We start from the raw sequence: 72,089 nt of genomic DNA on the forward strand, positions 1-72,089 counted from the left end.
AGCAGATACTAGTACCTGTATAAATGCAGTATAAATCCCTAGTTTATCTTGCAAAAAGTCGATTTGTTAACCGGTCGTCGTGATATACTGACATAAAAAAGTATCACGACAAAAGAACAATCAATTCACTCCACTTATGTTTAAGAAGAGATAAAAAACATATGTTGCATCCGTAGATTAATTGAAGCGTTAAATATGAAAAAAGTCAAAGCAAACAACATAAAATATATCACAGTATGGTCCATGAACCCCAAATCTCAATTTTGGGCAATATAACATTGTGTCCATGGTAAATGTATGATTGGAATTGTGTGAGCACTTCGTAGATACATATTGTGGGACACCTATTTTTCTGACAGATAGACAGATGCACTGTGCGATACCCTCAAACAGAAATAAATGCCAGCTCTATATTAAAATATCCATCGTAATTGTCGCATGTGACAATTCTAGAATGAATTATGTTATGAAAAGTATATTTTTTTTAAAGCAATTTGCATGATACATGATAATTTCTCCCACTTTGTACAGGCGGGGTTTAGCCATCAATTAAAATTACAAAGATACTACAATTAAAACTGGTATGAATAAAAGTTCTTTGAAGGATGTGGTCTTACATATCCTCTACGGTGGACAACGATTTTACACTACTTCAACCCCATTTGAGGATACAGCTACTAACCATCTAAGTTACAAATTATACACTACCAATATTATAAAATATAACTATCTACATATTTCAAAAATGTTCAATAAGTTCAATGTATGAAATGAGAACTAATATTTTTTTTTTAAATATCCTCAGTAGGTGATAATTTGAAATAAGTATCCCTTGTGATGGAAAAATCAACAGTCAATCAGTCAAGCACACCTTTCAACAAATACTCACTGGTGTAACGAGAATGGCCAATACGACATCGCCATAAAATGATCTCTTCAAATCTGGACCCGGCAGCCCAAGTAGGTGTAAGGTGAAGGTCAGCTACCATCAATAACGCGTATGTCACCCGTTGGAATCTAAAACAGCCTGACACCTCCTGCCCATGGAAGAGACGAGTATGCGAATCACATCCTGGGGAATGGTAGCCCACTCGGCCTACAACGCAAAAGCCAATTGCTGCAATGTCTGGGGATGTGGTTGACGTCGGCGTAGCCGTCTAACCCTAATCATCCCCCAGGTGCTCTATTTGGTTCAAATCCGGGGATCTGGAGGGCCAGGGGAGAATATCAACGTTGTTGTTGTGTAGACAGGCTCTTGTGATCCGTGCTGTATGCGGTCGAGCGTTGTCCTGCTGGATTACATCGTTGCCGTTAGCTGCATATGGGAGGACGTGGGGTAGGAGGATTTCGTTGATGTATCGTTGAGCCGTAAGATTGCCCTGGATATGGCCCAAACCTGTCCTACCATGATGAGAGATAGCCGCCCACATCATAACGCTACCCCCACCAAACCTATCCACTTCCTGTAAGCTGTTTCCGGCGTAACGTTCTCCCCGACGTCTGTAGATCCGTGCTATTCCATCCCCTCGACGGAGGAGAAATCTTGATTCCTCGCTGAACCGGCCATCTCTCCATTGCAGTTGATGCCAAACCCTGTGATGTCGACACTTGTGAAATCGCTGTTGACGAAGTTGTCGACTCAATATGACGTGTCGAACAGGACGTCTTGTTCGTAGACCGTCGGCTCTTAAACGGTTCTGTACGGTCTGATCTGAGATTCTGCTCAGTCTGGGTATTTGGGATGTGGTTTAGGTGGCTGCGGTCGTCATTTCACGAAGGTGGCGCAGTCGGATGTAGCGATCTTGGGCGAAGGTGGTTACTCTTGGTCGATCCGACCTTGGCTGATCACGTGTTGACCCAGGCTGTTACAACCGATCCCAAAGCATGAGACTACCAGGAACTGAGATATCTACCTCGGAGGTCAGAACATGAGACTACCAGTAACTGAGATATCTACCTCGGAGGTCAGAACATGAGACTACCAGTAACTGAGATATCTACCTGGGAGGTCAGAACATGAGACTACCAGTAACTGAGATATCTACCTGGGAGGTCAGAGCATGAGACTACCAGGAACTGAGATATCTACCACGGAGGTCAGAACATGAGACTACCAGGAACTGAAATATCTACCTCGGAGGTCAGAACATGAGACTACCAGGAACTGAGATATCTACCTGGGAGGTCAGAACATGAGACTACCAGTAACTGAGATATCTACCTCGGAGGTCAGAGCATGAGACTACCAGGAACTGAGATATCTACCTCGGAGGTCAGAACATGAGACTACCAGGAACTGAGATATCTACCTGGGAGGTCAGAACATGAGGCTACCAGGAACTGAGATATCTACCTCGGAGGTCAGAGCATAAGACTACCAGGAACTGAGATATCTACCTCGGAGGTCAGCACACGTGACAACCAGGAACTGAGATATCTACCTCGTAGGTCAGCGCATGTGACTACCAGGAACTGAGATATCTACCTCGGAGGTCAGCGCACGTGACTACCAGGAACTGAGATATCTACCTCGGAGGTCAGAGCATGAGACTACCAGGAACTGAGATATCTACCACGGAGGTCAGAACATGAGACTACCAGGAACTGAAATATCTACCTCGGAGGTCAGAACATGAGACTACCAGGAACTGTGATATCTACCTGGGAGGTCAGAACATGAGACTACCAGTAACTGAGATATCTACCTGGGAGGTCAGAACATGAGACTACCAGTAACTGAGATATCTACCTCGGAGGTCAGAGCATGAGACTACCAGGAACTGAGATATCTACCTCGGAGGTCAGAACATGAGATTACCAGGAACTGTGATATCTACCTGGGAGGTCAGAACATGAGGCTACCAGGAACTGAGATATGTACCTCGGAGGTCAGAGCATAAGACTACCAGGAACTGAGATATCTACCTCGGAGGTCAGCGCACGTGACTACCAGGAACTGAGATATCTACCTCGTAGGTCAGCGCATGTGACTACCAGGAACTGAGATATCTACCTCGGAGGTCAGCGCACGTGACTACCAGGAACTGAGATATCTACCTCGGAGGTCAGCGCATGTGACTACCAGGAACTGAGATATCTACCTCGGAGGTCAGAACATGAGACTACCAGGAACTGAGATATCTACCTCGGAGGTCAGAGCGTGAGACTACCAGGAACTGAGATATCTACCTCGGAGGTCAGAGCGTGAGACTACCAGGAACTGAGATATCTACCTCGGAGGTCAGAGCATGAGACTACCAGGAACTGAGATATCTACCTGGGAGGTCAAAACATGAGACTACCAGGAACTGAAATATCTACCTCGGAGGTCAGCGCACGTGACTACCAGGAACTGAGATATCTACCTCGGAGGTCAGCGCATGTGACTACCAGGAACTGAGATATCTACCTCGGAGGTCAGAACATGAGACTACCAGGAACTGAGATATCTACCTCGGAGGTCAGAACATGAGACTACCAGTAACTGAGATATCTACCTCGGAGGTCAGAGCATGAGACTACCAGGAACTGAGATATCTACCTCGGAGGTCAGAGCATGAGACTACCAGGAACTGAGATATCTACCTGGGAGGTCAAAACATGAGACTACCAGGAACTGAAATATCTACCTCGGAGGTCAGCGCACGTGACTACCAGGAACTGAGATATCTACCTCGGAGGTCAGAACATGAGACTACCAGTAACTGAGATATCTACCTCGGAGGTCAGAACATGGGACTACCAGGAACTGAAATATCTACCTCGGAGGTCAGAACATGAGACTACCAGGAACTGTGATATCTACCTGGGAGGTCAGAACATGAGACTACCAGTAACTGAGATATCTACCTGGGAGGTCAGAACATGAGACTACCAGTAACTGAGATATCTACCTCGGAGGTCAGAGCATGAGACTACCAGGAACTGAGATATCTACCTCGGAGGTCAGAACATGAGACTACCAGTAACTGAGATATCTACCTCGGAGGTCAGAACATGGGACTACCAGGAACTGAAATATCTACCTCGGAGGTCAGAACATGAGACTACCAGGAACTGTGATATCTACCTGGGAGGTCAGAACATGAGACTACCAGTAACTGAGATATCTACCTGGGAGGTCAGAACATGAGACTACCAGTAACTGAGATATCTACCTCGGAGGTCAGAGCATGAGACTACCAGGAACTGAGATATCTACCTCGGAGGTCAGAATATGAGACTACCAGGAACTGTGATATCTACCTGGGAGGTCAGAACATGAGGCTACCAGGAACTGAGATATCTACCTCGGAGGTCAGAGCATAAGACTACCAGGAACTGAGATATCTACCTCGGAGGTCAGCGCACGTGACTACCAGGAACTGAGATATCTACCTCGTAGGTCAGCGCATGTGACTACCAGGAACTGAGATATCTACCTCGGAGGTCAGCGCATGTGACTACCAGGAACTGAGATATCTACCTCGGAGGTCAGCGCATGTGACTACCAGGAACTGAGATATCTACCTCGGAGGTCAGCGCACGTGACTACCAGGAACTGAGATATCTACCTGGGTGGTCAGAACATGAAACTACCAGGAACTGAGATATCTACCTCGGAGGTCAGAACATGAGACTACCAGTAACTGAGATATCTACCTCGGAGGTCAGAACATGAGACTACCAGGAACTGAGATATCTACCTCGGAGGTCAGAACATGGGACTACCAGGAACTGAGATATCTACCTCGGAGGTCAGAGCGTGAGACTACCAGGAACTGAGATATCTACCTCGGAGGTCAGAGCATGAGACTACCAGGAACTGAGATATCTACCTGGGAGGTCAAAACATGAGACTACCAGGAACTGAAATATCTACCTCGGAGGTCAGAGCATGAGGCTACCAGGAACGGAGATATCTACCTCAGAGGTCAAAACATGAGACTACCAGGAACTGAAATATCTACCTCGGAGGTCAGAGCATGAGACTACCAGGAACTGAGATATCTACCACGGAGGTCAGAACATGAGACTACTAGGAACTGAGATATCTACCTCGGAGGTCAGAACATGAGACTACCAGGAACTGAGATATCTAATAGAAAGGAGCATGAAGTAGAAAAGAGTTATATCATGCATATATGTTGTAGGTGCCATATCCGTTATTTTGTAAGTGTGTTGTTGAGAGAGTGACAAGGATCAGTCACAATCTGTATTGTTTCTGAGTATTGTTGTGGTGCATGTCTATATATGTCTACCAAACAGACGTTGATTCCATTTTTGAAGTTTTGCCAAGTTTGATTGAGGACAAGTGGAATTACTACCACGTGAATTCTCAAAAACGAATTTGCTTGAATCTTTCTTTATTTTATGACATTTGTTTTTTTCAACTGCGTACACCACTTCTATGAAACAATTAAGAACAAACCTCATCCCTTGATTCGTCGGGCATGTGTCACTACCCCTGCTGCCTGTATATATTCATTCATCTCAATCTTGAAAGACGTTAAAATACTGCAATTGGTGTCACCCTGCCTGGCGTTCGTCTTAAAGAAGGACTGTGTCTGAGTGGAATATTCATGTCAAACTGTGTCCTGTGATCCCAGTGGGCTGGCACTATAACATCGACCGAGCCTGATCACCCTCTATTGTATCGCTCCTTACCACAAGCATAGGTTGCCTATATTCTTACTCGGAATTCGACGGGTTCTCTCCAACTACAATTTGTGAGGTGTTCGTGTGACAACAGAAACATTTACTGCTACACCTTGCTCTGGCCCAGTGGGCCGCCTCCGTGGTCTAGTGGTAGAGCGTGCGTCCGGAGAGCAGAAGGTCAGGAGTTCGATCCCCGGCCGCGTCATACCAAAAGACGTTAAAAGATGGTACTTGTTGTTACCCTGTCTGGCGCTCAGCATTAAGGGGCTAAAACAAGGACTGATCGGCTCGGAGTCAGTATACTGTGTCTGAGTGGGGTATTCATGTTAAACTGCGGCATGGTATCTCAGTAAGCTAGCACTATAAATCGGCATCAGTCCGGTCTAGTACAAGCAGCCACACACACACGTGCATGCACGTCGCTATATAAATGCAATAATCTTGGACGCGACGTTAAACCTCTCACCTCAGCTCTGGCCCAGTCGTCTAAGGCGCCGCAATGATTGTGGGTTCGAGTCCCGGTTCGCCCCAATTATGTTTCTAGGTTTGTCAGCACCATACCCGTGTTCGTGGGTTTCACCGAAGTGGTTAATGTCTGAGACCTGCATCTCTTGGGGCTTTCCTCCCACATTAAACTGATACACTGTGATATGATTGGCATACTGTTAAAAGCGGCGTTAAACACAACTCACTCAATCGCTCTCTCACTCTGGTGCAATAGCATTGCCACGCATGGCCACACAAATGTTTGCTTTCTCAATAATAAGGACATACATACGAGGCTTGTGTTGGATACTCATGCACTTGTGCTTGGAAATTGATTCTGTGAATTCACTGATACCTGCATTGTGCTTTTACAACTTATATTTAAATAACATAAACGGAAGATGAAGCCAAGAAGAAGATGAAAATATGTCAATATTTAAATGTAAGAGAATAAAGGTTCATTCATATGCGTCTGTTGTACCTGACACCAGCACAATCAGAATATATTTCCATGATCACTGGACCCGTGAAAATCCGGGGTAGAATAGGTCTTCAACAACCCATGCTTGCCCTAAAAGGCGAATGTGCTTGTCGTAAAACGCGACTAACGGGATTGGGTGGTCAGGCTCGCTGACTTGGTTGATGCATGTCATCGATCCCAATTGCGTGGATCGATGCTCATGATGTCAATCACTGGATTGTCTGGTCCAGACTCGATTATTTTACAGACCGCAGTCATATAGCTGGAATGTTGATGAGTGCGGCGTTAAACAACCAACCAACCATGATTACTGGCTGTATTCGAAAGCTTTACTTGTTGTGTAACGCCGCATCAATATGTATAACGGCGATCTGTACCGTCCAGATGGGTGACATCATGAGCATCGATATACTTAACAGGATATGATGACATGCCTCAGCCAATTCAGGGAGCCTGTCTGTGACCACCCGATACCGTTAGTCGCCACTTTTAAAAGTTAAGCATGGGTTGTTGTAAACCGATTCTTATTAGGATCAGTGGGAGAAGTTTAAGAAGACAGCAGCCATGATTATTGTAAAGATAAAAGTCGTCACTGTAAAACGCAGCTGACAAAACACAGGTGGCAAGTGCTCCAAGTAAAGAGACTCGTTTAGCGATTCTTCATTGTCGACTTTCTGTTGTTGATGAGGAATTCGTCACTACTTTCCCCTTTCCGTAACCTACAAGAAGAGTCGTCCACCTATTGATGAATGTTATGTGCGAAAATGCGACAAATAAATCAGAATGCGCGTATGATTTCAAGTTCTTCGTCAAAGAATCCCTCAGAAATAATTTTTGATTTTACATATGTCTTCATCTAAAAATATACCCAAGACACAGTAAAATGCGTTCAGTCATACTGTATAATTCCGCATGTACTGATGTGCTTTAAATTGCACCTGAAATATATATAATAAAAGGGGAAATATATGTGAATCATTCGGTAACGAGTTGACAATTGTTTTAGGAATGCCCCCGGGCGGTTGGGTGGCCTAGTGGTTAAAGCGTTCGCTCGTCATGCTGAAGACCCGGGTTCGATTCCCGACAAGGGTACAATGTGTGAAGCCCATTTCTGGTGTCCCCCGCCGTGATATTGCTGGAATATTGCTAAAAGCGGCGTTAAACCATACTTACTCACTCACTTTAGGTATGCCCGTTTGCTCCAAGAAGGAACCCGGCCGCAAAACGGCCACGAGAGGGGCACGAGTCGCTATTTGGCTTGTCACGGAATAACACGAGTTGGTCACGCATGGTTGATGAGGCAGCCGTTTCGACGACACACTAATCTCGGCGGCCTGACCTCATTTCGCCTACACCCTTATCAAAGCAAATTTACAGCTGACTGTGTCAAGTGTTGTGTTACCTCTAAAATAATGAACTGACCCAAAAGAAGGTTAAACAGACTAGACGATCTTAAAGCTTCATACATTGTTAAATAGCTGATGTTTACTGGTTGAAATGACATTTGAATCTAAAATAACTAATAATTAATTTCATTTATGCCAAGAAAGACATAGTTTAGTTTGCCGGTTTGATCAAGCCGATTAGGTATATGTACTGTGCTCCAAAATAATGATGACTCCCAGTTGTGTTTTGCGAGCTCCAGCGATGAGCGTGAGTGACCCGCGATGGTCAAATGTGTGAGAATTTCTGTGTGCTGCAGAGAGTTAGCGGCTGAGCACTAATCTTCAGGTATGAAATACTGTTTTTTTGTTTAATATATTATCATGTCATAAATGCAAGTTTTGGAAATACGTCAACTTTATTGATAATTCATTTTGCATTTTTCAAAGAGCGTGTTGTTCGATTTTCAATCATCTTTGAGTGCTCAAAATATATGCTGGAAGTATTTATAATGTTTTCAAGTATTGTTATATCCCCTAAATGGTATAACTATTCTTTGTTGTGTAAATATCAGTCAAAGAAAATGTTTATTTACCGTAAATGTGAATTTTGTAGCGAGTTAAATTTAAGGAGAAATCCTTGTTTCAAAATGAAATGTAACCTTTATTGGGGATGATTTTGGGTGAACATTATGAATGTGTGAATACTTTTCAAAAACTTTAATTGATTTATTTGCTTTATTATCACTAAAGAGTGATATGCAGTAATATGATAATAATGACTCAGGATTACTGTAGCTTTAGTACATATCCAAGGGCATCAATAAATTGCATTACAGTTTTTCTTCCACTAAGAAGCTCTGTCTTTAGTCTTTCAATTCTTTCGTCCCTTTGTCTGTCAACACGAGCTCGGGGTCTGCATGATCCTCCAAGATCCATTTGTTTCCTGGAGCGTCTGTCTGCCTTTCCAATCTTCTTCATCTCCTTCAAGAACTGATAGATGTTAGGGTGAGATCGGGGCATTCTCTTTTTCAGTCCACAGTGGAACTCTTCCAGATGGTTGTTGGATCGGGAACCGGTGTTGTCGTGCTGGTTCCAAATATGGCAGGGGAATCTAGCGTCGTCATCTACCCATGTGCTGGTGACACGGTCGTTAAAATCACCAATCTTTTGACCAATCACTTTGTGACTCTATGCCGCTTGGATTAGATTAGAGCTTGGATTAGTTAACAGCCTGAGATGGACAATGCCCATTCATATAATAGGGGTGAGGCAATTAAGCATTTGAATTATTATAGGCGAAATGAGGTGTAGGCGAAATGAGGGGTATGCCTTGATACCTTGGCTCCGCTCACCTTATTACTAAACGCTACCAGGTGTCCCCTTGACGTTTTCCACTACTAACTTTACCTTGTATTCAACACTTATTTCATTACTATATACACGGCTCATTCTGTTGATAGGGGCGGTCGGGTAGCCTAATGGTTAAAGCGTCCGCTCGTCACGGCGAAGACCCGGGTTCGATTCCCGACATGGGTACAATGTGTGAAGCCAATTTCAGGTGTCCCCCGCCGTGATATTGCTGGAATATTGCTAAAAGCGGCGTAAAAAGCATATTCACTCACACACTATTCTGTTAATATGGTATTTGAATCGTTTGACGAGGAGATGTGAATGATTTGGTTTGTTGTTTTACTCAGCAATATTTCAGCTATGTGGCGGCGGTCTGTAAATAATCGAGTCTGGACCAGACAATCCAATGAGTGATGTCATGAGCATCGTTTCACGCAATTCGTATCGATGACATGCTTCAACCACGTCAGCGAGCCTGACAACTCGATCCCGTTAGTCGCCTCTTACGACAAGCATAGTCGCCTTTTACGGCAAGCATGGGTTGCTGAAGAGCTATTCTACCCCGGATCTTCACGGTTCAGGATGTGAAGGACATAGGAATGTGAGAACGTTTTCACCATATCTGTATAACTGTATAAAAGTTGACGTGTTCTTGACGCTGTGCAGCTGTGTGGGTGCGCTTTATCCCCCAGTCAGCAGAGACACAATGAAACAGCTTAGTGGCTGAATGTGATTTACTGAACCATGACAAAATAATCTCTTTCTCCAACCATGGAAATAACTTAATAAATAAATAGCTTCTTATAACTCGAGACTCGAATGCTTCCATGCATACAACATTTGTGTCAAGTCCATTTTTCGTGACGTTGCAATTCCAAAACATAATTCAAGAATATCTGAGCTTTAACGAAGTTGACCCCAGGGCCGTAGTGCACGCCATCCACGCTCCTGACTCCTTTAGTCATGTTGAAGGTATCAAACACAGAGACATTGTACGCTCCCACCAGGTCCTCCATATATCTGTTAAAGACTTCAACGTGAGCATTGTCTGATGATGGGTGAAAGCGCCGATGAAAAAGACCAAAATAATGAAAACCTGACCATATCAACTTTGGCCAAGTTTCATTCTTAAGTAAGGAGATTACAGCCAAGGAATATTTCTTCATAGGCCGCGGATCAAATTGTTGCCATGTGCCAGCGCCAAAAAAGATGATAGACTTTGGTTTTCCAAGAACTGGTTTGACGTCTTGTATCATCTTAGGAACGTCGCTACTCCGTGGATAATGACGGAACAGCACTGTTACCGTCCCGTTACAGAGTGTCGGAGTGTAGTCCAAATACTCTCGACAGTTACGGGTTGGAAAAACATACATCCCAGAACATCTTTTCTTTATGTCTGTAAAGAAACAAATACGAGTCATGTTGGCTTCTTTTGCTAGAGGGGCGGTCGGGTAGCCTAGTGGTTAAAGCGTTCGCTCGTCACGCCTAAGACCCGTGTTCGATTCCCGACATCGGTACAATGTGTGAAGCCCATTTCTGGTGTCCCCCGCCGTGATATTGCTGGAGTATTGCTTAAACCGGAGTAAAACCATATTCATCCATTTTTTGCTAGACTTTAAACTGTACTATGCTCAGTTTATTTCTCCTAACCCAATGTTATTTTTTTATGAAATATGAAACTCACTGTGTTGGATGCGTCCAATATAAATATACAGTTGATAACGTATGAACAAATCTCGTAAGTTCTAATTCATCCCTGAGAGGGTATGTAAGACCACGTCTTTCAAAGTATATTTATTTCTTCCACGTTTTTAATAGTAGTATATGTGTTATTTTAATGTTTGGCTAAATTTGTCAGCCATGGCCAACAACTGAAGGGATGATGTAAATCCGACTGGGGTCCATGCAGGTAGCAAAAGTACTGTAAGTCCCCATGGTCCCCAGCGCGGTGATCAACCTTCAGTTGGTGGCGATCTATAGCCTGTTTTTATAATGTGTTGTTAAATGATTAGTTAGTTATCTATTTTTACTTGTTCTCAAACTAGTTTTACGAATGTCTGTGATGTTTTAGTTATTATACTGCTCTTTGTCAGCAGAATTTTAAACAGTTTAATATATATTGTTCATATCAAATTTTGTTTCGTCACGATATGGCTGAAATATTGCCGATGTGACGTTAAACTTTAACTCACTCACTCACTCACTCACTCTAATTCATCAATATTGAATAAAGGCACCATCAGGGTACAATCTCGTTTCTCCTTATACATGACTGGAATAACTGGAAAGAAAAGGTTTACATACCAGTAGGTGCATCGGGGCGAAGTCCGCCATATTGATTGTCTCCCTTGAGTATGATGATAAGGGCAAGAAACACCATTCTGACGATGGAGTCGCCGTAGAAGTGGTAGGTGCCTCCCCGGAGGAGCTCACAGGCAGCGTTGGGTGAGAATGTTTTTACTTGACATCTGAAAAGAATAGATCCTGATTGTGACTGTATTACCAAACATCAGGGGAGGGGAGGTGAAATTGCGTTAAACGTCGCGTCCAAGATTATTGCACTTATATAACGACGTGCATGCACGTGTGTGTGTGTGTGTGTGTGTGTGTGTGTGTGGCTGCTTGTACTAGTCTTACTTACTTACATTGGAGATTTTAACGTGCGCTTTCCGGCTGCAAGCGTATGTCGCACACGGGCCCGGCCAGGCCATTTAATGTGTTTCCGAAAAGGGGAAAAGTGAGTGTGTGTACCGTTATTGATAATTTTGTTTTAGAGGAATTTGGTTCAGACTGTGATGAAATTGGTAATGAACTTGATCCAGATGTAGTATTGGAAAACGCTGGTATGCCAAAACATAGGCATAGTATGGACATGGGTAAAATTAACAATTATAGAAAACAGCTTATTGACTTGTGTAGGAGCCTTAATTTATACATATGCAATGGCCGAATAGGTAATGATCTCAATATTGGAAGAACCACCTGTAATGATAATAGTTTAATTGATTACGTCATTGTCTCTGCTGCTTGTATGCCTTTGATTAATGACTTTGATGTTCTTGATTTCTCACCTGTGCTGTCAGATGTACACTGCCCTGTTACCTTATCGCTGACGAGTAAGGTTAAAAAGAGAGATGAATCTGTCTCTGAGACTTTAAATTCTTCAAAAACTAATACCGGAAACAGGCCTAGACGCTACAATATTGATAGGGCTAGTGTATTCCGAAATAACATTGATGTAGAAGTTATAAGGCAGTTGCGAGATAGAAGTGATGCTGTTTGTTATGACAGTTTTGATGTCGATGTTGATACTGAGGTCAATAGGTTAGCTCAGAACATAACGCACGTGCTGGTCGATGCCGCACGGACTACCTTCGGACTCAAACGAACTACATCTCCCGTTAAAACACGTAAGCGCGTCAAGACGAATAAGCCCTGGTTCAGTAAGGAATGTCGGGACATTAGACGGCTTTACCGTAAATCGAAACGTCGTTTCAAAAAAGTTCGTAATCAAGTAAATTATTCAATGTATCGCCATCATGGCAAGTTGTATAAGAAATGCTTAAATAAGCATATAAGAGATCATAAATATGATAAAAGTACAATGTTACGTAATAAATTTAAACACTCGCCCAAAGAGTTCTGGAAAACACTAAATTCACAGGTGAATGATAATAATTCACTAACACCGAACATAGAAGTATTTCATATTTTTTCAAATCGATTAATGCCTCATACCTCGGCGACAATGATGTTATAGAAGAAGATCTCAACCCCTGTTCATATGATAACTCGACTCTCAACAGAGATATTACTTTAGAAGAAATACGCTCAGCTATCTCGCAACTGAAGCGTAATAAATCCTCAGGCCTTGACTTAATTGAAAATGATTATTTGATTGATTCAATTGATATTCTGGGTGACTTTTACGTTTCGTTTTTTAATTTGATTTTATCCACTGGTGTTATCCCTGACTCTTGGTTGACGGGAGTGATTCGCCCAATATGTAAGAAAAAAGGTGACTCTCTTGACCCGAACTCTTACAGGCCCATTACCATTCTGAGCTGTTTAGGAAAGTTATTTACTTGTCTTTTCAATTCCAGATTAAATAGTTACTTAGAATCAAATGAAATTCTTAGCTCATCAAAGGCTGACTTTCGAGAAAATATGTCAACACTTGATAATATATTCATCTTAAATATGCTAAATCAGTATTTCAAAAAATCAAAACGAAAACATTTTTGTGCTTTTATCGATTTCACAAAAGCGTTCGACAGTATTTTGAGAGTAGGCCTATGGTACAAGATGTTATCATACAATATAGAGGGGAGATTCCTCAGGTTAGTGAAAAACATGTACAGTAATATAAAATCTTGCGTTATATTTGATAACAAAATTTCTAACTTCTGTTATAGTTATCGCGGGTTCGACAAGGAGACAATCTCTCCCCATTATTATTTTCGATTTTTCTCAATGATTTAGATGTATATCTTGAGAGCAAAGTTTGTAGGGGCGTTGACATCAATTGTGTTCATGGTGATTATGTGTATATGTGTATTAAATTCTTTATTTTGTTGTACGCAGATGATGCGATACTTTTAGGTGAATCCCAGAAAGATCTCCAAAATTGCATTGATGTGTTAAAAAAATACTGCGATGTGTGGAAACTCAATGTTAACATTGCCAAAACATAAGATTGTTATATTTGGAGGAGGCGTGGGTAAAAAATCTAAATTATATTTTCAATTTGATTCTAAACCAATTGAAATTGTAGATAATTATACATATCTAGGTATCAACTTTCATCGCAATAGGAGATTTAATACCGCAATAAACGATTTACTGTCTAGCTCTAAAAAGGCCATGTTTGCACTCCTGAAAAAATCAAGAAACCTCAATCTAGCACTTGATACTGTAATCCAATTGTTTGATATCTTAATACTACCTATAGCCTTGTATGGATGTGAAATATGTGGTTGTGAAAATGTTATAAACATTGAAAAATTTCACCTTAAATTTCTAAAGTTTGCTACTGGGTTGCGATCATCAACTCCTAACTTTATGGTTTTCTGTGAACTTGGACGTTTTCCTGTGAACATTACAATTGCTAAAAGAATGATTTCATTTTGGTATAATTTAGAAACCATATCTTCTCCTTTCAAGTTGTCATCACGCATCCTTAAACTGTTCAAATTAGATCACACCCTCAATATTAGTAATAGTAACGTATGAATATATCTCACATAAAAAGTATTTTAAACTGTTGTGGCTTGACCTATGTATTTGATAATCCTGGTTGCGTTTGTAAACAGTGGCTTGTCTCTATGGTAGAAATAGTACTTAAAGATCATTTTATACAACAATGGAGGGATGATATAGATAAAAGTTCAAAAGGTAATTACTATAAATTGTTCAAAGATCTACCGTCGTTTGAAAAATACCTCCTGCTACCTGATTATTTCTCTCGACCTATTATGTCATTTCGGACATCGAATCATTATTTATCTGTAGAGACAGGCCGCTGGAAAAATATACCCAGAATCAATAGAAATTGTAACCTATCTAGCTCACCGGCGATAGCCGACGAGTTTCATTATTTATTTAAATGCTCCTTTTTTTGATACTATGAGATCACATTATATTCCAATTTATCTTTGTAAATGGACGAATCTCGCAAAGCTCAAAGTTTTGTTTACCTCAAATAATTGCTTAATCGTGAAAAATATCTCCATATTTATAAGAATTATTAATAATGCTGTCAGAAGATGAGTATAACACTATAATCTACAACTTACCAAGTGATCACTACAATTTATTGTTTATGTTATAACTTTATATGTATTGTTCCTGTACCACCTATGGTGGCTTGTTTGAATAAAACATTGATTGATTGATTGATTGCAACCCAGGAGGGGGGCTTTAGGGGTTGCTTATGTGGAAATTTTGAAATTTTGAGATTTGGAATGAATGCCAAGAATGGGTGGAGGACGAACTAAGGGAGCTGTGTTGGTTGGGTGGTTGTTAGATAAGGTAGTTTTGGTTTTAATATTTTATTTGGGGTTTAAATGCGACTTATTAGTCCTGTTTTAATTAGGTATATACCTAAGGCTTTGAATTTTTCTAATTCATTTTGTGGATTTAGGATTGATTCTAGTGTAAGTGCGGTTTTAAGATTTAGGGTGGTCTGTAGTGTTGTTCGGTGTGTTTGGTAGTGTGTGCAGTGAATGAGTACGTGTTCTGGTGTTTCTTGTTGTTTGCAATGTGGGCAGTTTCCTGTTGTGTGTAGATTAGCTTTTTTTTACGGTGATTACTTAGTTTGGTGTGGCCTGTTTGTAGTTTAGTAATTATTCTATACTTGTCCGGACTGATGCCGATTTATAGTGCTAGCCCACCATGCCGCGTTACCCCACTCAGACACAGTATACTGACTCCGAGCCGACCAGTCCTTGTTTTAGCCCCTTAATGCCGAGCGCCAGTCAGGGTAACAACAAGTACCATCTTTCAACGTCTTTTAGTATGACACGGCCGGGGATCAAACCCCCGACCTTCCGCTCTCCGGGTGGGCGCTCTACCACTAGACCCTGGGGGCGGTCCACGAAGCATCGGGGTTTCCTATGTCCATTTCTAGTTGTAGGCAAATATTAAAATGTTACAGTGGCTGGTTTTAAGTCGGTAGTTAATCCATGTAAAGTTTAAACAGTCTATTTGTATTACTGAGTAGCAGGGAATTCAAATGAACATGGGAAGGATTTTCCTAGCTAACACAAGCTAAGGTTGTGCATCGGATATCACATCACCTTTGTAACTACAGTTTGCTTCTTGATAGTCATTTTGGAATAGAGCCTCATATATATGGTCTTATTATTGAAAAAGCAAACACTTGTGTGGCCATGCGTGTCAAATGCTATTGCCCCAGAGTGAGTGAGTGAGTGAGTTGGGTTTAACGCCGCTTTTGACATTCTTCCAGTTATAACACGGCGTGTCAGCTTAATGTGGGAGGAAAGCCCGAAGTGATGCAGGTATCAGGTTGCAGGTTTACCACTTCGGTGAAACCCACGAGCACCGGTAGGGTGCTGACAAACCTTGAAACATAATCGGGGCGAACCGGGATTCGAACGTGCGCTTTCCGACATATGCGTATTTCGCGCACGGGCCCGCCAGGCCATTCGGTGTTTGATCGAAAAGGGTATGTCCGAAAAGGGGAGGCAACCTAGGTGGGACTTTTTAGGGTTGCTTCTTCATTTGAAGAACGAATTTGGAATTTTGAAATATGCCATGCAAAAGGTGGAAGGGACTAAAAGTAATTTGTGTGTTTTTATAGGTTTGGAATTTTAGGGTTTATTGGCAGCTTGTTTGTTGTACTTTTATTTTTAAATGCGGCCAAGTAGGCCTATTTTGATAAGGTATATATGCCTAGTGCTTTAAATGTTTGTAAGTCATTTAAGGGATTTAGTACCGTTACTAGTGTCAATATAGTGTGGATAGGAGTGTTGTTCTGTGTTGCTGGTAATGTGTGCTATATAGTATTCAGGCGTTTTAAGCTGCAGTGGGTGGCATTTACAGGTTTGGTGTTTTTTAATTTGGTGTAGGTGGGAGCTTTACTTAGTGTGGCCTGTTTGTAGTTTAGTTATTACTCTGTCAATTGTTTTGGTTTTATGAAGGATTTTTTTTTTTTTGAGTGACTTTTGTAGCAGGTCTTTTAGTTTGCAATCATATTTCTGATAGTTATTTTGCCACTTTTGGGAGATTTCTCTTTGGTGATACTTTTATTTTCGTTTTTTTAAATTTTGGTATGTTGATGCTTACTTCTAATTTTAGTGCTGATTTGGCTGCTTTGTAACTAAGCCGTCACAACTCAGTTAAGTAAGTAACAGACAATTGCAAGTGCTAATACCCACCCGACACTAATTGCCCTGTTAATCCCTAAATCCACAATGAGTTGAAATTGAGTTCATCTTGCTAATGAGCTGTTGTGAGCATAGCGAGATAATAAACATCAAAGGTGGTGCAGGCTTTGATTATGTGTTTTGTAGCAAAGATAATGTCACTTGCTTAATGTTTATTTAGGATTAGCTACAACCCTACATGCTACCAAGGCCGCTTATCAGACAGGTTGTCTGGACACAGCCTGACGTCTCAACTGTACTTATTGGATCTTTCCTTGTAGCAAACTATGTGTCAGACAAGGACTTTGACCACTCTGTGCAGATGCATAACAATGCCTAAAGAACTTAGGGTATGATTCAATAACGGCACGCAAGTCAAATATATGTTTCGCTGTATTTTGAAAAAAAGATGATAGTTCCAATACTGTTTAACCTTATTACATAACATCCAGGTGAGTATTCGAATGGAAAATAAACAAATGAATTTACAATTACCCTTGAAAAGATCCAAATCCATAACTACTTTAATTATGATTTCACTTTGCCAAACCTATATATTTGGCAATTTGTAATGATATTGTTAATCTTCATTAAATTAATTTTCAAAAATGATAGGATAAATGACAGAAATATGATAATGATTTTATTCATGAATATTGCCAGTAGCCGAATCAAGGTCAGAACAAACTGGGAGGGTCACCCAAAAATAGGGCAGCCTCTAGGGGAGGGTTATGAAAAATGAATAGTAAACTATAAAGTGTTTTGCATTTTGTTTTTTTCAGGGAGAGTCGTGTAAAAAATGTATAAGAACATACCGGTACATGACCGGTCCCTTAAATGTAATATACATAGTTTTTAGTTGATGGTTCAGGTTGTTCTTTACAGTTGATTTTTTTATCAGTGTCTATTTTGGCCTACCAATTAATGGTAAATATCCAAAATGAGTAAGATAATTATTTCCAATGTGGATCCCATTGCAACTAAAGCAAGAAACGATTCACATTAAGCCTGATTCAGCTGCTACATTGACATGTATTTGCTCCTCTAATCAATAATTCAATCAGTTGAATGACTAGATATTTGGTGAAAACATCTGTTGTATGAAATCCTAATGTTACTTTCTTTTGTATTTGTGGTGGTAGGGTAGCCTAGTGGGTAAAGCGTTCTCCAAAGTCCCGGGTTCTATTCCCCACATGGGTACTGTGTGTGAAGCCCATTTCTGGTGTCCCCGCTGTGATATTGCTGGAATAATGCTAAAAGTTGTTTGAAACTATACTAAATTCCTCACTCATAATATAGTATTTTGAGATAACTTACATGACTTGTGTGATTGAAGGTTTTGCTAAATATGAATAGTTCTGTTGTATGTATAAAAACCTATTTTACTTATTTGTGCATTGCCTTGTTTACCCTTCCTTATATTTTGATGCAATGCAAACATTCATAAAAAATTCAGGTGAGCCTTGTTGCACTACAGGTATTGTTTTTAGAAGATCGGATACAATTTTGGATATGATACACTTTAAGGTTTGTTATGGCTTATTTACATGTTTTAAGATTGGTTAACATATTTGCATATCAGTTGCTTGATATATTGTCATTACCTGACTGTTCGAGAAAATACTCTTTACCCTTTGTCAATATATGTGTGTTTCAGAATTTTGGAATATCAAGTTTCCCAAGATGTTGTATAGTGTTTCGGGTACCTGGATTGGACAGTGACACCTGCTGAAACATGTCAAACAAAGGACGCACTGGATGATCAATAATCCTCCCCAGAACAACCAACAGATTCACCTCAGAAAGTGTTGATTCTGACTGAATTCTGCCACATCAGTGTGATTCTGTGGGTTTTATATTACGACACTAATCAAGTCTGAAGGAATTAATACCACAGCAGTGTGACTATGTTTATGTGGTGTACACCGACGCTGACTATTCAAATGTGAATGTCTTTTGTGGTTTACTGCACAAACATAATTGACTTTAGATATTCTTCTTCCTTGACATTCTTCTGAGATTTGACTAATTTGTATATTTGGAAAATGGTATTGAAGCGTCTGTTTCTGTTTACTTTGCAAGTTCTTGTAAACACCTCTGGTTACTGAACCAATGCAATGTTATAGTATCAATAAATACGATTTTTTATCTAAAAGAATTATTTGTTTTGCTTCATTAGAATTAAGAAATATGAACTTATTCGACCATAACATGGGTGCTGAACATACATCAAATATACTAATGTCCTGAATGTTTTCCTACAACTAATACAGCTCACTGAACAATCTTTTTAGTTCCATGTCATTTGAAAAATGACATTGATAGTTTTATGTACCGGTACTCTATTAAGGTGATTTCTGTGGATGCCATTAGTCTTATGCACCAATTTGGGGCAATTATATTCTGTTTCGAACTTCAATGAACATCGTCTGTCTAGATGTAACAAGTACTGATACCGTTCCAAAATAATCTTCTAATCACACCAGGAACAAAGGCCCAATTTAGCACATAGCCAATGACTTTCAATTTTTGTCAGAGTGAGTATGGTGTTATGTCACTTTTAGCAATATTCCAACAATATTATGATGGGTGACACCAAGCAATGGGCTTCACACATTGTACCAATGTGGCGAATCGAACGCTTCAACCGCTAGGCTAGAACAAACTGGGAATACATTTTTTTGCTGTGCTTGGATACTCAGAATGAGATATCCGGTCGGGTATCTGGTGCCGGATCCTTGGACACCCAGATTGAGGTATCCGGTGAGGTATCCGGTGCCAGACACCCGGATTCCAGGAGGCATGCTTTCCGCTGAGGTGTCCAATGCAGGATACCACGGATCTGGTATCCGACAAGGAATATGCCACCGGATACCCGGATGCGTTTTGGGTATGTAACCGGAGGTATCCGGAAAACGGATACTGCATTGTTTTGCTGTGCTGCGAACGCATATTCGACCCTACGAGTATTAACACCTCCAATTCATCCAAACCACTTTGGTATCAAATGCCGTTGAAGTCACTCAGGATCCAAGGACATATGGTATGAGTGACGAATAAAATCGACTTTCCAGAGTAGTATGACTAAATGTGCAGTGAAACATTCGCTATATACAGGTGAATACTGTCTACTCCATCAGCTGGATCTGGACATGCTGAATGCTGAAGATTTGATACGATACAAAAATTGATAGTATTCTGGCATTTGTCACTTTCCAATTTTTCATTGCTCTCTCACTTTAGGACAAAAAGGTTTAAGGATGTCCTTGGTACAGATGTGTATACATCACTCTATACATGGTATGCACCGCCTCCGTGGTCTAGTGGTAGAACGTCCGCCCGCAGAGCGGAAGGTCCGGGGTTCGATCCCCGGCCGCGTCATACCAAAAGACGTTAAAAGATGGTACTTGTTGTTACCCTGTCTGGCGCTCGGCATTAAGGGGCTAAAACAAGGACTGGCCGGCTCGGAGTCAGTATACTGTGTCTGAGTGGGGTATTCATGTTAAACTGCGGAATGGTATCTCATTGAGCTAGCACTATAAATCGGCATCAGTCTGGACTAGTACAAGCAGCCACACACACACACGTGCATGCACGTCGCTATATACGTGCAATAATCTTGGACGCGACGTTAAACCCAATTTCACCTCACCTATACATGGTATGCGCGTCTGTATTAATTGCATAACAGATGCCACAGTGGCTGTGACAAACACTATTGGTGATCTTAGAATCTACCGTTCACTGCATGGGTCTTCTTTCCTTTGGGACAACTCATACTTGTGAAAAGAGACCAACAACGTCCTGTAGCTCACCTGAATTGTAGGATTGCGAAATTTGTGAAACCAACGTTTTGCAGACATTTCGTGATAATAAAGCACCTGAATATTTCATGAGGGCAACAGTTTTGCAGTGTGATATCATAACACTCCAAAATACGTAGAGCTTATACAATTTCACGAATACATGATCAAGTGGCGTGGTAATTGACAAACATACTAAAATCTAAGTTGTAGTCATGTTAAAATCGGAACAGAGCACTGTATGCCATTCCTCAAGATTCTACACAGAAAAGTTTGAACTAATATTTTACTCGAAAGGAACAACAAATAAGTGCTTTAGGTTAATTATTCCTACCATATTACCTGTCATCGTTGGGAATCCATTTCGAATATTCAGCATGTAACTGAGGTCGAAGGTCATAGCAGTCCGTACAGACACATTCCTCAACTGTTTTCATCTGACACGTGTTGTTATAGCAACAAGGGTTACTTCCCCTGGGGTTACACAGTGCCCTTGTCCAGTCTGCCATTCTCTCGTTTGACTTCCATGGATAGTAGCCCAGGTTCCCGCATCTTTTATCCGTCAATTCGAAATTATTGCTTCCATTTACAGCGTAGAGGCCTTGTAGTAAAAAGGCTTCAATCTCATCTTCCTCTTTCTGTGTGATAGGACGTGTGGCCCACGAACCAGCCACCATATATTTGAGTACATCTGGACATGTACCATGTTTGTCGTAGGTTTCTATTGCTGGCTGATAAAATCTCCCTGGCCGGTATGTTCTGGCTACTGTCATTAAGATTATTACTCCCACAATTGCCAGGACAAAGACAGCACGCTGTAATTTACCTTTGGATAAATCTTTCTCCATTCTGTTTGCAGTCTGAAAGGTTAAAATAGCATGTTGCGGTTATCCATGGAATTCCAATTCACACGTTACTGTACATCTGAATGTTTGTTTGTTTGTTTATTGTTTAACGCCGCACTCAGCAGTATTCCAGCTATATGACGGCGGTCTGTGAATAATCGAGTCTGGACCAGACAATCCAGTGATTGACATCATGAGCATCGATCCACGCTATTGGGATTCATGACATGCATCAACCAAGTCAGCGAGCCTGACCACCCGATCCCGTTAGTCAGCTTTTACGACAAGCATAGTCGCCTTTTACGACAAGCATGGGTTGCTGAAGACCTATTCTACCCCGGATCTTCACGGGCCAAATCTTAATGTAATAACATAGGTATTGATTACACGGGCCAGATGTAGACCACAGAGTAAGACGTGTCACTCGAGACCTTTTGTAGATATATTCCTGAGACATGCCCAGCATTCATTCTCGGCGGACATGTGCATCGAGAAAAGATTACACTAAATATTACCCCAAATCTAATTTTGAATTCAAATGTAGAGAAAATGTCGGTGTTGCCATCTCAAGTGGAGTCACTACATTGAGCGAATCTCTTCTTGAGATAACATCACATGACATTATCTGCACGCATACACACTGCAAACACGAAAACGTCGTTTTTCCGTATGTGGTCATTGGACGAAAAAACGACTACAAATTCATTAAAATTGATTATTTGGTGAGCGTCCTGAAAGTGTCCGGAAAAGCGTCGAGTTTTTCAAGCGTAATATGGACGGAAAAACGATGCTGTTGGCTCCGCCTTGTACAACTGTCAGAGACCCGTGAAGATCCGGGACAGAATTGGTCTTCAACAACCCATGCTTGTCGTAAAAGGCGAAACGGGATCGTGTGGTCAGGGTCTGGTCTGGTCCAGACTCGATTATTTACAGACCGCCGTCATATAGCTGGAATATTGCTGAGTGCGGCGTAAAACAACAAACAAACAAAAAATCAGATGGCGCTGGTCCCCTGTCAAAGTCCCCCTTTAAGGAACATTAGGTTTCGTATCTCTGGCATGCATTGCTCCAGTTTCTGTAGCGCGCTGTGCCCCGAGATATGCTGAGAAGTCAGTTTTAGGATATGAAACCTGGAATTTAGACACGCGCCAAGACGTCAAACCAAACCATGTTACCAAGTTTATTGAGATAAAATGTCCCTCCGCTTTACACAGTTACCTCTATCGGACAATGGGTTGGGTTTTATTTGGTTATAACAGTAAATATTTTTTGATGTGAAGTTTACACGATATACGGCTTTTCCTTTGGACGAGAGGTCGGACACATGACCGCGAAACTGAAGTCCATAAGTGTATGGAGACACATCTTGACGTTCATACGTTTTTTACGCGAATGCATTCTTGAAATGACGTAAACACTGATGGACTACTTGCATATTCCTTGGGGAAATCCCTGGGAATTCCCTAACACAAATTACATACATCATTTAGACCCTTTATTTTTCACCTTAGCGATTTAGCGAACATTGGGATACGTCGGAGAGTTTGATTGCATGACCGTTCAAGGATATCCTCGGTACAACCAATCCCAGAAAAGAAAACGATGAAAAACACATCCTAACTTTCGCTGTCCACAGCAATCTATGCATGTACCTTAACATCTTATTGACGCATCGTTACAATCACCTTTCAATGATCGGCCAATTGATAAGTCATGACCAACACTTGAAGTGGCCACAGGTTCATAAACGACTTCGGAAATCTCTCCCGACACGTTTATCGTGTCGGCCATTTTGACTGACTTACTGGGGTAGTTCTCAATAGACCTTTCTCATCTAATGAGGATATTATTGGAATACATTTTTGAAAACTAACTAAAACAGATGCTCCTGAAAAGCAATTTGAGCATACATACGCTCGTGTGACCTCTTTTGGGGGGAATATTTTATTCCGCGATACAGCTTCGGTGTTAACAAGAGGTCACACGTATAGATCTAGCGCTACATCCTACGAGGTATGAAATGTGATATAAAAATTATAAGAATTGACTTTCACTTTGTGAACGCTCTGGCGTTCATTCAGGGCGGGGAAGTATATGGGAAACGTTAAATTTGTAGCATGTATGTCGACATGTTGGTTTATTTGAAATTTCAAGCCACGCATTTACGGAAACAAAACATACAAATCATGTGCGTGGAATGTTGATGTTATTCTTTTCCAGCAATAAGAGATACTTCAAAATCGTCTTTATGTAGTTAATTGATGGTCATTAGCTGACATTATTAAACCATTCATGTGTAATCCGATGTCCTTTTTTCCTCAAGGACTAATTTTCTGATTATCACTGTACTCCGGAGATCGTAAATAACAGCATAATATAAAATATGTTCTGAATATGCTCCAGACCCGGATGTGTGTAATTTGAAAAAGCTTCGTTTCCCTCCAGTGAAGCCTTACAGAGGGCGGCGTCTACATTCGCCTACAGTGCTTTTGGCCTTCAGGGTTATCAAAACAACCTTACAGAGGGCGCCGTCTACATTCGCCTACAGTGCATTTTTCCTTCAGTGTTATGAAAACAATCTTATGTACAAGTGATTTATGCTATTTTAAGCTTACCCCTTTCAGTTACATTGCGGACTCCCGCGGGCAATAAAAAAATAGGTAGCTTCTCAGTCTGCCTACATCTCAATCTACCTACACATTTGTGTAGGCAGACTGTGTATAAATTAGTAATTAGTATAGAGTACAATACAATACGCCAAAAAATGAAGACAAGTACCATAATATCGAGAGGGTTTTGAGAGGCCTAAATGTTATTGTAAATATCGGAATATGAAGACAGAAATACGTACATTCACATTTCAGTCTCTCTATTTTTTATGGATCAAATAGTAAAATAATAAGACATAATATATGAGTTGTGGTTTGTAAAACTATTTTCTATGGATAAACATTTTCAGCACACGGTAGCTATTGTAGGTACCAGATTATTGTCATTAACTGAAATATTCATATCAGTGGTATATTTTTGGTTAAATATGGTGGATGTCATCTTAAAAAGAGCATAGGTGTTGCGAGTCGATCAACTGCATCTCAATAACAAAGATAAATATCACAACAATTTACAAATAATTCTGGTAGTGAATAAAAATTAAAAAGTCTTAATTCTTGCTTAAATGCTGTCCCATATTCCAACAAACTCCGGGACGGTCGGGTAGCCTAGTGGTTAAAGCGTTCGCTCGTCACGCCGAAGACCCGGGTTCGAATCCCGACATGGGTACAATGTGTGAAGCCCATTTCTGGTGTCCCCCACCGTGATATTGCTGGAATATTGCTAAAAACGGCGTAAAACCAAACTCACTCCAATGAAGTTCACACTGCGCATACAACCATCAAAATCAAGTTGATAAATTGTGGCACATTTGTCAGTACCACCTAGGTTTACATATTGACTTAGCGACTATGTTCCTCTCAAGTTGACTTGAATTAAGGTCAGTTAAATGATTAACTTGATTGTTGCGTTTGGCAATCCTAGTGTTTGATATGATCAGTGGTCGTGTGTTATTGAACAACAACGGGAATCCACTACGGAGATAGTATAGTTTCTTTTAATATTCCCTTGTAACTATTAAAATTTTGTTGTTTTAGATCAGCCATCATGTGGCATGGTCCAACATAAGGGGCAGAACAGGGCATGTCAATGAAAGGTACTATGGATACTTGATACGCCACAATTGCGTCCCTTGGGCACGCCAGAAACCTATGATTGTGGGTTCGAATCCCGGTTCACCCCAATTATATTTCTAGGTTTGTCAGCACCATACCCGTGCTCGTGGGTTTCATCGAAGTGGTAAACGTCTGAGACCTGCATCACTTCGGGCTTTCCTCCCACATTACGCTGATACGCCGTGATATAACTGGAATACTGTTAAGAGCGGCGTTAAACCCAACTCACTCACTCACTGACACGTCACAATCTCAGATCCCAGCAAACTACCAACACTGGGGCATATAGCAGCAAGTAAAGGCACCTCGCGTGTATATTATATGTTATTATATTTGTTTAACAAAAACATGGGGCATTAATAAATTACACTGACGCAAGTATATTTCAATCAAATCAACTGGATATTTAGGTGAGGTGAAATTGGGTTTAACGTCGAGTTCATTATTATTGCACTCATATAGGGACGTGCATGTACGTGTGTGTGTTTATGTGGCTGCTTGTACTAGTCCGGGCTGATGCCGATTATAGTGCTAGCACACTGAGATACCATGCCTCAGTTTAACATGAATACCTCACTGAGACACAGTATACTGACTCCGAGCCGACCAGTTCTTGTTTTAGCCCCTTAATTTTCGAGCGCCAAACAGGGTAACAACAAGTACCATCTTTTAACGTATTTTGGTATGACTCGCCTAGGGATCCAACCCCGGACCTTCGAATTGAGCCTCGCTCAATTTCCCTGTGCGCTGTGATTTTTTATTTATATTTTTAAATGAAAACAGTAAGGAGCGACGCTTAGGTGTATGTTGTAACACCATTATCAAGCAAGTGATGTTGTTCATCCACAGAACTTATCCTCTCTCAATACTCCAACTTCTGAATTCCTCGCAAAGAAGATAATGATACTTGTTTTGAATCTTGCCATCGTACAAAATATTCTTTGCACAGTATTCAAGAAACAATGTAATATTAATATCATAATACGCCATCAATATATGTTGTGCAATATTTGAGAGGTTGGCGCCTGTCGGGACGGTGTGAGATGCTAAAACTGTTCTTGTATAGTCTAGTATCCTTTGGCTAATGACAGCTACCATTGTTTATTCCCATTCAAGTTGCTAACGGTGTTTCATCTAAACAGTATCATGGGAATGGAAATTAAAAAATTACTTCATTCGTTATGCTACCATTTTTGAATATATGTCCATGAGATTAATCTGTTCATTTTTTCCGTATTTTTATAACGGAACTTAGTGCTTTGTGTGGCATAAACGATCAAATAGTAAGATGACTACAATTAAAGGGCATTATTAACGAGAGGCTGTTCACATATATGTACATCGTATATGTATCACGCGAATCATTTCTGATTTTACTCGACGTAAGAGCTAGAAACGTTACCTACTTCCGGCGCAGCGGTTCAAGATGTTGGCGCTATCTAGATTGGGTCCCTGACACATGCAGCTCTATTTGATGGGTGTATTGTACTTAATAAGCTGAACTTTTATAAATCTATTTTTTGCAAATATATACTTGTCACTCCAACTAATCATCGTTTCTAAAATATATAGGATTGTTGTCAATAACGTGTCCATTCGTATGTCTGTTTTAAGTCTGTTAATTATTGACACTAAGAAACTCGCACAATTTTTTAAATCGTTACTAAATGTCTTCTACTTGTCTACATCTTAATTGAAAAGTGGGAGAAAAGTTGCTTGCTGTATTTTGCGGCCTTTGATGGTTCTGATGATCAAGATGACAACGTCAAAATCGTAGTATTCAGGAGTCGATGAGGATTCAGGAGTTTTTGAACAATGCACAATGCGTGGATGCAAAGAAAGAAACCATTTTAAACCCCTTTCTGTATATTTGCATTTGTATTCCTTTCTGAAACTATCATTCTACAAACAGTTGTGTTCACCGCCCATTGTGATACTTCTACTTAAGAAAATAAAAAAGGATGTTTATTTAGTCATTTGACATGCGTTCATTGTAAACAAAGATTAGTGTGAAAGGATTACTAAGTTTGTCATCCAGTATAATGCACTTCCTCGATTAGCATAATTAGAACAGAGTTTGTAATTAGTTATATCCTGACTCCAGTTAACCAAGGCAGCTACATCAGTTGAGAGTGTGAGCTACAACTCAATGTGATTTATGAATTTGTGGAATCTTAATAAATAAACGACCGCCTGTCGCAAAAATGCATTCGAACATTGAACACGCACAGTCGCAGATTTTCCTTTCGTACATTTGAGGGTGAACGTGAACGAAGCCGGGCAAGATGCTTTACAGCAATTTGTCTTCAGAACACATATTGAGCTCAGGTAAGTTTATTAATGATGATATTTTCATTCATTCATAGATATGGCGATCATGAGCGCTGACACTATATGTTTTCGCAATAGAACATTTGGAAGACTAGACACAAATTGAGTCACAATATGACAACATCAAATCAAAGAATTTGTTTAATGCAACAGATTTAAGGCATTGAAATTGTACATTATTATAAAATACATGAGTCTCATGTCAAATACATCAATGAATTATTTATAAAAAAATATAATTTAATATTACTATGACTTTATAGGTAAAATTATGGAGTCTTGCATGTCGAGCCAACAAACTATAGTACATATTATCCACCTTGGTATGTCTGTTTACTGTGCTTGCGGTGGGGTCCACCCAATTCCCAAAATGGACAGTTCAAAATACTACTGCGTAAAATATTAATGCCGATTTGGAGAAAATTACCAAATGAATGAATACAAGTAAAACTTAATCCAGGGAAAAAGAAAACTGTTCAATATCATGTCAAAGTGTGCCCAATTGCAAAACCTAATCTTAAAATGAAAGGACTTTGGTATTAATATTTCAGTCAGATTCTGATATTGGCGAGTTAAAGAGGTAAGCCCTATGATTAATTGTCTTAAATACCTTTCTGATGTCCACCGCCGTGAACCATACTCACTCGCTCAGATAAATAAACCCTTTTACATAAGTCATGAACAAGCATATATATATTGCCAATATTTTGCTCCCATGTTTTGGATATATACCAAAGAACAAGAATTAATCCTAGAATGTCTACACATAAATCCATTACGGACGCTGAAATAATGCCGATGAGATGTTAATTTTTACCTCGCCCACTCACTGATTACGGACTATTTGTGGGGCGATAAGAGGTACAAGCCACGAGAAAATATATAGTGAGACCAACGTAGCCATTACACCTTTTTACAAGAGCTGTTAGTGATTACATATAAAGAAATCTAACCAATTCACAGGCTATACGTTGTACATCAGAATGCTACTCCAAGTCATTCCTACCTGATACCATTAATAATTGGAATAGTCACCGGAAAAAGAGGATTATTAAACTTGGAGAATGTTATATTCAGTTAAGCCATGATACCAGATTTTGTCACTTTAAACTTCCATCGGCTTAAAAAAACACATCTCAGATAACACATCATGCATGCTCTTGTGGCTGTCAGAATGGTACACTGCATTAATTTTTTCACATGCCCCAACTACAATATATTAAGAAACGATTCTATTCTAAAGGTTAAGTGAGTTTCTAATCAGTGGTTTATTGGAAACAATTTGAACAGTGCCTAATTTAGCTATTTTGAACTTGGCCATGTACATCCGACGTTCGGGTGGATTTGCACATATATAATAACTAGTAGTAAGAATTAATACATACTTTGAGACACGTATTAAGTATTAAACAGTTAAATAGCTTTTCTTAGGAAACCCCTTTCGATCAACCGCACTGTTGACCTATCTTTTTTGTTCTGTTTTGATGTATTGATGTATTATTTAATACAATATGTATATCTCCCCTCATCCCAATGTTAATAAAAGGAAGCTTGGTGGGTACTTTTGGGATATAAGAAATGAATACAGACTGTCTGAATGTCTTAACACTCACCGGGTGTGACCACGTAGACAGGATATCATTCGGGTTTCTCATAATTACTCCATGAGCATGCTGGCTATTGTAGCTTGGGGATATTAAATGTAAGTTTGTTATCAGAGGAGATTGATAGTGAACTTTTAGTACCAGTTAGATATGATATCTATATGACTTCTTTCTGTTTGACAAAGGATTAAGTGTATATGTGTGGGTAATCCTTTCACGCTGATGAAAGAAAGTCACTCCTCTAGTTGATGTATTCTACGTCAAATAAGATCAGAACACATGCATTATTACAACATACTCAGGATACCAATAACAACGAAATGTACAAATTAGCAAACATGATCAATATTATTATTACATGTTAATGCCATGTATGTAAATATAGCCATATAAACATATGTTTAATTTTTCAGCTTGTGTGAAGTCGTCCATAAATACAAGAAAACGTATATTTTCCCAAAATTATATTACCCTGAAAAAAAGCAATTATATTCATGTTACATTCTTTCAGTCTTTTTTTTAAATTCGAATTACGTAACATTTATGTTACTTTGATTTTATTAGACCCATGTTGTTGTTACAGATTGGGATTGACTAGGTTCATTACATGTCATAAAAGTGCCGGGACATGTGGTGGCAATAATTAACACCTGTCACAAAGGGACGGGCAATTTGGGTTTGTCCTCAGGGAATGTGTTATGCAATTTGTGTATTCGCGAAATAACATTCAACAAATTATGTACATTTGTAGGATTGATGCATTCGTACTTCTTATAAATAAATGAATTGCAATTTGTTTCTTAACCATGTGCGAAATATGCATAATGTCGGAAAGCGCAAGTTAAATACTGACTTCATCCCAATATAAATCACAAACCCTCTCTTATAATTTGTATATTATTCTATATTTCAATTATGTAAATCACGTTCCTGTCACTTTTAATGTAGAATACGTTAGTCACTCAACCAATTCCATTATTATTTTCCCAAAGATCAAAGATTAAAGCAGTTATCAAGATTTATTTTCCATATCTTTAGAAATACTTAATCTTTACATTGAAACTGCATCAAATATGTATTATCATCATGATGTATAATAATAATAATAATAATAATAATAATAATAATAATAATAATAATAATATTATTATTATTATTATTATTATTATTATTATTATTATTATTATTATTATTATTATTATTATTATTATTATTTTTGATGGACATATGGTTTGCACCATATGAATATATATCAAGTTTCCTTTTGCTAGAACATATGCATGCTGTTGTGTTTTTTCAAGATAATCTTCGTTCTCTCATTGATAACAATATTAAAAGAACAAGTATTATAAAATATGATACGGGAATATATAACACACGTTATTTACGCATCCGGTTGCTCATAATACAATGTTAGTAAACAATATTTTTGTTCCAGGGAGTGAATACCAATTAGACCAAGCCAGCTCAACATCTCATTCACTTATAAAAGACAACTTCATCATAAACATAATCATCATCAGAGTATTAACAGTTTTTATGTGTGACGCCACATCCCCCGTTATAGTTAAACAGTTTTCATCCACTGTGCAATCCACTCGAGAGCATGTTACAAAACACATCGCGGCCTCCCCGTAAAACGAATCCAAGCTCAAACACTTTCAATACAGAAGTTACCGACAGCTAATCCTCTCTTAGACCATAAAGTCTACTCACATACCAAGCACCGCGCCAGGAAAAGTACCAGACGCCTCAACCGCCCACCCGTCAATATCATTGCAAGGACTGTATGTACTCCGCTAACAGTGTGGAGTACTAATTAAACATTCCAGTAATGTTACCCGCCACTATATCAGTTTTTTGTAACTTGCTGATACTATTTTGCACATACAAAACAATTATAGAGCAATACATAGCAATTATCCTCCTTTACAAACATATACAAAGAAACACAGTGCTTAACTTAAAACACTTCAATTTGCACATATATAATAATTATACACAAATACATAATAATTATCTCCCTTTACCAATATATACAAAGAAAACAAATTTGGATACACCATATATACAAATTTGTATATTTTTGTATATATCATCATTCCAATCTTGTATATCCTTTGGAAATATCATCTTTCCAAAGGATATACAAGCTTGTATATATGGATTTTTTTGCAGTGCAATCATACAGCTATACACAAATATCGATGACGTCCACGTACAATAGAGTTATGACATATGATTATCCTTTGGTGTGCACTATGTCTGGAAGATAATTCTAGTATATGCTTACTTTTTAAGCATAGCGACTATACATTTTATTATCACTTTGTCAAGTCTCTGTAACAATTGCAAAATAATATAAATTTAATAATACAACTGAACTTAAATTTGCTGGGGCATTAAACAACAAACAAAGAAAATTAATATCTTTAAGAATTAAGAATTATGTTAACAATGCCAATGTTAAAAAATCATGAATCTCCATAATCTCCATACTGCTCATGTTTAACATGAAAACATAAGAAATGTTGTTACTGTTCCGTAACTGAAGTAGTCCTGCACACTAAACATTAACCTTAATGTTGTAGAAAATGAGTATCATTTTATGCTTGTGTTTAAACTCTGTCGTCAATTAAGAAAGAAGTATATTCCAAAGAAGTTTATAACTTTCCCAAATATTAATTTGTTTTGCATACTCATGTCAACGTCAAATATTACTTTATTACAAAGCATTGCATTGTACATACATTGTTAGTTAGAAGAAACACCCATGCCTTGTAAATACGTTGAACTATGGGCCTTTCAGTTTGCAATGAATAAAACAATTTGAATTGCATGCAGCTGTATGCTTGTACTAGTCCGGACTGCTGCCAAGTTTTAGTGTCAGCCCACTGAGATAACATGCCGAAGTTTAAAATGAATGCCCTTCTCGGAAACATTATACTAACTCCGAGCCGACCAGTCCTTGTTTTAGCCACTTAATGCCAATCGCCAGACAGGGTAACAACAGGTATTTCAGGAGATACCACTGCATCCATGATAAGTGTCTCACATAATGCTACAAAATCGGTTTAAGAAATAATGATTACCTCCTGTTGTCCTGAGAAAGCAGCAGTCCTCGTATCTCAACTCCCTGAAGTTGGTGGGTAGCCACACGGGTTCATACACTGAAGCGACATGGTACGTTGACTATATGCAACGAAGAGAACATCCGACGTCAACAAAATTGAATGACTGGATGTGGCCGACAAACACATCCTCACCACCACTCAACATACAGACACACACACACACACACACACATTGCTTTCAAAACATGGTTTCCAACCCATGGCTCCCCTAGCGGCAACATTTGACGTGTCATAGCTTTCTTCTAACACCAAATCCCTACTAGAAAATATATATTAATCAACTTATATCGGTAAACTAATCTGACTATTCTTAAAGTAAATTCAATGCAGTGAATGCACACTGCGGGGTAACTCACGGTCTCCAGCTGTGTGACAATGGCCCATCCTGCATGTCTGCCCAGCCAGGCTGACACAAAGTGACTCCCCCTGACAACCAGTGAATAGAGTGTTCCCCCCCCCCCCCCCCCCCCCGGCTAATTTTTACCGGTACAGTACGGCCCCTATCGAAATAAACTCTCCCCCACCCTACCAAATAAAATCTCCCCCCAGAATATTTCCTCCCCCGGTCGTTTTATAAATACTTGTGTGGTTGCAGTTTGTACCTTACTTACTTACTTACTTTGGAGATTTAACGTGCGCTTTCCGACTGATGCGTATTTCGCACACGGGCCCGGCCAGGCCATTTAATGTGTTTCCGAAAGGGGCGAGGGTGGTCTGTGCAACCCAAGAGGGGGCTTTAGGGGTTGCTTATATAGAATTTGGGAATTTTGAGATTTGGAATAGATGCTGATGGGGTTGGGGAGGAGAACTAAGGGAGCTGGGTATGGTGGATGATTGTTTGTTTATGTGATTTTGATTTGGTAGGTTATTATGGTTTTAGATGCGTTTTATTAGTTCCGTTTTTATTAAGAATACGCCTAAGGCCTTGAAGTTTTCTAGTTTATTTTGTGGGTTTAGTATTGCTTCTAGAGTGAGAGCCTTGTTTAGATTGAGGGTGGTTTGTAATGCGGTTCGATGTGTTAGGTAGTGTGTGCAGTGGATGAGTGCGTGTTCTGGGGTTTCTGGTTGTTTGCAGTGTGGGCAGTTACCTGTAGTGTGTTTTTTAAATTTTTTTAGGTGGTTATTTAGGTTGGTGTGTCCTGTTTGGAGTTTAGTGATTACTCTGTCGATTTTTTTTGATGGATGGAGAATTTTTGGTTTGGTTAGTGGTTTGCTGAGCACTCTTTTGATTTGGCTATTTGAGTTTAGATATAGGTTATGCCATTTTTTTGTGATTTTTTGTTTGTTTACACTTTTAATTTCTGATTTTGAGATGGGTAAGTTTAAGCTTATTTCTGGGATTTTAAGGGATAGTTTAGCTGCTTTATCGGCGTTTTCATTACCGTATATTCCTACGTGGGCGGGTATCCACAAGAAGGTTATTTGTTTGCCTGCTTTTGTTAGGTCGTTGGAGCTTTTAAGTATTTGATTTATTAATTTAGGTCGGTTTTTGGTATTTTTGTTTTGGAGGGCTTGTAGTCCACTTAGGGAGTCAGTAAGTATTAGGATTTTTTGGTTGTTTTTGGATTCTTGATTGTGGAGGGCTGAGGCCATGCCCATTAGTTCGGCCGTGAATATTGATTGGTAAGTAAGTAAGTAAGTAAGTTTGTACCCCAAGCGAGCAACACCTCCCAAGCCAGCACAGAGCATTGCCTGATAGCCAGCCAAGGAGAACTCCAACATCGGTAATTATCACGTCATCCTTTCAGCCTTATTCACATACTCTTACAATCACTCTCACCGTTTGTTTGTTTGTTGTTTAACGCCAACCTAGCAGTGTTCCAGCTACAGGACAGCGGTTTGAAAATAAACGAGTCTTGGCCAGACAATCAGTTGCAGTTTGTACTCCCAGCGAGCAACACTCCCCAAGCCAGCACAGAGCATTGCCTGATAGCCAGCCAAGGAAACTCCATCATCGGTAATTATCACGTTATCCTTATTCACATACTCTTAAAATCACTCTCACCGAATTAATCATAAAACCCCTAAATCCTTAAAAAACAACAACACTAAATAACCAACACCTTATCCTACCCAATCTCCCTAACACAGCTCGCACTCATTTCTACTCACACCAACGCCCACCACTCAAACACACCCTTTGACCCAACTCCTAAAAACAAAAAACACCTAATCCCCCCTTCTCCTAAACACAACGCTCGCTCTTTCCTACTCACCACCCACGCCCACCACTCACATACCTCCACTCCTTCGACTAAATATCTCTTAATCCCCGCTTTCCACTTGTCTCACCTTATCCCAGCCTTCCAGAATCAAACTTAATCTTCAATAAATAATCCATTTCCCAAACCCTCCTACTAAAACCAACAACAAATAACCACCGCAACCTCCTCCGCCTCCTAAACACAACTCACCAAGTAAAAACAACAAACCAACTCACCTCCCCAAAACACTCCACCACCGCTCACCACAACACACGCTCTCCAACACAACACCCAAACAATATGACTGACACCCGCAACGCCACACTCGCAGACATTCCAGCTCCTTACTCACCCACGCCTGCGGAAGCGCACAACACTTCTGGGAGGTCACTCGAAAACATCGTCCCGACCGAGTATGGCGAAAACACGACATACACCACCCCAACCAAACCAGCTAACTCGCCACCACAAAACACCAAAAAACGCAAACTCGACACATCCACTCCACCTCCATCGCCAACACCCTCCCCGGCCGCCTTCCTCACCACCTTCGCCCTCTACTTCTTCTCAGCAGGCTCAGGCACCACTCTCTCACTAGAACTTTCGGCAGACAAAATAGGACTTTGGTTCAAAAGACAAAAAATAAATTACAACAATATTAAAAAAGCCAACAAAGGATACCAGATAATCTTCCCTAACCGAGAATCTTACAACGCAGCAAATAAAATAACTCAAATATTCCACGTCACGGTAATCAAACAAACACCTAATTGGCAACAATATACACGAGGCGTAATTAGGGTTAACCCCAGGGAAACAACTGAGGACTTACAATTATACTCTCTAGAAGCTAACATAAACCAAGACCAAAACCCTCAACCCCTCATCACCAGCACGCGCAGAATAACCTCAACTAGAAACGGAAAAACGGTCCCAACCTCCATTGTCATAATCAACTTTAAAAAAACCGCTAAATTCCCTGAAGCCCCCAAACACATATCCTTCGGAGCCCACACCAACTTAGAAGTCAAACCCTATATAAAGCAGGTTAAGCAATGTTCAAAGTGCCTCAAATACAACCACACTGCTTCCCAATGCACCTACCCTAAAACTAAATGTAAAAAATGCGCACAAACAGACTGCCCAGGCACATGCACACCCTGGTGCATCCACTGCAAATCCACCCAACACACCTCACTTTCAAACCAATGCCCACACAGACACACACTCACCCAGCAGGCCAACAAACACATAAACATAGAAACGGCTAAAATCCAAACACGAAAATTTGCTACACCTGCATCTAAATCACTCCTCCCTACACCACACCCAAACACCATCCCACAAACAAACACCACACCCATAACCGACAGCTCTGTCTGGGACCCCTACCGAGAAACCGCACCCACCTCACACACACAAGCAGCCACTCAACCAACCACGAACCCTCCCAAAACATCAACCCCCGCATGCAAAACAAACCTCAAAATGACCACCACAACACGACCCTCATCCAAGCACCCTACAGCCCATATGGCAACAACGCTCTCCCAAAAGCAAGCACAACAACAAAACACAAACACTAAGAAAACATCAGCTACACCCATCCCGCCAACACCTTCACAACCCTCCACATCACATGCCTCCCCCATGGAAACTCAACCATCTAAACCTAATCCAACCCATGACGAAGATTTCTCCACTACTGAGGAAACAATAGACACTACTCCAACTAAAACAAACCAAACTTCCCAACCAGCCAACACCCCAAACCTAAATAACCTCACCTTACTCCTAGCATATATGCATAGTCAAAACTCACCAAAAGCTAGTATGGAATCCTTCCACAAAGTAGCTTTCAATCTAAAATTAACCGATCTTCCCTTCTTCCTCTTTAACCTCCATCTAAAAGAACTCACCGAATAAAATAAAAACTAAAAACTAAATCACCAATCACCCGAAACCAATAATGGAAGGACTAAATATTTTTCAGTGGAACGCCAACGGACTCACCTCCCACGGCCATGAACTAAAAACTAAATTTAAACTAAATAAAGGCCCTCACATTGCTTGTATACAGGAAACCAAATTCTCAAAAAAATCGAAATTCACACTACCTAACTACAACTCAGTTAGAACTGACAGAGCTAAACCGAAAACAAGAAGAGCCGCAGGAGGACTAATCATATTTATCAGGGAAGATATAAATTACGAAGAAATAAAAATAGACACGCCAAACCTAGAAGCCAACGGCATTAAAATCACATTAAATAACCGAAACATAAACATCATAAATATTTACCACTGGGCGGAACAAAAAGTCCAACCTGAGGATCTAAACAAACTACTCAAAATAAGCGATAAATCTACTATATTCCTAGGAGACTTTAACGCTCACCATCCTACATGGAGCATAGATGATAAAATAGATAATCATGGCAAATTAATCTCCGAATGGATAGAAACAAACGACCTAGTACTCCTTAATAGCAACCAACCCACGAGGTACGATAAGATAAACCAAAAAATGTCGGCTATCGACCTAACCATATGCACCGCAGATCTAGCCCAAAGCACTCAATGGGAAGTGCACGACGTCCCGCTAGGTAGCGACCACTTCCCCATAAACATAACCATAGGAAATACAAACGTACCAATCCAAACAGAAAACCAAGAACCAAAATTCCATTACAATAAAGCTAACTGGGACCAATTCCAAGATATCTGCAACGAAGCTAACTTAAACGAAATAGAAAATAATGATCCAGAAACCTATTGTAAAAACCTAACAGACTATATAATAAACGCAGTCAAAACCTCCATCCCCTTCAAAACATCTAAGACAGGCAAACCGACGGTACCATGGTGGAATGAGGAAATAGAACAGACCAGACGAAAACGTAAATCAGCCTTCAATAAAGCAAAACGCGACTACAAATATTTAAACATAGCCCACGAACTAAACCACCAGGTTCAAAAACTAGTCCAAATAGCCAAAAGTAGAGACTGGAAAAAATTCTGCGAAGGTATAAATAACCGTACAGATGCCAGAACGGTCTGGCGCAAAATCCACGCCATTAGAGGCTTAAAACGACATAAAAAAATCCCTAACATTAACAACTCAACCAACCCCGCCCAAAAAGCAAATAATCTCGCCAACCACTTTTCGGCCGTTAGCAGTAACAGCAACTTCAGCCAAAAATTCCAAGATAAACTTAAAACAGAAAACAAACCCACAAAAGAACCAAACAATAACAATCTAGAAATAAATCAACCCTACACAATGGAGGAGCTCCTCTACGTAATCCAAAACAGGAAAAAGGGCACAGCCCCAGGATTAGACCTAACCTCTTACCAAATAATTAAAAAACTCCCCCTAAAACTACTCCAGGCACTACTCAAACTATACAATCTCATCTACCTAAACGGACAGGTTCCTACTCCCTGGAAACAGGCCCTAGTCATACCAATCCCTAAACCTAATAAACCAGCTAATCAAGCTAACTCATATAGACCAATATCCCTAACTTCAAACTTATGTAAAGTAATGGAATCAATGGCTAAAAATAGATTACAACATTACCTAACCCAAAATAAAATCATAAACCCAGATCAAAGCGGTTTCACTCCTGGCCGCTCAACCCTAGATAACCTCGCCCGACTAGAACAAGATATTAAGACAGGACAACTAAATAAACAATATACCACAGGCATCTTCTTAGACTTCTCTAAAGCTTTCGACATGGTATGGCACGATGGGCTAATACAAAAAATTAAAAAAATAGGACTCAAAGGTCAGATAATAAACTACATCCAGGACTTCTTAAACATACGGTAATGAAAACGCCGATAAAGCAGCTAAACTATCCCTTAAAATCCCAGAAATAAGCTTAAACTTACCCATCTCAAAATCAGAAATTAAAAGTGTAAACAAACAAAAAATCACAAAAAATGGCATAACCTATATCTAAACTCAAATAGCAAAATCAAAAGAGTGCTCAGCAAACCTCTAACCAAACCAAAAATTCTCCATCCATCAAAAAAAATCGACAGAGTAATCACTAAACTCCAAACAGGACACACCAACCTAAATAACCACCTAAAAAAATTTAAAAAACACACTACAGGTAACTGCCCACACTGCAAACAACCAGAAACCCCAGAACACGCACTCATCCACTGCACACACTACCTAACACATCGAACCGCATTACAAACCACCCTCAATCTAAACAAGGCTCTCACTCTAGAAGCAATACTAAACCCACAAAATAAACTAGAAAACTTCAAGGCCTTAGGCCTATTCTTAATCAAAACGGAACTAATAAAACGCATCTAAAACCATAATAACCTACCAAATCAAAATCACATAAACAAACAATCATCCACCATACCCAGCTCCCTTAGTTCTCCTCCCCAACCCCATCAGCATCTATTCCAAATCTCAAAATTCCCAAATTCTATATAAGCAACCCCTAAAGCCCCCTCTTGGGTTGCACATACCACCCTCGCCCCTTTCGGAAACACATTAAATGGCCTGGCCGGGCCCGTGTGCGAAATACGCATCAGTCGGAAAGCGCACGTTAAATCTCCAAAGTAAGTAAGTAAGTAAGTAACTTCTTAAACAATCGTAAAATAACCGTGGGTATAGACCAAACTCTATCGGACCAATGTCCCCTAGAAAATGGCACTCCACAGGGCAGTATCCTCAGCCCCACCCTCTTCAATATAATGATAAACGATCTATTCGAGGGTCTATCCCCTAAAGTAAACACATCAAAATTCGCGGATGATGGAGCAATCTGGATCCGCACTAAAAGCATGAAAATGGCCAAAAATCTACTCCAAAAATCTCTTAATAAAATACAACAATGGGCTGACAAATGGGGCTTCTCCCTTAACACAGAAAAAACAACAGGAATAGTATTCAAACATAAAAACATGAAACCCGCCTCCCCAATCCTCCAGCTAAACAATCAAACAATCAAATTTCAAAAACAAACCAAATTCTTAGGATTTATTTTCGATGAACATCTCACCTGGGATGCTCACATCCAAAACCTAACAACTAAATGCAGTAAAGACCTAAACACCCTAAGATGCCTAACTGGCTCTAACTGGGGAGCCTCCAAAGATACTCTCCTCTCTCTCTCTACATATCCCTAATTAGATCAAAACTAGACTACGGCTGCGCTATATACAACACCCTAAACAACTCTCTATCTAAAAAACTTGACTCAATACAATATCAGGCTCTCAAACTCATTACACGCACCCAACATGGCACCTCCTACACCTCACTTCAGGCCTTAACAGGAGAAATGCCACTAAGTCTACGCAGGGAACAGCTAAGCTTAAATTTCTGGGCCGCGTCCCAATCAAACCCTCTCATCCAAAACTTAATAAACCAAAACATCAGCCCCAAAAACCAAGCTCTAGCTCGTAAACACCCCTTACTTACCCCAATATCCCAAAGAATAACAAACTACCTAAATGAACACCAAATTAAAAATCTTAAACAAAACTGCAAACAATCAAATATCTTCACCCCTAAACTTAAAATACCCCAAATAGACACAACACTAGCTAGCCAAATAAATAAACAAACCGACCCAAACATAGCTAAAACTACCACACTAGCATACATACACAAAAATTGGCCAAATTGGTGTCACATTTACACGGACGGATCCTCAGATCCGACCTCCAAACACACGGGTTTCGGAGTCCATACCACACAACCAACTAAAACCACACAATCCTTCCGACTCCCAAATAACCAATCAATATTCACGGCCGAACTAATGGGCATGGCCTCAGCCTTCCACAATCAAGAATCCAAAAACAACCAAAAAATCCTAATACTTACTGACTCCCTAAGTGGACTACAAGCCCTCCAAAACAAAAATACCAAAAACCGACCTAAATTAATAAATCAAATACTTAAAAGCTCCAACGACCTAACAAAAGCAGGCAAACAAATAACCTTCTTGTGGATACCCGCCCACGTAGGAATATACGGTAATGAAAACGCCGATAAAGCAGCTAAACTATCCCTCAAAATCCCAGAAATAAGCTTAAACTTACCCATCTCAAAATCAGAAATTAAAAGTGTAAACAAACAAAAAATCACAAAAAATGGCATAACCTATATCTAAACTCAAATAGCCAAATCAAAAGAGTGCTCAGCAAACCACTAACCAAACCAAAAATTCTCCATCCATCAAAAAAAATCGACAGAGTAATCACTAAACTCCAAACAGGACACACCAACCTAAATAACCACCTAAAAAAACTTAAAAAACACACTACAGGTAACTGCCCACACTGCAAACAACCAGAAACCCCAGAACACGCACTCATCCACTGCACACACTACCTAACACATCGAACCGCATTACAAACCACCCTCAATCTAAAAAAGGCTCTCACTCTAGAAGCAATACTAAACCCACAAAATAAACTAGAAAACTTCAAGGCCTTAGGCGTATTCTTAATAAAAACGGAACTAATAAAACGCATCTAAAACCATAATAACCTACCAAATCAAAATCACATAAACAAACAAACATCCACCATACCCAGCTCCCTTAGTTCTCCTCCCCAACCCCATCGGCATCTATTCCAAATCTCAAAATTCCCAAATTATATATAAGCAACCCCTAAAGCCCCCTCTTGGGTTGCACAGACCACCCTCGCCCCTCTCGGAAACACATTAAATGGCCTGGCCGGGCCCGTGTGCGAAATACGCATCAGTCGGAAAGCGCACGTTAAATCTCCAAAGTAAGTAAGTAAGTAAGTTGTGTTGGGACACAGTCGCAGTTTGTACTCCAAGCTAGCAACACCTCTCCAGCATCCAAGCCATCCAAGCGTTCCAGCCACCAAGCCACCCGCACCCAGCCAAGCCTCCCAAGCCAGCACAGTACCCACTGTTAGCCAGCCCAAGAGCAAACCCTCCGTAACTATCACAACACACCCACACACACTAGTTCAAAACTACTCACACCCAAGCCAAGCTCAAACAATTAAAAACTTTAAAAACCCTTAGCTAAACAAACAAAAACCTAATAAAAAAAACACTCCTAAACCCATCCGTTAATACATCCGTTATTTATTAATAAATACACAGCTCACCAAACCTCCTCTCACCTGCCAAAGCACCCTCGTCCAAACACCCACACTCAACACCTCTAAACTCTACTCACCAAATCTCACTCACTCCTTCCACCCAACCTCATCTACAACAACATGTCCGACGCACGTGTTATCATCCAGACAGACATCCACCAACCCGACACTCCTACACCGGCCGAAGCCCACAACACTTCTGACCGGACACCCAACACCCTCATACCTCACGATTACGGCACAGAAACTCCAGCAGCTTCACCTCCCAAACCTGCCGAATCGCCTACACCCACTACGAACCCTAAGAAACGGAAGCTGGACACTTCCAACAGTACACCCGCATCACCCACCTTCCCAGCATCCATAGTCACCTTCGCTCTGTACTTTTGCGCCGCCGGCCCCATAAACACCCTAAATAAAGTTCACACAGCTAAGTAGGCATTTGGTTCAAAAAACAAAAAATCCATTTCGATAAAATCAAAGAAGTAAATAAAGGATTCCAGATAATCTTCCCCGACCTACAATCCCTAAACGCAGCCAAAAAGATAACGCAAATCTTCCAATTTACAGTCACACATCAAACTCCAAACTGGCAGCTCTACACCAGGGGTGTAATTAGGGTTAACCCTAGAGAAACAGAAGATGACTTAATAATGTACGCTAACGAAGCAAACGATAACACAGACACCTCCCCTCAACCCAAAATCACTAGCACTAGGAGGATAACTTCACATAGGGATGGAAGACCTCAAACACCCCTATCGTTATCGTCAACTTTAAAAAAACTGCTAAATATCCTGAAGCCCCAAAATTCATCTCTTTCGGCGCATCAACAAAACTAGAAGTATAACCTTATATTAAACAGGTAAAACAATGCTCTAACTGCCTTCAATACAACCATACAGCAAACGGATGTAATTTTCAAAAAAACAAATGCAGGAAATGCGCCCAAACAGAATGCCCAGGGATTTGCGCACCATGGTGTATACACTGTAAAACAACAAACCACTCCTCACTCTCTAACAAATGCCCACACAGGCACACTCTTACACAACAGGCCAACAGACACATTAATATAGATACGGCCGAACACCAAACAAGAAAACTAACACAGCATACGAAACAACCACTCATACCCACACCGCAACCAAACATTCCCCGACATCTAAACTCCGCATGGGATGGTATCCTCCAGTAAGTACACCCAGCAATCACCACCCACCCCCACTACCCACACCACCCCCAACCCTCTCACAACATCCACACCTGCACGCAAAACAAACCGCATTATACACGCCACCACCCAACCTTCAACCACTCAACCTACAGCCACCAGGGCAACAACAACCACACCCGAGCAGGCAAAACCCGAAAATCCAATCAGCAGCTAAGACACAGACACGCCCAGCACGCAACGCGCACACACAACCAGACACGCTACCAACCCTCATGGAGAGTGAGGAACTAAACAACGATAACTCAGACTATTACGAAGTAGAAACCGATGAGGACATAAACGAAATAACACGCTCAGCACCTAAAAGAACCAAAAAACTACAACGAAAACCCCAAACTCTCCCCAAAAACACGCTAAATAGTGTTACTCTCCTTCTAGCTTACATGCTAAAACAAATAAATCCAGATGCTAGCACTAAAGCCCTGCATAAAGTAGCATTCAAACTCAAACTCACCACCCAAAACTATAAAGACTTCAATACAGGTTACCAACTAATTATCTCAGACATATAAAATAATCCCATAAAACAACCAATCTCCAAACACTAAAAACCCAAATAATGGCAGGACTAAATATTTTTCAGTGGAATGCTGGCGGGCTTAACTCGCACAGCCACGAACTAAAAGCAAAATTTAAATTAAACAAAGGACCGCATGTAGCATGCATCCAAGAAACTAAATTCTCAAATAAATCAAAATTTAACTTAGCCAACTATAACATAGTCAGAACAGATCGTCCTAAAACCAAAACAACTAGAGCATCAGGAGGCTTAGCCATACTAATTAGAGAAGACTTAAACTATGAAGAGATCAAAATAAACACCCCAAACCTAGAAACCAACGGTATTCAAATCACCCTAAACAACAACAAAATAAACATCATAAATGTCTACCACTGGCATCAACAAAAAATCCAAGCAGAGGATCTAAACATACTTCAACAAATAGGCAGAAAGTCAACAATTTTCCTAGGAGACTTTAATGCCCACCACCCCTCCTGGGGCACGGGGGAAAAAATAGATAATCACGGTAAAATAATCTCTGAATGGATAGAGGCCAACGATTTCGTATTACTTAACAATAACCAACCAACCAGATATGATAAAAGCAATAGAGACATGTCGGCTATCGACCTAAGTATATGCACCTCAGACTTAGCCCAAAGCACTCAATGGGAAGTTCACGACGCCCCACTAGGAAGTGACCACTTCCCAATAAACATAACCATAGGAAATACCAACGTCCCCGACAAACCCGAAAACTCAGAACCCAAATTTAACTATAACCAGGCTAACTGGGATAAATTCCAAAATATCTGCAAACAAGCCAATCTAAACGAGATAGAACATAATGACCCAGAAACCTTCTGCAAAAACCTAACAGAATACATAATCACCTCAGCTAAAAACTCAATACCCTTTAGAAAAGCAAACAAATCAGGCAAACCCTCAGTACCCTGGTGGAATGAGGAAATAGAACAAACCAGACAAAAACGTAAAAAAGCCTTCAATAAAGCCAAACGCGACCCTAACTACATACCTATAGCCCACAAACTAAACCATGAGGTCCAAAACCTAGTCAAAATAGCCAAAACCAGGGACTGGAAACAATTTTGCGAGGGATTAAATAACCGCACAGATGCCAGGACGGTCTGGCGCAAAATTCATGCCATTAGAGCCCTAAAAGGACACAAAAAACTCCTGATATAAATAACTCAAACAACCCCAGCGAAAAAGCAAATAACCTAGCTAAACACTTTTCGACCATCAGCAGTAACAAAAACTTCAGTGATAAATTCCAAACAAAACTCAAAACAGAATCCAAACCTACCAAAGAATTAAACGATAACCTAGAAATAAACCAACCCTTCACAATAGAAGAACTAAACTATGTACTCCAAAACAGGAAAAAGGGAACAGCCCCAGGACTAGACCTAACATCCTACCAAAAACTCCCTCCCAAGCTACTCCAGTCACTACTCAAACTCTATAATCTAATCTACCTAAACGGCCAGGTACCAACCTCTTGGAAACAGGCTCTAGTTATCCCTATCCCTAAATCCGACAAACCTACAAACCAAGCTAACTCTTACAGGCCAATATCTCTGACCTCAAACTTATGTAAAGTAATGGAATCTATGACCAAAAATAGATTACAACACTACCTAACTCTAAACAACACCATAAATACAGACCAAAGCGGGTTCACTCCTGGCCGCTCAACTCTAGACAATCTCGCCCGGTTAGAACAGGAGATCAAAACAGGACAACTCAACAAACAGTATACTACAGGCATCTTCTTGGACTTCTCAAAAGCATTCGACATGGTTTGGCACAACGGGCTAATTCAAAAACTTAAAAAAATAGGACCAATCGTTAACTACATCCAGGACTTCCTAAATAACCGAAAAATCACAGACCAGGTTCTATCGGACCAGTGTCCCCTAGAAAACGGCACTCCCCAGGGCAGCATTCTTAGCCCAACACTCTTTAACATAATGATCAATGACCTCTTCGAGGGCCTATCCCCTAAAATTAAAACATCCAAATTCGCAGATGACGGAGCCCTCTGGATCCGCACAAAAAGTATGTCAACTTCCAAAAATCTACTCCAAAAATCCCTAAATAAAATACAGCAATGGGCAGACAAGTGGGGCTTCTCCCTAAACTCCGAAAAAAATACAGGAATAGTCTTCAAACACCGAAAAATGAAACACGCCACCCCAAATCTTAAATTAAACAATAAAGTTCCAAAAACAAAGCAAATTCCTAGGGCTAATCTTCGATGAACACCTAACATGGGAGGCCCACGTTAAAAACTTAACATCTAAACGCACTAAGATGCCTCACCGGCTCCAACTGGGGGGCCTCCAAAGATACTCTACTCTCTCCCTACACATCACTAATTAGGTATAAATTAGATTACGGATGTGCGATCTATGATACGCTTAGCAATAACCTAACCAAAAAACTAGACTCAATCCAATACCAAGCTCTTAAAATAGTCACACGTTCCCAACATGGCACCTCTCTCACTTCACTTCAGGCCTTAACAGGAGAAATGCCACTAAACCTACGTAGGCAACACTTAACCCTTAATTTCTAGGCCTCGCCCCAATCAAACCCTCTCATCCAAAACCTCCTAAACGAAAATATCCGCCCTCGTAACCAGGCTCTAACTAGGAAGCACCCTTTACTTACTCCAATATCTCAACGAATTTTCAACTACCTAAACGAAAACCAAATAGATAACCTCCAACAAAACTGCAAACCATCAAATATATTTACCCCAAAACTAAAAATCCCCAAAATAGACACATCTTTGGCAAACTCAATAAACAAACAAACCGATCCAAACATAGCTAAATCCACCACACTAGCTTACATACACGAAAACTGGCCAAATTGGTGCCACATCTACACAGACTGATCTTCCGATCCGATCACAAATCGCACAGGTTTCGGAGTCCACATAGCACAACCAAATAGGAACACACAATCTTATCGACTCCCAAACAACCAATCCATCTTCACTGCAGAGTTAATGGGCATAGCATCCGCCCTCCATAACCAACATGCTAAAAAACATAAGAAAATCCTAATACTCACAGACTCACAAAGTGGACTACAGGCCCTCCAAAATAAAAACACCAAAAACCGCCCTAAACTCATTAACCAAATACTCAAAAGCGCAAATAACTTAACAGAGGCAGGCAAACAAATAGCATTTATCTGGATCCCAGCCCACGTAGGAATATATGGAAACGAAAACGCCGATCAAGCCGCCAAAAAATCCCTCAAAATTCCTGAAATAAGCCTTAATCTACCAATATCTAAAGCAGAGATCAAAAGCATTAACAAACGTAAAATCACCCAAAAATGGCATAAGACATACCTAAAAACAAACACACAGATAATCAAAATCCTCAAAAAACCTCTAACCAAACCTAAAATCCTCCATCCATCCAAGAAAATTGATAGAATAATCACCAAACTACAAACAGGTCACACCAAACTAAACAGTCAACTCCTAAAAATAAAAAAAACACGCAACCGGAAAATGCCCACACTGCCCACACCTGGAAACAATAGAACATGCACTCTTACACTGCACGCATTACCAAACCCACCGAGCAACACTCCAAACAAATCTAAAACTAGATAAAGCCATAACCCTAGAATCAATCCTAAATCCACATAACAATATAGAAAAATTTAAAGCACTAGGCGTATACTTAACTAAAACCAATCTAATGATCCGCATCTAAAAACACTCAACCACACCACATAAACAAACAAACACACACCAACACACTCCCTTAGTACACTACCACACCCCTAGGCATGCATTCCAAATTTCAAAATCTCCAAAACTTATATAAGCAACCACTAAAACCCCCCTCTGGTTGCAACACCTTTATTTTCCCTTCAAAACCACGCTAAATGGCCCGACCGGGCCCGTGTGCTAAATACGCTCCAGTCGGAAAGCGCACGTTAAATCTCCAAACGTAAGTAAGTAAGTAAGTCAAATGATTACCATGACTGGCTACGTCAGCTGTGGAACGATCGAGGGCTTATAAACGGTAACAAACTTAGAACATATAGACTCTTTAAGGGCTCGCTTAACACTGAACCATATGCTCAACTTATAATGGACCGATCTTATCGAAGTACACTCGCCAAAATACATACAGGAACTTTACCTCTTGATATAGAGACCGGGAGATTTTCACGACCGACTGTCCCTTTGGAAGAAAGGATATGTAAAATGTGTGACTCTAAAGCAATCGAAGATGAAATCCACTTTCTAACTGAATGTAACTTTTATTCTGATTTAAGATATGATTTATGAAATTATATGACCTCCTTGGAGCCCTCCTTCCCGACCTGTTCTCTACTGCAACAGACCTGCTATTTAATGAATACTCCATGTATAAGTAAACCCCTAGCCCCCCTTGTCTACAGAATGTACAGGCGCCGAAAACTTTATATAAACTGTTAGATTTGTATTCAGTACGACTCTTGTATGTTTGTATGTGTATATGTATATATGGATTGATGTGTGTATGGATGGATATAGGTATGGTTGTATGTGTGTATGTATATATGGATTGATGTGTGATGGATGGATATAGGTATGGTTGTATGTGTGTATGTATATATGGATCGATATGTGTATGGATGGATATAGGAATGGATGTATGGTTGTATGTGTGTTAGTATATTTGGATTGAGGTGTGTTTGAACGGACATAGGTATGGATGGACCCGTGTATGTATAATACGGATTGATTTATGTTTGATGGATATAGGTATATATGTAGGTTGGTATGTTAGTGTGTATGCTGGTTATACATGTAGGTTAGTATACACAATTGATGAATTAAGTTGTGTGTGTAAGTGTTCTGTATGGGATTGCTGTGAGTGTTCTGTATGAGACTTCTATGAGTGTTCTGTATGAGACTGCTGTGCGTGTTCTGTATGAGATTGCTGTGAGTGTTTTGTATGAGACTGCTGTGAATGTTCTGCATGAGATTGCTGTGAGTATTTTGTATGAGATTGCTGTGAGCGTTCTGTATGCTTACCTGTTTGTATGCTTTGAGCGGGATTTTAATGCGGATGTGGGTGTATGGGTGTGGGTGTGGGTGTGGGTGTATCGGCGTGGGTGTGGGTGTGGGTGTGGGTGTGGGTGTAGTAATATACAAAGTTACAACTAATTTTTCTTGTACCATTATGTAATTAGTGTCTCGTAGGCCAACTGGCCGGGTGCTGTATTTTAATGAAATGTTTATATGTCCATATATTTTGTACTGCATCATGTGACACTCTAATAAAACAATTTTCTTCTTTTCTTCTTCTTCTTCTTCTGTAATGAGACAGAAGATGAGACCCACGTTATACTGAAAGGACCTGTATATGATGATCTGAGACATGCCATGGAATGTACTGCATATGAGATGAATGAAAGTTATTACGATTTTAGTGATGTTGATAAACTATGCTATTTGTTTTCCTCTATTGATTTAGTAAATATTGTCGCCAAAACCACTTATGCAATACTCGAACGCAGGCGTCGTCTTTTATATATCACATAGTAATAGGTGCATCTATGTTTAGCTATTGTATTTTTTACCTTTCTATTTTCAGATTAATTATGTTGTATATATTTAAGATTTAGTCTCTCATAATTCAAAAAGGAATATGAGGGGCACGGGTGGCCCAGTCGTCCAAGGCGCTGCGATTCGCTGTGCAGAGTTGCATCCCTTGGGCACGCCAGAAACTCACTCACTCCAAAAGGAATGGTGTGTGTATATTTTATAATGTTTTATATATGTATTTATGTATGCCTGTACACACAGTAAGACATAAATAAAAATATCTGTCTGCCTGTCTGTCCACCGAATAAACGCCATCAACTCAGCAGCCTTCTCTGTTCTTCAAGGTGAGACCCGTGAAGATTCCGGGGTAGAATAGGTCTTCAGCAACACATGCTTGCCGTAAAAAGGTGACTATGCTTGTCGTAAAAGGCGACTAACGGGATCGGGTGGTCAGGCTCGCTGACTTGGTTGATGCATGTCATCGATCTCAATTGCGTGGATCGATGCTCATGACATTAATCACTGGATTGTCTGGTCCAAACTCGATTATTTACAGACCGTCGTCATATAGCTGGAATATTGCTGAGTGTGGCGTTAAACAACATTCCAATCCAATCCTCTACTACCGCTAATTCCCCAAATTAAGTAGTAACACCCAAAGGACGCCTACTTCACCAAAAAGACACGCTACGTCAACTTGTGAGAGGATCCCTTCTTGGACCAGGTCAAGGACTGGCAGAATACCGGAGAATCACAGAAAAGAGCTGCAAAAGTCAGGCACCAGTCAAACCAATCGCCTCAAAACAAGCCAGGAACCAGTCAAACCAACCGCCTCAAAACAAGTCAGGCACCAGTCAAACCAACCGCCTCAAAACAAGCCAGGTACCGGTCAAACCAACCGGCTCAAAACAAGTCAGGCACCAGCCAAACCAATCGCCTCAAAACAGGTCAGGCACCAGTCACCTCGGCAACGCCAACTGTCGACTCCCGAGCAGGGCCGTGATCTTCTAACATCCATATCGGATGATGTCGCACAGGTCCCAAAATGCTCTAATGTCACCAGGTCAACCTTGTCACAAGGACCTCAGCCAACCGAACTTCCACGGCGAAGCCAATCGTAACCTCATCTCGCAGATAGGTAGAAAACGTAACCATAACATTTCCGTAAAACAAAAAATTCCATGTCCAACCAATATATCTACGTGAGAATCATGACAACACTGTGGTGAAATGAAGGGTTAACCAAAGTAACTCAATGATACTGATCCCATCATCGCTTCACTTTCTGACCCTAATTTTCTTTACAGCATTGCCATCTCTATCGTAGGTATGCTTCGAATTTCGTAGGGCCACACAAGCCCCTGTTTCCAAACTTACTAATCACCAAGCGCTCTTGCCCAACTATTCGTTTTTTATGTTTTTTTCATATCAGTCTAGAACATCGCAACAACAACAAAGATTATTAATGATAACAAATAATAATGATGATAATCATGATACCAATCACTGGATTGTCTGGTCCAGACCCGATTATTTACAGACCGCCGTCTCATATAGCTGTAGTATTGCTGAGAGCGGCGTTAAACAACACTTCTACCATGAATCTGGAATTTACTCGATTCTGATTGGTCAATCTTTTGTCTTGTGTATTGAAGTAAAATGTTAACGGGCTACGCTTTTAATGGACTTTGCGTTCCATAGACGTTTATTAATCACACTAGGCAATTAAGTACACGTGCGCGTATTTTAATGAAAAAGACTGATTCGTCTTTCATTGCATAACGTCTGGCTGAATATCTCACATTCTAACGAAATCTCGAAATAATTATTTTATTATATGAGGTGTCGAACTGACCAATTTGAATTATGTTTGAAGCCGATTGAGGAAAACTTGAATGAATCTTTTGACACGAAAGCAACTTTTAAATGCATTGCCACTTTTGGTATGGAAAATGGAAACAGTCCAGAAAACAACAACAGCCATCTGATGATAATTCCCATTGTATCAAATTACAGTGTCGGCCTAACTTACAGGTGAGTCAACAATACCTGATCTCATTCAATTACTATCTGCAGCATGCGTGAATACAACAGTTACATAGGTGTTGCTGTTGGCAAATACCTATCCTGTGTATATATTTTTGTGGATACATGTATCACATATTTTCTTTAATTGTGGATATATTAAGCACAACGACACAAATTGTTTGTGAAAGATGAATTGGTGCCTTGATATATTCAACAAGAACGAATCTTGTATTTTCTCCGTGATAATTATGTGTATCATCGTTTTTTGGGTCATTCAATAAAAATATGTTTGGAGGCGATATCAAAGGCGCCGCCCAATAGACACAGCCTTGTCCGTTAAGCGAGAACTACCATCCCGCCGTCTCAGTAAGAATTATGTAATCGGTACAGAAATTACTTCGATGCGGTGTCAGCGTGGAAGGCGTTTGAATTACGTCCGCCACCGGCCACAGAAATCCTCAAAGTATAGTAACAATCAATAAGGCCAATGCCAATTCAAATTACTTAGTGACGCACGTAACAACGGCTGTCACATCCCCTGCTACAGCTACCATACCATTATCCCTGTAACATCTGGCATATAACTGGCTTTTGCAAAATATCAATTGTCAAAACTTCGTTAACAGACTGACGTATGTCGTATACAGTCCTCTTATTAGATAAAAAGAACACCAACTTCTAAATGCCACTCAAAGAAGGTAACAAAAAGTACGCCAACTGGAAAATGAAATGGATGTTACATTCCTTATATCAGCTGAAGGCATTGTTTGTGAAAATATGCACTAAACATAAGATTTAAAGACTAATAAAATCAATTTAAAGACCGCATAGGCAATACAAACCGAATCATATATGTCTTGGTATCATCTCTTGTGTATTAGATGATGGTAATGATCCGAAATGTTTTAACGTGAGATTAGGAAGGAGAAATATTAAAATGTTTTATAATACTTGGGAATATGAGCAATAAGATATAGCAACATAAACATGCATGAAAGGGTATAGGGAAAATGGTGAAAACAAATTGAAATACCTACCTCAACCCATCATCTCCCTACCTTAACCCAGTACCTCCCTACCTTAAACAAAAACCTCCCTACCTCAAACCCGCATCTCTCTACCTTAACCCAGCACCCCCTTCCTTAAACCCACCCCTCCCTACCTCAACCCATCACCTCCCTACCTCAAACCAACACCTCCCTACCTTAAACCCACTCCTCCCTACCTTAAACCTGCATCTCCCTACCTTAACACATCGCCTCCCTACATTAACCCATCACCTCCCTACCTCGAACCAACACCTCCCTACCTTAAACCCACACCTCCCTACCTCAACACATCACCTCCCTACATTAACCCAGTACCTCCCTTCCTCAACCCGGCACCTCCCTACCTCGAACCCACACCTCCCTACCTTAAACCCACACCTCCCTACCTTAAATCCACACCTCCCTACCTTAAACCCACACCTCCCTACCTTACATCCACACCTCCCTACCTTACATCCACACCTCCCTACCTTAAACCCACACCTCCCTACCTTAAACCCACACCTCCCTACCTTACATCCACACCTCCCTACCTTAAATCCACACCTCCCTACCTTAAACCCACACCTCCTCCCTACCTTAAACCCACACCTCCCTACCTTAAACCCACACCTCCCTACCTCGAACCCACACCTCCCTACCTCAAACCCACACCTCCCCACCTTAAACCCACACCTCCCTACCTTAAACCCACTCCTCCCTACCTTAAACCCACACCTCCCTACCTTAAACCCACACCTCCCTACCTCGAACCCACACCTCCCTACCTTAAACCCACACCTCCCCACCTTAAACCCACACCTCCCTACCTTAAACCCACTCCTCCCTACCTCGAACCCGCACCTCCCTATCTTAACCCATCACCTCCCTACCTCAAACCCGCACCTCCCTATTTCAACCCATCACCTCCCTACCTCAACCAGCACCTCCCTATTTCAACCCATCACCTCCCTACCACAAACCCGCACCTCCCTATTTCAACCAATCACCTCCCTACCTCAACCAGCACCTCCCTACCTTAAACCATCACCTCCCTACCTGCACCTCCCTACCCGCACCTCCCTACCTGAATTACGTCAGCCACTGGCCACATACATCCTCAAAGTATAGTAACAATCAAAAAGGCCAACGCCGTACTAATAACCCAGTGACGCACGTAACAACGGCTGTCAATCTGTCTGCTACAGCCACCATGCCTTCATGCCTGACACAACTGGCGTATAAACGGCTTTTTCAAAATATTAATTGTAAAAATTCGTTAACAGACAAACGTATGTCGTATACAATCCCCTTATTTGATAAAAAACAACAGTAAGTACATCAACTGGGAATTCAACTGGATGTTGCATTTCTTATATCAGCTAAAGGTCCGGTTTGTGAAGATATGCACTAGACATAAGATTTGTAGACTATTAAAATCAATTTTATGTGTGTTTGTTGTTTAACGCCGCACTCAGCAATATTCCAGCTATATGACGGCTGTCTGTAAAATAATCGAGTCTGGACCAGACAATCCAGTGATTGACATCATGAGCATCGACCCACGCAATTGGGATCCATGACATGTATCAACCAAGTCAGCAAGCCTGACCACCCGATCCCTTAAACCCATCACCTCGCCTTTAAATCAAGTTTAAGACTGCATAGACCATCAAACTGAATAACATACTCTTGGCATAATCTGTTGTGTTTTAGATGATGGTAATGACCTGAAATGTTATAACGTTAGATCAGAAAGGAGAAACATTAAAGTGTTTTTTTTTTATAATTCTTTGAACCATGAGCAATAAGATGTAGCAACATAAACATGCATGGAATGGTATAGGGAATAAGGTTAAAACAAATTGAAATAGATTATAATAAAACATTGTACTAAACAACTTGCAAAAGCGGTGCCCCAAATTGTTTGACCTTGCTATGTGTGTTGTAGACTGACGACTAGCAAGTAATTGTCATGCTATGGTTCCATATACAAATTCAGATATACCACCGGTATGAAGCTGAGAACTGAGATGAAAAGTATAACCTGCATTCACACTCTGAAGTAATATAATTCTTGTGTGTATGCCTTCTCCTCTGAAAAATGTATCACTAATAAAACTTGGTAATTTGGTGACTCTCCAACAGATATGATTTTCAGTTGTTTGACACCATTGATTGCTACGGATTACGTACATGTAGTCACTTTCTCTAATGCATCTGCAAGTTAGAAATTTCAAATGTCATGTAATAACACTGTTCCTAAATTAAGGCAGTTTCTTTTATCGGGCACAAATAGGTGATTCGTCTCGTCACGCAGTCATTTTTACTTGATCGAATTATTTCTACGAAAGGAGTACTATAATGTTGTGGTATTATGAATGAATTTATATATGAATAGTGAAAAACAGTCACCATATGGGATGTGCATGTATATCTTGTCTTCTACATCACGCTTGTGTCGAGGCCCGGTTGTCATAACACCAATCGTTCACATAAAAGGAGCAAATACTTTCGCCGATATATATTCCGCTGTACTTGCTATGGTTCACTCCCAATTGTCAGACATCGGACAGACCAGTGTGCCTGCCTGGTCTTACCGCTAATTACTGAGCTGCCCCATACTGTCATACTGTGGGCAGAGTAAGCTACTCCAACCCGTTGATTGATACAGATTAACCAGATTATGATTGTGTTTTTAAGTTGCATTTGATCTGTGTCGGGTTGCGGGTGTTTTTTTTAGGCAAGACTAGTAGTTTTTTTAAATGAAACCTTTCAACCGTTGATTTTGTTTTGCACTAATTTCATTAAATACATTGTTAGGTAGAATAATAACACTGTTATATAGATTAAACATCGATCCATGTGTTGGGGAGATGTGTTGTGTAATTCAAACGGGTTGGACTTTCTCACTTTCAATGAAAAGCATAGTAAAACATGTAGGCGTCCAGTTACATGTCCAAAGGGTCCCGGGATGTCATTCCCAAAATGTGGGAAAATCTTGACGATCTTGATAGGTTAGTCCGGACTCCTGCCTATTTATACTGTTATACCCACTGAGATACCATGCCGAAGATTAACATTTATACCCTACTCAGACACAATATACTAACTCCGAGCCGACCAGTCCTTGTTTTAGCCACTTAATGCCAAGCGCCAGGCAGGGTAACAACTTCTTTGATAGGCATTTAGAAGTTGGAGTACTAAGTAATGATAAGAATTTATGGATGAACAACTTCTTTATTACAATTAAGAGCGACGTTTCGGTGTAGGTTCTAACACCTTGCTTGATAACGGTGTTAGAACCTACACCGAAACGTCGCTCTTAATTGTAATAAAGAAGTTGTTCATCCATAAATTCTTATCATTACTTAGGGTAACAATGACACGTATTTCAGAAGATTCTACTGCAGCCATGATTAGTGTCTCATATAATGCTACAAAATCGGTTTAAGAAATACTAATTACCTCCTGTTGTCTTGAGCAAGCAGCAGTCCTCGTATCCAAATACAACTCAACTACCTGATGTTGGTGGGTAGCCACACCTATCATTCATACCCGTACTCGTTTTGTGAGGACTATAACCAGTACATAGGCGTCATGGGATACCGGATTGCCTAAATGTCGAACCAAGAAAAGGTCCATGCCGGGCCAACAGGTTATGCTAAAAATAGATTGCAGGATAATAAAACGAAACGTGCATATCTGGGCAGATGTCCACAAACGTATAGTTTTTCTCATTTAATTAAGTTTGAATCAAAATGCATCTTCAACAACGTAATAAACTCATAATTGTGACTACATACCGTGAGTCCTCGTGGAAAGGTCAGTGTGTGTTTTCTTTGATGCGAAGGTTTTTCACCGACCTCAGCGTGTAGGGGACAGACAGACAATTGTTTATTTACGTCTCACTTCTGTACAACATTCTACATACATATATACATAGAACATAGATAAAAAGTACAGAACCACTCACTATGTTCTGAGAGTCGAGGTCACATAGAATTTATAAGTGGTAAAATATATCACGAAGGTAAATCTAAGCATTATATAAAATATTCTTGCGTTTTTCAAGTAAAAGTTTGCAGGTTTTTGCCGTTGGAAGCAACAAATCATCATTGGACATAATAAAAGAGAACTTATCAACAGCAGCTAAAACTTGAAAAGTATCACAGAGATTCGCACATGTAGTTAAAAGGCTATCAGTAATGTTTTTATATAAAGGACAATGAAATAAAACATGGCTTTCATCCTCCACGCATTCATGACAGTGAAAACACACCCGTTCATTCAATGGTATATTATTGTAGCGTCCTGTCTCAACACGGAGCGGGGCAACACCACAGCGGAATAGAGCTATAGCTCGGCGGTGAGACCGGGGTAGGGGAAACTGCAAATACCGTTCAACTTCAAAACTTGTCTTAAAATGTCGATAAAGTCGGAGTGTAGGGGTGTGATGTCCTGGGCAGGAAATGATAGTGTTTGGCCGGGTGCCTTTTATCATTCTATGAATGTACATTTTGTATTTTATCATATAATGCTCTCTCTCTCTCTCTCTCTCTCTCTCTCTCTCTCTCTCTCTCTCTCTCTCTCTCTCTCTCTCTCTCTCTCTCTCTCTCTCTCTAAAAACAACTCACTGAGCTTAATATACTAATGTAACGGGAGTAGTGCATCTTACCGGGCGCACTTTTTCAGATCCAATTAGGCCGTGTTGGATTGTAAAGACGTGTAAGTTTCCCTAAGACTGAAAACGGGTGTTGGATCGAAAAGACGTGTAAGTTTCCCTAAGACCGAAAATGGATGTTGGATCGTGAAGCGAGAATCACCGGAGCGTGAGGCACGGTAACGGTATAGCGAAACAGCGGTAGCACTATAGCGCGGTAACTGATTGAATGGAAGAGTTCGGTCTGGATTCTACATATGATTATTTGTATGTTAGATCTATTTCTAAGTTATAAAAGAGATATGTTGAGAATGTGGAGGGAAAATGGCTTCACTTTGAGCTCCTTGTATTCTTTCAATACCGCGATCTGAGACACTATGAAGTGGTATATATAGGTAGATATAATACTAATCTATAGATTAGAATCCACGACAAGATAATATATTTGAGGCTTAAGGTTTTTTGACAGCCCGGGCCAAGTCTGACCGAGCACAGACCAATAACTTCTACTAAAGCACCCTGAGAATGTAGAGGTAAAAAGGGTTTCACTTTGAGGACCTTGTTTTCTTTAACTACCGCAATATGAGACACAAAAGAGGTATATAGGTAGATATGATACTTATCTTTAGATGTAAAGAATGTTTAGTAACTTTAGAAGTGCTAGGACAGTTATTAACAAGTGTCGTGTCATCCGTATGAAATTCGGGAATATCCACTTCCAGAAAACTTCCTGTGTTGGTTTAACATGAATTAGTAAAGGTTAATTAGGATTGCCTAACAAGGTCATTAATGAAAGAAGAGTATTCAAAACACTATCATTTCCTGCCCAGGACATCACACCCCTACACTCCGACTTTATCGACATTTTAAGACAAGTTTTGAAGTTGAACGGTATTTGCACTTTCCCCTACCCCGGTCTCACCGCCGAGCTATAGCTCTATTCCGCTGAGGTGTTGCCCCGCTCCGTGTTGAGACAGGTCGCTACAATAATATACCATTGAATGAGAACTGTCATGAATGCGTAGAGGATGAAAGCCATGTTTTATTTCATTGTCCTTTATATAAAAGCGGCAACAATGCAGTTTACCGGGCGCAGCCCGAACTCTTCCATTCAATCAGTTACCGCGCTATAGTGCTACCGCTGTTTCGCTATACCGTTACCGTGCCTCACGCTCCGGTGATTCTCGCTTCACGATCCAACATCCATTTTCGGTCTTAGGGAAACTTACACGTCTTTTCGATCCAACACCCGTTTTCGGTCTTAGGGAAACTTACACGTCTTTACAATCCAACACGGCGGTGAGCCGGCGAAGCGCGTTCAAGCCCTCACAGCCTAATTGGATCTGAAAAAGTGCGCCCGGTAAGATGCACTACTCCCGTTACATTAGTATATTAAGCTCAGTGAGTTGTTTTTAGAGAGAGAGAGAGAGAGAGAGAGAGAGTGCATTATATGATAAAATACAAAATGTACATTCATAGAATGATAAAAGGCACGCGGCCATATGGCCTATGAGACACTATAATCTAAAATATCACAGAACAACAATAAGTTAAGAAAGCACAAATGACAAACAGTCCCTACATTCAATATATAATTAAAACCTCAATTATACCCAAACCTGCATGAGAACAATCATACAGGTCTATCAGGGAAGCGTGACTGGGTATGGCTGGGGAGTCAATTGGTGTAACAATAGGGAGGTCAGGGGTAGCTCGGGCTTTGAGGTTAGTTTAAATAGCGGGGCAAAGGTCTCAATACAGGTCTCGAGTTGTATAACACGATATGGTCCAAAGGAGAAGTCCCAAAAGCATGGAAACATGCTGCGGTTATCCCGCTGCTAAAGCAAGGGAAAGAAGAAGCCCTACCAAACTCTTATCGACCGATCTCACTCACCTCAAACATGTGCAAAGCCATGGAAGCCATGGTTACGAAAAGGCTCATGCATCATCTTGAAACTGGCAATCACATAAAACCTGACCAAAGTGGCTTCAGGAAGGGACACTCGTGTCTAGATCATATTCTAAGACTGGAAAATGAAATAAAAAAAGCCCAATTAAACAGACAATACCTAGCCGCAGTATTTCTGGACTTCAGCAAAGCCTTCGATATGGTATGGCATGACGGACTCCTCTCAAAACTATCACAAAATGGAGTTGAAGGGAACACGGCAAACTTCATAGACAGCTTCCTGCAAGACAGGTCGCTATCAGTTAAAATAGGGAACAATCGATCGGATCCTATGGCACTGGACAATGGCACGCCACAAGGCAGCATCATAAGCCCAACCCTGTTTAATATCATGATCAATGATCTTTTTGACCATGTCAACTCTCCTACCCAAACTTCTAAGTTCGCTGATGATGGAGCAATATGGGTAAAGCACAGAGATATCTCACAAATCAGAAAAAAACTCCAGTCAGCCCTGGACGGAGTAGATCAATGGTGCAATAAATGGGGATTCGCCCTTTCAAGTGAAAAAACGGTTGGAGTTCTATTCAAACGCCGGGGGAAAGATGCTATGATACCCCGTGTCTCCATAAAAGGCAAACCTATCAGATTCGAAAAATCTACAATATTTCTTGGAGTTATCCTTGATCAACACCTCACTTGGCGCAAGCATATAGAATATGTGGAAAACAGATGTCAAAAAGACCTGAACGTATTACGGGCAATTTCAGGCACATCTTGGGGCACATCGAGGGACACTCAGCTGGACCTCTACAAAGCTCTTATCAGATCAAAAATTGACTATGGTTGTGAGGCTTTTCACTCAGCATCAAATACTGTCTTGAGGCGCCTAGACAGAATTCAATACAAAGCCCTAATGCTGGCCACAGGCGCAGCGACAGGCACCTCACTAGAAGCACTACAAGTAGAAACAGGAGAACTCCCATTGAAACTAAGAAGAGAGCAGGCAATATTATCGTTCTGGGGACGAACATCAAACCCTTTGGTTAAAATGATATGGCAAGACAAAAACGCTCGAGATGAAGCCCTAGCTCGAAAAAATCCCTCACTAAAGCCATCTGGGATATTAGTGCGTGAACTCATTCGAAGTCACAATTGCGATGACATTCAGCCTCCAGAAAGTCACTACAAAGGTTTACACCCTCCCTGGACTTTACAAACTCCCAAAGTTGACACTGCTTTAACATCAGAAGTCACTAAAAGAGAAAACCCAACCCTACTACGATCAGTAGCTATCACTAAAATTCAAACTACCTGGGACAGCTGGGCCCATATATACACTGATGGATCCAAGAATCCTATCAACAACAGTGCTGGTTACGGGATCCATATCCACAGCTCCAAACCCCAAGCACATTCAGTTCGCTTGCCTGATGGTCAGTCAGTATTCACGGCTGAATTGGAGGCAATTCATCATGCACTCAAACTCATACCGGAACTCCCGGAAGCAAAGGCAGTCGTCCTATCAGACTCGCTAAGTGCACTTCAGGCCATCAGTGGGAGAAACTCAAACTCCAGGCCAAACACAGTCAACAATATTCTATACGAATATACAAAACTATCGGACCAAGGGCAACAGGTGGAGCTGTGTTGGATCCCCTCTCACATAGATATTCATGGAAATGAAAAAGCAGACTCACTGGCGAAGCTAGCTCTAGACAAAGCGGATATACAGCCTATTCCCTTTAGTAAACTAGAGATAAAAAGCAAAATCAAAGCCTCCATAGCAAAAAGATGGCAAGCCCAATGGGACGCAAGTAAGATCGGCAGATGGCTATACAAAATTCAACCCAAGGTCCAACAAAAGCCAAACTCATACTCAAATGAAAGGAAAATTGAAACTGCTATCTCACGCCTCAGACTTGGTCACAAAAAGCACTATGACAAGGTTTGCTCATCTTGCAATCAGGCTGAAACCATTGACCACCTGTTACTAGAATGTCAAGACCATGCCCCAGCCCGGGCTAGGTTAAAACAAGAATTGCAGTTAGATCCGCTATCTGTCATAGATCTCCTAAAGCCAAGAGATGCAATAGCGAAGGCCAAACTAACTCTATTTCTGAGAGATGGACAGCTGCTCGAACGTATATAAACAGAGCAGCCAAGGATAAAAAGGAAATCATATCAATATAAGAAAATAGAAATCATATCAATGCAAAAACAGAAATTATGTGAACACCGAAATCACAATAGATATGTGAACCCTTCTCACACACAGGAGTCCCAAAGAGGGACAGGTCAGCCGAAATTGCCTAGGCAGAAGGCGGCCTCTTAAACACCTAATGCAACAACAACAACTCAATACATCTAAGACAGGCAAACCGACGGTACCATGGTGGAATGAGGAAATAGAACAGACTAGACGAAAACGTAAATCAGCCTTCAATAAAGCAAAACGCGACGACAAATATTTAAACATAGCCCACGAACTAAACCACCAGGTTCAAAAACTAGTCCAAATAGCCAAAAGTAGAGACTGGAAAAAATTCTGCGAAGGTATAAATAACCGTACAGATGCCAGAACGGTCTGGCGCAAAATCCACGCCATTAGAGGCTTAAAACGACATAAAAAATCCCTAACATTAACAACTCAACCAACCCCGCCCAAAAAGCAAATAATCTCGCCAACCACTTTTCGGCCGTTAGCAGTAACAGCAACTTCAGCCAAAAATTCCAAGATAAACTTAAAACAGAAAACAAACCCACAAAAGAACCAAACAATAACAATCTAGAAATAAATCAACCCTACACAATGGAGGAGCTCCTCTTACCAAATAATTAAAAAACTCCCCCTAAAACTGCTCCAGGCACTACTCAAACTATACAATCTCATCTACCTAAACGGACAGGTTCCTACTCCCTGGAAACAGGCCCTAGTCATCCCAATCCCTAAACCTAATAAAGCAGCTAATCAAGCTAACTCATATGGACCAGTATCCCTAACTTCAAACTTATGTAAAGTAATGGAATCAATGGCTAAAAATAGATTACAACATTACTTAACCCAAAATAACACCATAAACCCAGATCAAAGCGGTTTCACTCCTGGCCGCTCAACCCTAGATAACCTCGCCCGACTAGAACAAGATATTAAGACAGGACAACTAAATAAACAATATACCACAGGCATCTTCTTAGACTTCTCTAAAGCTTTCGACTTGGTATGGCACGATGGGCTAATACAAAAACTTAAAGAAATAGGACTCAAAGGTCAGATAATAAACTACATCCAGGACTTCCTAAACAATCGTAAAATAACCGTGTGTATAGACCAAACTCTATCGGACCAATGTCCCCTAGAAAATGGCACTCCACAGGGCAGTATCCTCAGCCCCACCCTCTTCAATATAATGATAAACAATCTATTCGAGGGTCTATCCCCTAAAGTAAACACATCAAAATTCGCGGATGATGGAGCCATCTGGATCCGCACTAAAAGCATGAAAATGGCCCAAAATCTACTCCAAAAATCTCTTAATAAAATACAACAATGGGCTGACAAATGGGGCTTCTCCCTTAACACAGAAAAAACAACAGGAATAGTATTCAAACATAAAAACATGAAACCCGCCTCCCCAATCCTCCAGCTAAACAATCAAACAATCAAATTTCAAAAACAAACCAAATTCTTAGGACTTATTTTCGATGAACATCTCACCTGGGATGCTCACATCCAAAACCTAACAACTAAATGCAGTAAAGACCTAAACACCCTAAGATGCCTAACTGGCTCTAACTGGGGAGCCTCCAAAGATACTCTCCTCTCTCTCTACATATCCCTAATTAGATCAAAACTAGACTACGGCTGCGCCATATACAACACCCTAAACAACTCTCTATCTAAAAAACTTGACTCAATACAATATCAGGCTCTCAAACTCATTACACGCACCCAACATGGCACCTCCTACACCTCACTTCAGGCCTTAACAGGAGAAATGCCACTAAGTCTACGCAGGGAACAGCTAAGCTTAAATTTCTGGGCCGCGTCCCAATCAAACCCTCTCATCCAAAACTTAATAAACCAAAACATCAGCCCTAAAAACCAAGCTCTAGCTTGTAAACACCCCTTACTTACCCCAATATCCCAAAGAATAACAAACTACCTAAATGAACACCAAATTAAAAATCTTAAACAAAACTGCAAACAATCAAATATCTTCACCCCTAAACTTAAAATACCCAAAATAGACACAACACTAGCTAGCCAAATAAATAAACAAACCGACCCAAACATAGCTAAAACTACCACACTAGCATACATACACATAAATTGGCCAAATTGGTGTCACATTTACACGGACGGATCCTCAGATCCGACCTCCAAACACACGGGTTTCGGAGTCCATACCACACAACCAACTAAAACCACACAATCCTTCCGACTCCCAAATAACCAATCAATATTCACGGCCGAACTAATGGGCATGGCCTCAGCCCTCCACAATCAAGAATCCAAAAACAACCAAAAAATCCTAATACTTACTGACTCCCTAAGTGGACTACAAGCCCTCCAAAACAAAAATACCAAAAACCGACCTAAATTAATAAATCAAATACTTAAAAGCTCCAACGACCTAACAAAAGCAGGCAAACAAATAACCTTCTTGTGGATACCCGCCCACGTAGGAATATACGGTAATGAAAACGCCGATAAAGCAGCTAAACTATCCCTCAAAATCCCAGAAATAAGCTTAAACTTACCCATCTCAAAATCAGAAATTAAAAGTGTAAACAAACAAAAAATCACAAAAAAATGGCATCACCTATATCTAAACTCAAATAGCCAAATCAAAAGAGTGCTCAGCAAACCACTAACCAAACCAAAAATTCTCCATCCATCAAAAAAAATCGACAGAGTAATCACAAAACTCCAAACAGGACACACCAACCTAAATAACCACCTAAAATTTTTTAAAAAACACACTACAGGTAACTGCCCACACTGCAAACAACCAGAAACCCCAGAACACGCACTCATCCACTGCACACACTACCTAACACATCGAACCGCATTACAAACCACCCTCAATCTAAACAAGGCTCTCACTCTAGAAGCAATACTAAACCCACAAAATAAACTAGAAAACTTCAAGGCCTTAGGCGTATTCTTAATAAAAACGGAACTAATAAAACGCATCTAAAACCATAATAACCTACCAAATCAAAATCACATAAACAAACAATCATCCACCATACCCAGCTCCCTTAGTTCTCCTCCCCAACCCCATCGGCATCTATTCCAAATCTCAAAATTCCCAAATTCTATATAAGCAACCCCTAAAGCCCCCTCTTGGGTTGCACAGACCACCCTCGCCCCTTTCGGAAACACATTAAATGGCCTGGCCGGGCCCGTGTGCGAAATACGCATCAGTCGGAAAGCGCACGTTAAATCTCCAAAGTAAGTAAGTAAGTAACTCAATACGCTAAGATGTCTAACCGGCTCAGACTGGGGAGCCTCCAAGATACCCTAGTCTCACTCTATATGTCCCTAATTAGATCAAAAGTAGACTACGCCTGTAGATACGACACTCTAACCAACTCTCTCATTAAAAAAATAAACTCAATCCAATACCAGGCTCTAAAACTAATTACACGAACCCAACATGGCACCTCCTACACTTCACTCCAGGCCTTAAAGGGGCACTGATCTAACGCAATTCCCCGGGACTGGTTGTTGCCTTTGTTATTGTTTTTTCCCAGTGAGTTCCCAGATGTATAGCAGAAATCTAGACTAGTTCGCGACCTCAGCTGCGCCATTCGTATGCACATTAGTCACTTTTATGGGTAGTAAGAAGGGGATTGCCTAAAAGTCGGGCCAAGAAAAGTCGGGCCGGGCCGGGCCAGCGGGTAATACTAAAAATGGATTGCAGAATAATAAAACGAAACGCGCATATCTAGGCAGATCTCCAATGTCCACAAACGTATAGTTTTGCTCATTTAATTGAGTTTGAATAAAAATGCACCTTCAACAATGTAATAAACTGATGATTATGACTACATACCGTGAGTCTCGTAGAAAAGTCAGTGTCTTGACTGTGTGTTTTCTTTGATTAGAATGCTTCTCACCGACCTTGGCGTGTAGGGGTGTGATGTCCTGGGCAGGAAACGACAGTGTTTTGACTACTCTTCTTTCATTAATTAACGTGTTAAGGTAATTAACCTTTACTAATTGGTGTAAAACCAACACAGGATGTTTCCTGGAAGTGGATATTCGTGAATGTCAAAGGACTGACACGACACGTGTTCATAACTGTCCAAGCATTTCTAAAGTTCCTAACATTCTATATATCTAAAGACTAGTATTACATCTAATTATTCTTAATCAAAACAGAACTAATAAAACGCATCTAAAACCATAATAACCTACCAAATCAAAATCACATAAACAAACAAACATCCACCATACCCAGCTCCCTTAGTTCTCCTCCCCAACCCCATCGGCATCTATTCCAAATCTCAAAATTCCCAAATTCTATATAAGCAGCCCCTCGCCCCTTTCGGAAACAAATTAAATGGCCTGACCGGGCCCGTGTGCGCAATACGCATCAGTCGGAAAGCGCACGTTAAATCTCCAAAGTAAGTAAGTAAGTAAGTAAGTACATCTAATTATATACCACTTTATTGTCTCATATTTCAGTAGTTTCAAAACACAGAGCTCAAAGTGAAGCCTTTTTCACACCACATTCCAAACTTAGTCTCTATCAGAAGTGTTTGGCTTGTGTTGGGTCCGACTTGGCCCGGGCTGTCAAAATCAACTTTAAACATACACATGTATCTTAAAATGTGTTTACATCTATAGATTAGTGTTATATCTACCTATACACCACTTTATAATGTCACGGTACATCGTATTTAAAGAAATCAAGGTGCTCAAAGTGAAGCCCTTTTCCCTCTACATTCTCAACATAGTCTCTATCAGAAGTGTTCGGTCCGACTTGGCCCGGGCTGTCAAAATCAACTTAAACCTCACAGATGTATCATCAAATGGATCCACATCTTTCGATTAGTATTATATCTACCTAAATACCACTTTATAGTGTCTCAGATTTTTGTACTTAAAGAAAACAAGGTGCTCAAAGTGAAGCCCTTTTCCCTCTACATTCTCAACATAGTCTCTATCAGGAGTGTTTGGCTTGTGTTGGGTCCGACTTGGCCCGGGCCGTCAAAATCTACTTTAAACACACAGATGTATCTTCAAATGTGTTTACATCTATAGATTAGTGTTATATCTACCTATAAACCACTTTATAATGTCACGGTACATCGTATTTAAAGAAATCAAGGTGCTCAAAGTGAAGCCCTTTTCCCTCTACATTCTCAACATAGTCTCTATCAGAAGTGTTTGGCTTGTGTTTGGTCCGACTTGGCCCGGACGGTCAAAATCTACTTTAAACACACATATGTATCTTCAAATGTATTTACATCTATAGACTAGTGTTATATCTACCTATACACCACTTTATAATGTCACAGATTGCAGTATTTATAGAAAACAAGGGGCTCAAAGTGAACCGCTTTTCCCTCTACATTCTCAACATAGTCTCTGTCAGAAGTGTTTGGCTTGTGTTCGGTCCGACTTGGCCGGGTCGGTCAAAATCTACTTTAAACACACATATGTATATTCAAATGTACTTACATCTATAGACTAGTGTTATATCTACCTATACACCACTTTATAATGTCACAGATTGCAGTATTTAAAGAAAACAAGGTGCTCAAAGTGAAGCCCTTTTCCCTCTACATCCTAGACATAGTCTCTATCAGAAGTGTTTGGCTTGTGTTGGGTCCGATTTGGCCCGGGCCGTCAAAATCTACTTTAAACACACAGATGTATCTTCAAATGTGTTAACATCTATGGATTTGTATTAAATCTACCTATATACCACTTTATAATGTCACGGTACATCGTATTTAAAGAAAACAAGGGGCTCAAAGTGAAGCCCTTTTCCCTCTACATCCTAGACATGGTCTCTATCAGAAGTGTTTGGCTTGTGTTGGGTCCGACTTGGCCCGGGCCGTCAAAATCTACTTTAAACACACAGATGTATCTTCAAATGTGTTAACATCTATGGATTTGTATTAAATCTACCTATATACCACTTTATAATGTCACGGTACATCGTATTTAAAGAAAACAAGGTGCTCAAAGTGAAGCCCTTTTCCCTCTACATCCTAGACATAGTCTCTATCAGAAGTGTTTGGCTTGTGTTGGGTCCGACTTGGCCCGGGCCGTCAAAATCTACTTTAAACACACAGATGTATCTTCAAATGTGTTAACATCTATAGATTTGTATAAAATCTACCTATATACCACTTTATAATGTCACGGTACATCGTATTTAAAGAAAACAAGGTGCTCAAAGTGAAGCAGTTTTACTATATTTTATTAAGAAAACCTGTGTCAGAAGTGTTCGGTCCGACTTGGCCCGGGCTGTCAAAATCAACTTAAACCTCACAGATGTATCATCAAATGGATCCACATCTTTCGATTAGTATTATATGTACCTAAATAACACTTTATAGTGTCTCAGATCGCTGTACTTAAAGAAAACAAGGTGCTCAAAGTGAAGCCCTTTTCCCTCTACATTCTCAACATAGCCTCTATCAGAAGTGTTTGGCTTGTGTTGGGTACGACTTGGCCCGGGCCGTCAAAATCAACTTTAAACATATACATTTTTCTTCAAATGTGTTTACATCTATAGATTAGTGTTATATCTACCTATATACTACTTTATAATATCACGCTACATCTTATTGAAAGAAAACAAGGGGCTCAAAGTGAAGCATTTATACTGTATTTTCTTAAGAAAATCCAAGTCAGAAGTGTTCGGTCCGACTTGGCCCGAACTGTCAAAATCAACTTAAACCTCACAGATGTATCATCAAATGGATCCACATCTTTCGATTAGTATTATATCTACCTAAATACCACTTTATAGTGTCTCAGATTTTTGTACTTAAAGAAAACAAGGTGCTCAAAGTGAAGCCCTTTTCCCTCTACATTCTCAACATAGTCTCTATCAGGAGTGTTTGGCTTGTGTTGGGTCCGACTTGGCCCGGGCCGTCAAAATCAACTTTGAACACACAGATGTATCTTCAAATGTGTTTACATCTATAGATTAGTGTTATATCTACCTATATACCACTTTATAATGTCACGGTACATCGTTTTTAAAGAAAACAAGGTGCTCAAAGTAAAACATTTTTACTGTATTTTCTTAAGAAAATCCAAGTCAGATGTGTTCGGTCCGACTTGGCCCGGGCAGTCAAAATCAACTTAAACCTCACAGATGTATCATCAAATGGATCCACATCTTTCGATTAGTATTATATCTACTAAATGCCACCTTATAGTGTCTTAGATCGCTGCACTTAAAGAAAACAAGGTGCTCAAAGTGAAGCCCTTTTCCCTCTACATTCTCAACATAGTCTCTATAAAAAGTGTTTGGCTTGTGTTGGGTCCGACTTGGCCCGGGCTGTCAAAATCAACTTTAAACAAATAGAAGTTTAATCAAATGTGTTTACATCTATAGATTAGTGTTATATCTACCTAAATACCACTTTATAGTGTCTCAGATTGCTGTACTTAAAGAAAACAAGGGGCTCAAAGTGAAGCCCTTTTCCCTCTACATTCTCAACATAGTCTCTATCAGAAGTGTTTGGCTTGTGTTTAGTCCGACTTGGCCCGGACGGTCAATATCATTTTTAAACACACATATGTACCTTCAAATGTATTTACATCTATAGACTAGTGTTATATCTACCTATACACCACTTTATAATGTCACAGATTGCAGTATTTAAAGAAAACAAGGGGCTCAAAGTGAACCGCTTTTCCCTCTACATTCTCAACATAGTCTCTGTCAGAAGTGTTTGGCTTGTGTTGGGTCCGACTTGGCCCGGGCCGTCAAAATCAACTTTAAACACACATATGTATCTTCAAATGTATTTACATCTATAGACTAGTGTCATATCTACCTATACACCACTTTATAATGCCACAGATTGCAGTATTTAAAGAAAACAAGGTGCTCAAAGTGAAGCCCTTTTCCCTCTACATCCTAGACATAGTCTCTATCAGAAGTGTTTGGCTTGTGTTGGGTCCGATTTGGCCCGGGCCGTCAAAATCTACTTTAAACACACAGATGTATCTTCAAATGTGTTAACATCTATAGATTTGTATTAAATCTACCTATATACCACTTTATAATGTCACGGTACATCGTATTTAAAGAAAACAAGGTGCTCAAAGTGAAGCCCTTTTCCCTCTACATCCTAGACATGGTCTCTTTCAGAAGTGTTTGGCTTGTGTTGGGTCCGACTTGGCCCGGGCCGTCAAAATCTACTTTAAACACACAGATGTATCTTCAAATGTGTTAACATCTATAGATTTGTATAAAATCTACCTATATACCACTTTATAATGTCACGGTACATCGTATTTAAAGAAAACAAGGTGCTCAAAGTGAAGCAGTTTTACTATATTTTATTAAGAAAACCTGTAACAGAAGTGTTCGGTCCGACTTAGCCCGGGCCGTCAAAATGAACTTTAAACATACACATGCATCTTAAAATGTGTTTACATCTATAGATTAGTGTTATATCTACCTATACACCACTTTATAATGTCACGGTACATCGTATTTAAAGAAATCAAGGTGCTCAAAGTGAAGCCCTTTTCCCTCTACATTCTCAACATAGTCTCTATCAGAAGTGTTCGGTCCGACTTGGCCCGGGCTGTCAAAATCAACTTAAACCTCACAGATGTATCATCAAATGGATCCACATCTTTCGATTAGTATTATATGTACCTAAATAACACTTTATAGTGTCTCAGATCGCTGTACTTAAAGAAAACAAGGTGCTCAAAGTGAAGCCCTTTTCCCTCTACATTCTCAACATAGTCTCTATCAGAAGTGTTTGGCTTGTGTTGGGTCCGACTTGGCCCGGGCCGTCAAAATCAACTTTAAACACACAGATGTATCTTCAAATGTGTTTACATCTATAGATTAGTGTTATATCTACCTATATACCACTTTATAATGTCACGGGACATCGTATTTAAAGAATTCAAGGTGCTCAAAGTGAAGCCCTTTTCCCTCTACATTCTCAACATAGTCTCTATCAGAAGTGTTTGGCTTGTGTTTGGTCCGACTTGGCCCAGACGGTCAAAATCTACTTTAAACACACATATGTATCTTCAAATGTATTTACATCTATAGAATAGTGTTATATCTACCTATACACCACTTTATAATGTCACAGATTGCAGTATTTATAGAAAACAAGGGGCTCAAAGTGAACCGCTTTTCCCTCTACATTCTCAACATAGTCTCTGTCAGAAGTGTTTGGCTTGTGTTCGGTCCGACTTGGCCGGGTCGGTCAAAATCTACTTTAAACACACATATGTATATTCAAATGTACTTACATCTATAGACTAGTGTTATATGTACCTATACACCACTTTATAATGTCACAGATTGCAGTATTTAAAGAAAACAAGGTGCTCAAAGTGAAGCCCTTTTCCCTCTACATCCTAGACATAGTCTCTATCAGAAGTGTTTGGCTTGTGTTAGGTCCGATTTGGCCCGGGCCGTCAAAATCTACTTTAAACACACAGATGTATCTTCAAATGTGTTAACATCTATGGATTTGTATTAAATCTACCTATATACCACTTTATAATGTCACGGTACATCGTATTTAAAGAAAACAAGGTGCTCAAAGTGAAGCCCTTTTCCCTCTACATCCTAGGCATGGTCTCTATCAGAAGTGTTTGGCTTGTGTTGGGTCCGACTTGGCCCGGGCCGTCAAAATCTACTTTAAACACACAGATGTATCTTCAAATGTGTTAACATCTATAGATTTGTATTAAATCTACCTATATACCACTTTATAATGTCACGGTACATCGTATTTAAAGAAAACAAGGTGCTCAAAGTGAAGCCCTTTTCCCTCTACATCCTAGACATAGTCTCTATCAGAAGTGTTTGGCTTGTGTTGGGTCCGACTTGGCCCGGGCCGTCAAAATCTACTTTAAACACACAGATGTATCTTCAAATGTGTTAACATCTATAGATTTGTATAAAATCTACCTATATACCACTTTATAATGTCACGGTACATCGTATTTAAAGAAAACAAGGTGCTCAAAGTGAAGCAGTTTTACTATATTTTATTAAGAAAACCTGTGTCAGAAGTGTTCGGTCCGACTTGGCCCGGGCTGTCAAAATCAACTTAAACCTCACAGATGTATCATCAAATGGATCCACATCTTTCGATTAGTATTATATGTACCTAAATAACACTTTATAGTGTCTCAGATCGCTGTACTTAAAGAAAACAAGGTGCTCAAAGTGAAGCCCTTTTCCCTCTACATTCTCAACATAGCCTCTATCAGAAGTGTTTGGCTTGTGTTGGGTACGACTTGGCCCGGGCCGTCAAAATCAACTTTAAACATATACATTTTTCTTCAAATGTGTTTACATCTATAGATTAGTGTTATATCTACCTATATACTACTTTATAATATCACGCTACATCTTATTGAAAGAAAACAAGGGGCTCAAAGTGAAGCATTTATACTGTATTTTCTTAAGAAAATCCAAGTCAGAAGTGTTCGGTCCGACTTGGCCCGAACTGTCAAAATCAACTTAAACCTCACAGATGTATCATCAAATGGATCCACATCTTTCGATTAGTATTATATCTACCTAAATACCACTTTATAGTGTCTCAGATTTTTGTACTTAAAGAAAACAAGGTGCTCAAAGTGAAGCCCTTTTCCCTCTACATTCTCAACATAGTCTCTATCAGGAGTGTTTGGCTTGTGTTGGGTCCGACTTGGCCCGGGCCGTCAAAATCAACTTTAAACACACAGATGTATCTTCAAATGTGTTTACATCTATAGATTAGTGTTATATCTACCTATATACCACTTTATAATGTCACGGTACATCGTTTTTAAAGAAAACAAGGTGCTCAAAGTAAAACATTTTTACTGTATTTTCTTAAGAAAATCCAAGTCAGATGTGTTCGGTCCGACTTGGCCCGGGCAGTCAAAATCA

At 40.3% G+C, this 72,089-nt stretch overlaps 2 protein-coding genes across 3 annotated transcripts; one reads left to right on the forward strand and one right to left on the reverse strand.

Annotated features, from left to right (window-relative positions):
* Positions 1 to 10,068: 10,068 nt before the first annotated feature.
* Positions 10,069 to 33,055, reverse strand: LOC139477947 (uncharacterized). Of its 2 annotated transcripts, none has more exons than XM_071260395.1 (4): positions 33,024 to 33,055; positions 21,371 to 21,888; positions 11,644 to 11,807; positions 10,069 to 10,735 (listed from the first exon to the last, which is right to left on the reverse strand). In XM_071260395.1, exons 2-4 carry the CDS (start codon positions 21,874 to 21,876, stop codon positions 10,185 to 10,187), a joined length of 1,221 nt encoding a protein of 406 aa, XP_071116496.1. In that variant the 5' UTR covers positions 21,877 to 21,888; positions 33,024 to 33,055; the 3' UTR covers positions 10,069 to 10,184. The 2 variants fall into 2 exon arrangements, with proteins under 2 accessions (XP_071116496.1, XP_071116495.1); XM_071260394.1 differs by lacking the exon at positions 33,024 to 33,055 and adding an exon at positions 32,626 to 32,914.
* A 9,064-nt stretch (positions 33,056 to 42,119) lies between these two features.
* Positions 42,120 to 53,430, forward strand: LOC139477941 (uncharacterized). Its single transcript, XM_071260390.1, has 2 exons — positions 42,120 to 42,433; positions 52,491 to 53,430. Exons 1-2 carry the CDS (start codon positions 42,120 to 42,122, stop codon positions 53,428 to 53,430), a joined length of 1,254 nt encoding a protein of 417 aa, XP_071116491.1.
* The last annotated feature ends 18,659 nt before the right edge of the window (positions 53,431 to 72,089 follow it).

Source organism: Haliotis cracherodii, unplaced genomic scaffold, assembly GCF_022045235.1.
Source record: "Haliotis cracherodii isolate W230 unplaced genomic scaffold, xgHalCrac1.p SCAF_38, whole genome shotgun sequence".
In the NCBI taxonomy this organism is placed as follows: domain Eukaryota; kingdom Metazoa; phylum Mollusca; class Gastropoda; order Lepetellida; family Haliotidae; genus Haliotis; species Haliotis cracherodii.

Coding starts and splice junctions, on each gene's coding strand:
- LOC139477941 (XM_071260390.1), top strand. CDS start 42,120: ATGTCCGACGCACGTGTTATCATCCAGACAGACATCCACCAACCCGAC. Junction 42,434..52,490: donor AATAAAGTTCACACAGCTAA/GTAGGCATTTGG, acceptor ACCTTAACCCAG/CACCCCCTTCCTTAAACCCA.
- LOC139477947 (XM_071260395.1), bottom strand. CDS start 21,876: ATGGAGAAAGATTTATCCAAAGGTAAATTACAGCGTGCTGTCTTTGTC. Junction 11,808..21,370: donor TGGATTCCCAACGATGACAG/GTAATATGGTAG, acceptor TATTCTTTTCAG/ATGTCAAGTAAAAACATTCT. Junction 10,736..11,643: donor TCGCCCCGATGCACCTACTG/GTATGTAAACCT, acceptor GTTTCTTTACAG/ACATAAAGAAAAGATGTTCT.